We start from the raw sequence: 72089 nt of genomic DNA, 5'->3' as shown, positions 1-72089 counted from the left end.
AATTAGGTACTTTTTCTATGTTTGTAATATTTTCATTCTTGTGTTTTTGTTGATTGTTAATATATAAAACTTTAATAAACATATTTTTAAGAAAAAAAATGAAACAATAATCCTGTAAAACATACAGGTGGCCAGCACAAATCACTGCAGTGAGGCATTCATTAGAAACTACTTGTACACTCAGTAAAAAATCTGTTAAACTGTGTCCCACGCATCTACAACTGACCCCCATGGCCAACAAAAACCAAGGCAACTACTCCAAGTTGATATTTTTGGAAAGGTGCAAGCAGTTCCTAGGAATCAACATTTTCTTTTTGTCGTTCATGGTCTACATAGCAAATGGCTGGAAATTGCTACGACAAATTCCACAATCACCACTTCAATCATAGACATTCTAGGCAAGTTATTTGCAAAATGGGGTTTGCTGGAAACTATCACTACAGTCTGTGGAGTACAGTTTGTTTCTAGTCAGTTCACAGAGTTTCTAACAAGCTAGGAATTCATCACCAGCTGACATCGTAATACAATCCAAATTCGAATGCTGGCTTTGAACATGAAATGCCGAGAGTGCTTATGACACGTTGGGTAGAAAATACAATTGAACAATTCAAGGTTCAGAGAAGAGACGAAGAAGCAAATAAGGGAAGCAAAGAGACTGGCAGCCAACATATAGGGGAATCACAAAGTCCTCGATAGGCATACAAATAGAAAACATATGGTAGAAGGAGGAATAAGGCAGATTCGGGAGCAAAAAGGGGATTTACCAATGGAAGCAGAGGGCATAGCTGAGGTATTAAATAAATACTGTGCATCTGTCTTTATCAAGGAAGAAGGTGCTACCCAGCCATGGTAAAAGAGAAGGTAATTCAGGTAGGTTTACAATTGAAAAGGAGAAACTTTCGGGTGAGATAGCTCTACTTAAAGTTGATAAGGCACCAGGATCAGATGAGATGCATCCAAAGATACTGAGGGAATTTAGATTGGAAATTACAGAGGCACGACCATAACCTTTCAGTCTTCTTTAGGCTCGGGGTGGTCATGAAGGACTGGAGAATTGCGAACATTAAACACTTGTACAAAAAAAAGGTGTAAAGATATTCCCAGCAGTTACAGACCATTCACTTTACCTTCAATAATGGGGAAAGCTCTAAAAGACGATAACTTGAGTCAAAATTAATAGGTTTAATAAGGAAAGCTAGCATGGATTTCTTAAGGGAAAATTTATGTTTAACCAACTTTCTGGAGTTCTTTGAAGATGCAACAGAGAGGGTTGATGAGAATAATGCCGTTGATGTGGTGTACATGGACATCCAAAAGGCATTTGATACTGTGCATGTGATACATTTGAGACTTGTGACAAAAGTTACAGCTCATGGAATAAATGGGACAGTAGCAACATGGATACAGAATTGACTCAGTGACAGGAAATAAAGAGTAGTGGTTAATGGATGTTTTTTTGTGCTGAAGGAGGGTTTGTAGTTGAGTTCCCCAGGGTTCAGCATTGGGAACCTTGCTTTTCCTGAATTATACTAATAACCTAGACCTGGTGTAGGGGGAATAATTTCAAAGTTTGTGGATGATACAAAAGTTGGAAGCAATGTAACATGAGGACAATAGTGTAGAACTTCAAATGCACAAGACAAGTTGGTGGAATGGGCAGACAGATAAAGTTCAATGCAAAGAAATATGAAGTGACTCATTTTGGTAGGAAGAATATGGAGAGATAGTGGACGTGAACTATTGGCCTCATTGCACCCAGCTCGGAATGAGACATGGCCGGTGACTCTTGTGAGAGACCTCTTATGAGATTTACCGGCCTCGTCACGCCTCGCGCGATCTTGTTAGACCTCGCGAGGGGAGGCAATCTGGATCCCGCACATTGAGGGCTGGATCCAGATTTGCATATTCAAGTGAACAGTTAGGCTCACTTGAACATGTCTGCGCCTGAATTGCCCAAGGCGCGGGACATAATAGCCTCGCCTCAGAGACCCCGAGTTGGTCTGGTTGGCACTGGTTTCCACAAACGTGGACGAGGCATATCGGCACCTGGGGGGGGGGGGGGGGGGTCTCCCAGGTGATCGGGGCACCTGGGTGGTCAGGGTCTGGACAGGGTGGTACCCTGGTATCCCTTATGCCACCCACGTACCCTGGCAGTGCCACCTGGGCTCCATGGCCAGGGCACCAAGGTGGCACTGGCAGGCTGGCAGTACCAAGGCTCCCAGGTGGCATGCTGTCAGATCGCACCCTAGACTTTTGAAAAAGGAAATGAACGGTGCCATCTCAGGTAGAATCTCTCCACTGAACCCCTGATGATGAATTTAAAGTTGGCATCTTGACCGTGCAGGGAACCGGACCCGGGGTGCCCTGCCCTTATGAGGTGGGATGCATGGGGTTCAAGTACCCCGATCGGTAAGTAGGGGCAGGGGGGGTACAGAGGGCATGGTGAGGGGTTCAGAAAAGGCACCCCAATCTCTTCCTGCACTGGCGAGCCTAAGTGTGGCCTTGCCGTTCCTCTCCGAGACCCGGAAAAGAAGATGACCATTTAGTAGCGAGGTCATTCTCGGCGCTGCAAGTGCCAGGAAACACCTGGCTAAACGTGCCTGAAACGGGACTCTGATTCTTTTCCATTAAATTACCCAATATAGAATAAATTATATAATCTAAAAGGGGTGCAGGAGCAGAGGGATCTGGGTCTACATATACCTTACATAATGAAGATGGCAGAACAGGTTTAGAGCATGGTTAGTAAAGCATACAATATCCAAGGCTTTATCGGTAGCACAGTGGTTAGCACTGTTGCTTCACAGCACCAGGGACCCAGGTTCAATTCCCGCTTGGGTCACTGTCTGTGCGGTGTCTGCACGCTCTCCCTGTGTCTGTGTGGGTTTCCTCCAGGTGCTCCAGTTTCCTCCCACAAGTCCTGAAAGACGTGCTTGTTAGGTGAATTGGACATTCTGAATTCTCCCTCAGTGTACCTGCACAGGCGCCGGAGTGTGGCGACTAGGGGCTTTTCACAGTAACTTCATTGCAGTGAAAATGTAAGCCTACTTGTGACACTAATAAAGATTATAATTATTACTATGGGCATAGAGTACAACAGCAAGGAGGTTATGTTGAACTTGTACAAGTCACTAGTTCGACCTCGATTGGAGTGTTGCATCTAGTTCTAGGCACTGCACTTTAGGAAAGTTGTGAAGATATTAGAGAAAGTGTAGAAATGATTCTTACAGTTTGATTCCAGGAATGAGGAGCTGTAGTTATGAAGATAGATTGGAAAAGTTAGGACTGTTTTCCTTAGAGAAAGCAAGGTTTAAAGGAGATTTAATAGAGATGTTCAAAATCACGAGAGGATTGGATAGAGTAGATAGGGAGAAACTGTTCCCATTCATGAAGGGGTCATGAACGAGGGGGGGCACAGATTTAAAATAATTAATAATAGAAGCGGAAGTGATCTGAGAGTAATGCTCTGGCGATCCAGGTTCAATTCCTGGCACTGCAGATGGTAAAATGTGAAATCGGTAAAAAATTCTGGAATTAAAAGTCTAACAATGACCCATTATCGATTGTTGTAAAAACCCATCTGGTTCACTAATGTCCTTTAGGGAAGGAAATCTGCCACCCTCACCTGGTCTGGCCTACATGTGACTCCAGCCCACAGCAATGTGGTTGACTCTTAACAGCCCCCTCAAGGGCAATTAGAGATGGGCAATAAATGCTGGCACAGCCAGTGACGCCCGTTCGCATGAACGAATAAAAAAAAGATTTTAAGCTCAGCCTGAGATTGTGGCAGAGACAGGATCAATTGAAGTATTCAAATAGCAGTTAGACTATTATCTGTAAATGACGAATGCCCAGGGTTTTGGGAAGGTGGGGGAATGACACTAGGTGAGTTTCTCATTTAGAGCCAGTGCAGACATAATGGGCCAAATAGCCTCATTTGTGTTGAAACAATTCTGCGACAGTCTGAGAGCTAATATTTTGGACTGGAAAGACACAAAGCATACTTATGACAGGTTCTAACTTTCACATGCTGCTAACCATTCTTAATTTGTCACCGCTATCCAGTGGGAATGGCAGAGTGAAAGCAGGAGAAATTGCAAAGTGACAAAGTAAATCAAAAGTGTACTTTGACAAGAAGACGTCTGCAAAAAAACTATGGCGCGATGATGGAAATTTAGTTCACATCAAATGGCCAAATCAAGACCACAAACTCACATCATCTCTATCTGGACTAAAGTTGATCATATGGTTGCTCGGTAATAATGCTTATCTGTTGGATCAAAGTGTGGTCGCAGGCGGGTATTGGGAGGATTGTAGCATTTCCATGATCAAGCGCCCAATGGCCGTTACCGGCATTTTTATTGATAATGGCGGCCGCTGCCAGTTGACCGGTTGGCACAGGTGGGTCCCAGGAAAAAAAGTTGACAACACAAAATGGAAGGCAAAATGCTTGATAGCGAGTAGACAACGGTATTCCGAGAACAGCGATAATGAGGATACATTTCCTTTTCCAATGAATGACTGTGATTTGATCATCTGCCTCACCATGCTTATCACACAGAACCAGATGCTCAAATTTGTAGATCTCAGAGATATCATAAGAGACCTTTGTAGCTCAAAAACTATTTCCATACTTGGATAATATGGACATCTGAATTCAAAGAAATGTCTTGATGTACACATGTTTGTTGTTTCGGATGGATTAATTTCAAATGCGATGTTTTATTTTTATAAGGGGGAAACAATATTGTATTCAATTGTTCAACTGTTTGGTGTTTGATTATGTGTGTCTGTTGACTTTTGTCTGTTCTATGTGGTGTTAGTCAAGCCTGAATGAGGTTGCAGAGAAACAGACGCGAAGCTGAAGGTGGCAAGCTAGAAGCATGACAGCAGACATTTTAAAAGCATAACATACTTGTTTCTGAATTTGTTTAGAATCAAACTGGTAGCTTCATCTGGTTTCTCTGTGTCATAATGTACACTAGTATATCATGGTGCAGACACACACTGATGGACACACAGTGGGACCAATCAACATACACAACACCGCAGCCAATCACCAGTGAGAGCACACGCACCATAAAGACAGGGGACATCAGAGTTCCCGCTCATTCAAGTAGCAGCTAGCTAGGAGCACAGAGCTTACAACCTGCAACACAGACATTCACCATGTGCTGAGTGCATCAACTGGTTAGGACAAGGCAAAGGTCTTTAGTTAAAGCTGGTATTGTATTTACCCACAGTTCAAATAGGTTTAAATAGTTAACCTTTTAATAAAATAGTGTTGCACTACTTCAAGTGTTGGTGACCTGTATGTGATCCAGAACACCCAACACATCATGATACCAGGTGTGGTTGCATACTAGCACTTCTTAGACCTACCTGCAAGTGATCTGCCTTCCGTCAGCATTCCGTCATCCTGCAACATGGACAACATCAGCCCGCCGCCGCCGCTCCGCATCGCCGGCAACCTCGGGGCCAACTGGAAGATTTTCAAACAGCGCTTCCAGCTCTACCTCGAAGCCACAGACAGGGAGAGCGCCTCAGAAACCAGAAAGATTGCTCTTCACCTCTCCACGGCCGGGGACCATGCCATCCATATTTTCAACTCTCTCACCTTTGCAGATGACGAAGACAAGACGAAGTTCAAGACGGTTCTCCTCAAATTTGACACTCACTGCAGCGTAGAGGTGAATGAAAGTTTTGAACGCTACGTGTTCCAGCAGCGTTTGCGGGGTAAGGGCAAACCTTGCCAATCCTTTTTAACGCACCTCCGCATCCTTGCGCAATCTGAAATGAAAATGAAAATCGCTTATTGTCACAAGTAGGCTTCAAATGAAGTTCCTGTGAAAAGCCCCTAGTCGCCACATTCCGGCACCTGTTCGGGGAGGCTGGTACAGGAACTGAATCGTGCTGCTGGCCTGCCTTGGTCTGCTTTCAAAGCCAGCGATTTAGCCCTGTGCTAAACCAGCCCCTAATCTTGCAGCTACGGGCCCACCTCCGACTCCATGATACGCGATCAGATCGTTTTTGGTGTTCAGTCGGACCACCTACCTCAGCAGCTCCTCAAAGTAAAGCAACTCACCCTAGCGACCGCCATCGAGACCTGTGTCCTACATGAAGCCACCAGTCGGTACTCCCATATACAAATGGCTGAAACGGCGCGGCAAGGTCCCCACGAGGCGGAACGGGTCCAAGTGATCAAACACCTCCAGGGCCAAAGCCTGGATGAGGGCGGCCATTTCGCACGCTTTTCGCGGACTCACGCGTTTGTACGCACCAAACGAGGGGACAGCGACATGGAGGAACGTAATGCGCAGGCATGCACCACGCAGGACCACACCGCGCATGCGTGGTGGCGCAGCGAACGTGCTGACGTCACGACGTGCGGCAACTGTGGCTCCGCCCATTTAAAGCAGCAATGCCCCGCAAAATCTCAACAATGCCTACGATGTGGAAGACCTGGCCACTATGCTGCCTGCTGTCGAGCAGCTCAGCCTTCCAATTCATATCGCTTCAGCCAGCCTCGCAGGAATGTTCGGGCAATTCAACCCACGGTCACCAAGTCCGATTCCGACCTCCCACACAGCAGTGACACTGAGGACCCGAAGGCGCCTTTTCGAGTCGGTGTCGTAACGAAAAACAGGCTGTCCCCGAAGCAAAGACACCAGCCGCTGTCGGTATACAGCATCGATCCAGACGATGAGTGGTGTGCCACCCTGACGGTCAATCGGTCCCAAATACGATTCCGCCTAGACACTGGTGCCTCCGCCAATCTCATGGCATGGTCTGCTTTCCAAAGCCTTCGTGTCAAACCAACCATTCTCCCATCGGCCTGCCAGCTATTGGACTACAATGGCAAAATCATTCTTGCTACCGGCTCATGACAACTCGAAGTGACACACAAGTCACGAAAAGCCATCCTTCCTTTCGAGATCGTGGGCTCCTCGAAGGACTCTCTGCGTGGCGCACAGGGGTGCAAATTGCTAAACCTCGTTCAAAGAGTTCACTCTCTCTCTCCTGATGACACGTCTGCCTTCCAGGACGCTGACTTCAGGGCGCAACTCAACGCCATCATCGACCAGCACCGCGACGTCTTCGAAAGCATGGGCACGCTCCCATATACTTACAAGATCCTACTCAAACAGAACGCCACGCCTGTGGTGCATGCACCTCGCAGATTCCCAGCACCCCTCAAGGACCGCCTCAAGCAGCAGCTGCAGGACCTCCAAGACCAAGGAGTGATCTCCAGAGTTACGGGACCAACTGACTGAGTCAGTTCCATGGTGTGCGTAAAGAAGCCTTCCGGCGAGCTCAGAATCTGCATTGATCCAAAAGGATCTGAATCACAACATAATGAGGGAGCCTTACCCAATCCCCAAGCGCGAAGAGATCACATGCGAGATGGCTCGGGCCAAGCTCTTCACCAAACTTGACGCCTCGAAAGGATTCTGGCAAATTCAACTGGACAGATCCAGCAGGAAACTGTGTACCTTTAACACCCCTTTTGGCAGGTATTGTTACAACAGGATGCCGTTTGGGATCATATAGGCATCAGAAGTATTCCACAGGATCATGGAACAAATGATGGAAGGCATTGAAGGTGTTCGCGTCTATGTTGACGACATAATCATTTGGTCCACCACCCCGCAGGAGCATATCAGTCGCCTCCAGCGCGTGTTCAAACGTATACGGGAGCAGGGCCTACGCCTCAACAGAGCCAAATGCTCCTTCGGCCAGATGGAACTCAAGTTCCTAGGGGACCACATCTCCCAGTTGGGTGTGCAGCCGGATGCGGACAAGGTGGCTGCCATCACAGCCATGAAAAAGCCAGAGGACAAGAAGGCGGTCCTCTGATTTCTGGGCATGGTCAACTTCCTCGGGAAGTTCATCCCTAACCTCGCCTCTCATACCACAGCTCTCAGGAACCTGGTCAGGAAGACGACAGACTTCCAATGGCTTCCTGCCCACGAGCGCGAATGGAGAGAACTCAAAACAAAACTGACCACGGCCCCGGTCTTAGCTTTCTTTGATCCAGCGAAAGAGACAAAGATTTCGACCGATGCCAGCCAATCCGGCATTGGGGCAGTGCTCCTGCAACGCGATGAGGCCTCATCATGGGCCCCCGTTGCATATGCGTCACGTGCCATGACCCCCACAGAACAGCGCTACGCGCAGATAGAAAAGGAGTGCCCGGGCCTGTTGACCGGTGTCGTCAAATTTCATGATTATGTGTACGGCCTTCCCCAAATCACCGTCGAGACCGACCATCGCCCGCTGGTCAATATAATACAAAAAGATTTGAACGACATGACGCCTCGCCTCCAGTGCATTCTGCTCAAACTCCGGCGATACGACTTTCAGCTCGTATACACCCTGGGCAAAGACCTGATTATAGCCGACGCTCTGTCCAGGGCAGTCAACACCCCGTGTGACCCAGCAGGATTAGTCTACCAGGTTAATACCCATGTGGCCTTCGTGGCCTCCAATCTACCGGCCATGGATGAACGCCTCGTCCAAATTCTCCACAAGACTGCGGCTAACCCGCAGTGTCATGCGCCACCTAACAGACTGGTGGCTCAAGGGCCAATGCCCGCAGTTCTACAACATCAGAGACGATCTGGCGGTAGTCGATGGTGTCCTCCTGAAGCTGGACCGCATTGTTATCCCGCACAGCACGCGCCAGCTTGTCTTGAAACAGCTACACGAGGGCCATCTTGGCGTGGAGAAGTGCCGCCGACAGGCCCGAGAGGCAGTGTACTGGCCCGGCATCAATGACGACATTGCCAACACAGTGCTCAACTGCCCCTCCTGTCAGCGGTTCCAGCTGTCTCAACCACGTGAGACCTTACAGCCCCATGAGTTGGTCACGTCCCCTTGGTCTAAGGTTGGCATCGACCTGTTCCACGCCCTGGGCAGGGACTATGTTCTGATTGTAGACTATTTTTCAAACTACCCGGAGGTGGTACGTTTGTACGACATCACATCGTCTGCAGTCATCCGTGCCTGTAAGGACACCTTTGCTCGTCACGGCATCCCACTCAGTGATATCAGACAATGGCCCCTGCATCGCAAGCCAGGAATGGTCCAACTTTGCCAGGAGATACAACTTTGTGCCTGTGACATCCAGTCCCCTGCACCCCCAATCCAATGGCAAAGCGGAGAAGGGCGTCCACATAGTCAAACGGCTCCTCTGCAAGGCTGCCAATGCGGGATCCGACTTCTACCTCGCCCTGCTGGCCTATCCCTCGGCCCCACTGTCCACCAGCCTGTCGCCAGCCCAACTGCTCATGGGTTGCACCCTGAGGACGACAGTGCCATCCATTCACGTCCCAGACCTCGACCACGTTCCGGTCCTTCAACGAATGCAACTGTCTCGTGCACAGCACAAGGCGGCTCATGACTCCTGTGCAGCTGAGCTCCCTGCTCTGGCTCCAGATGACAACGTCCGCATCCATCTTCCGGATGGTGGCTGGTCTGTACCTGCTGTGCTTCTTCGGCAGGTGGCTCCCCGCTCATTCCTGGTTCGCCTACCGGATGGTTCCATTCTGCACCGTAATCGGCGTGCCCTTCGTCTCGTTCCACACTCGCTACGTGATCCTCCGCCAGTGCCACTCCCTCCTGTTGTCCCTGACCTGGACTATGCAGAGATTCCGGTTACTCTGCATCCTCCTCACTCTGATGCAGTCCAGCCCGCTCCTCAGCTGGTGGCTCCTGACCCACCATTGAGGCGGTCAACCAGAATTCGTCGCCCACCTCAGAGACTTGATTTGTGAACTTTGCACTAATGGACTCTCTGGCCTGTTCTGTTCTTCCGTTTAAGCGTTCAAGTGGTTTGTATGTAGTGTTCATCTCATTATTTGTGTGACACACTGTTTTTTTCTGCACCAGGCACCTTCCCATGTAAATAGCTTAGTTTTATGTACATAGTCCTGTAAATATTTCGCACACACGTAGTCAGGAACATTCACCACACACTATTTATTGTCACGCAGGAACATTTTTTATATAAAAGGGGGGATGTCATAATATACACCAGTATATCATGGTGCAGACACACACTGATGGACACACAGTGGGACCAATCAACATACACAACACCGCAGCCAATCACCAGAGAGCACACGCACTATAAAGACAGGGAGCATCAGAGATCCCGCTCATTCGAGTAGCAGCTAGCTAGGAGCACAGAGCTCACAGCCTGCAACACAGACATTCACCATGTGCTGAGTGCATCAACTGGTTAGGACAAGGCAAAGGTCTTTAGTTAAAGCTGGTATCGTATTTACCCACAGTTCAAATATGTTTAAATAGTTAACCTTTTAATAAAATAGTGTTGCACTACTTCAAGTGTTGGGGGCCTGTAGGTGTTCTAGAACACCCAACACATCACTCTGTGGTCAGATTTGGGCATTATTAAGTCAATAATCTAGCCCAGCAGAAACTTGCCAATGAGTGTGCACCTGGGCTCATTTCATTTTCACATTTCCTCAGCCTAAACAGGTTGTTCAATCACCAGTATTTTTGAACAGACTGCAAGTACAGCTGTGCTGAAAGGAAATCAGGATGAACAATACTAGTATTTGGGAACAAGAGATGTTCCCAAACTTTGAGCCTGAGTAGCTTGGAGATCATGGCGAATGTCAAAGAAGACACATTGAAAATATATTATCCATGCTGTCATGAAGATGTGTTACATAAAATATTAATCCTTAATGTCATCAGCTGCACATAGTAGAAGTAAAGCTGCCATAGTCCCACGTGAACGTAGGCTGCTTTCTCATTTGAGGGGGAGAGCTGACTGGTGGTGATTTAACCCGAGGGTCACCACACCTTAGATGAGGGGCAAGATTGAGACGGCAGAGCCTTCATGAATAACCTCTGCAGATATGGGAATTGAACCCATGGTGTTGACCTAGCTCAGCATCATGAATCAGCTGTCCAGCCAACTGAGCGAGGAAGATATGCAGGTTAGGTGGATTGGCCACACTAAATTGCCACTTAAAAAAAAATGGCAGGATATGACTAATGGTGTCCCACAGGGATCTGTGTTGAAGCCTCAATTGTTCACATTATTCATGAACAATTTGGATAATGGCATAGAAAGTCATATATCCAAATTTGATGATGGGTGGAATTGTAGACAGTGTAGATGACAGCATAAAATTACAAAGGGATATTGCTAAACTAGCTGAATGGGTAAAACTGTGGCAGATGGATTTCAATGTAAGAAAGTGTGAGGTTATCCATTTTGGAGCAAGAAATGATAGATCAGGATACTTTCTAGGTGGCAACCCTGGGCAGACCCCACTTGGAGTACTGTGAGCAGATCTGGACACCACACCTTAGGAAGGATATTTTGGCATTGGAGGGAGTGCAAAGTAGGTTTACAAGAATGATACCTGCACTTCCAGGGTTAAGTTATGAGGAAAGATTATATAAATTAGGTCTGTTTTCTTTAGAATTTAGACGATTAAGGGATGACCTGATTGAAGTTTTCAAAATATTAACAGGAAAAGACAGGGTTAAAGAAGAAATTGTTTCCACTGGCTGGAGATTATAGAACTAATTTTTAAAAAAAATCTTTATTATCACAAGTAGACTTATATTAACACTACAATGAAGTTACTGTGAAAAGCCCCTAGTCGCCTGTTCGGGTACACTGAGGAAGAATTTAGAATGTCCAATTCACATAATAGCTCGTCTTTCGGGACTTGTGGGAGGAAACCGGAGCATCCGGAGGAAACCCACGCAGACACGGGAAGAAAGTGCAAATTTCACGCAGACAGTGACCCAAGCCGGGAATCGAACCTGGGACCCTGGAGCTATGAAGCAACTGTGCTAACCACGAGGCTACCGTAGCTGCCCTTGTTTCCGTACTTTCAATTCTGTTCTAGCTGCAGGGAGGAGAGGCAGCAGACATATCAGAGAGGTTCTTTAGGTGGGTTAATTTTTTGTTCGTGTGTAGAGGGTGTTTCACAAAAAGTGAAAGAAAGATATATTTTAAATTTTTTTACAACTTTGTCATGACATTCCGCTGATAATTTAATTCCATTAAAATTCTACCATAGTGATACAATGGTACAGTGGTCAGCACAGTCCCTCCTCCAGTGTACTCACAGCACCCTCCCCCACATCACCCCCCCAATGTTGCGCGCTCCCCATTAGATGACATGTTCAGCCTCCTGTAAGCTGATGTGAATTATCTGATCAGTATTTCAGCAGTACAGATTGAAAACTTGATCTTGAGATCGCCTGGCAGCTGCTGCTTTTGGACATTGTGGTTTAAAATATGTCCTTCCCTCCCTCCCTCCCTCCCTCATTCTCTTTCCTCCCTCCCTCCTCCCTCTCTTACTTCCCTCCTTCTCTTCCCTTTCTCGTTTCCATCCCTCCCCCCTCCATCCCTCATTTCCTTCCGTCCATCTCTTCCCTCCCTCCCTCCCTCATTCCCTTCCCCTCTCCTCATTCCCTCCCCTCCCTACCTCCATCATTCCATTCCCTTCCCCACCATTTACAAAAACAAGGCAACAGAACAGTTATGATAATGTAAGATACCCTGTCGGAGGCATGAAGGAATAACTATTCTGTCTCCTTTGAGTAGGAATCTGTTAATTACTGAGAGGTCATCTTTGACACTGCGAAAAATGAAGCAATATCCATTGAACCATCCTTTTTTGAGGAATTTGATTACCCTTTGGAGTGTCAAGTCCATTTATGTTTCTTCTCTTATGATTTGTAGCTTATTGTCAGACATTGGTAGCATCTCAGCAACAAATAAAGCTGATGTTTTCACAATGTGTACTATATCTGAAACTGTGATATCAGCATCATTTGTAGCCCTTGATAAAGTATCAGCAACAACTAAGTATTTTCCTGGCTCTTGAAGCTTGTCATTCAAAGTCTTAGTTGTGTGTATCCTTTCAGCTAGGTTTAATTTCTCGCAAGCATCCACCCCAAGTAGTGATGATTTATCATCTTCCACTATTTCAAAGTTGATTGGCAGTTTGATGTCGCCATTCCAAACAAGGAGACAGCAGGAACCTCTCGTGGCTATGGTATTTCCATTGTAGTCGGTCAATCAACAGGTTGATTTCTGTATTTGTGGTTTACTGTATGCTTGTCTCAAATTCTTTTTGGTTATTAAATTTGCGTGTGCTCCTGTATCTATCTTAAATGGAATTTATGAGCCATTTATATCAAGTAATACAGTCCATTCTTTAATAATCTTTGAGAGCTGTTGTACTGATTTGTTATTAACATCCATGTGGTGAGCCACTGTATTAGGGGATGTAAGGTAGGACCTGCACTACAGGAGCCCTTGCCGGCTGGCTCCGCCCACTAAGAACTGTATAAATATGCATGACCTCCAGTGCCCTGCCATTTCGCCAGCTGCAGCTGGAGGCCACGCATCTGACTGTAATAAAGTCACAGTTGTACCCAATCTGCGTCTTTGTGCAATTGATTGCGCATCAATTTATTGCAGTCAGATTTTTCCACAGAATGGATATCAGAATCTAACCCGATCGCCTACAGCTGGATCCACACTCGCCCGACGCCAGAAAAGACTTTACTCACTGGCTAGCATGTTTTGAGGCCTACATCAACGTTGCGGACCCCGCGTCAATGGAGGCTCAGAAGATAAACGTCCTGTACTCCAGACTGAGCTCCAGCGTGTTCCCGTTGATCCAAGGCGCCACGAATTACACAAAAGCAATGGAACACCTTAAAGAACACTATGCGCAGAACACGCTCTTCGCCAGGCATCTACTCGGCACCCGCTCGCAACTACCTGGTGAGTCCATCGAAGACGTCTGGCGCACCCCGATTCAACTCGTGACTGTTAGGCTGTTACGGCCGCCGAACACGCGAACCTCCTCATGCGCGATGCTTTCGTGACGGGGATTGCGTCGGACCGCATCCGAGAACGATTACTGGAAGGGGCCACGCTCGAACTGGCGGAGATGAAAACCTTGGCGCTCTCCATGATGGTCGCATCCCGTAACGTACAATCATACCCCTCCCGCCGCGCTGCCCACCCTTCTACCCCTTCCTACCCCTCCTGGACCCCGCCGACGACATCCTCAGCTGGGGCCCTGCCTTCCCAATATGCCTGTGCCGCACGCTGATCCGCGCACCCCTGGGGTCCCCGCTGATACTTCTGCGGTCAGTAGAAGCACCCCCGCCAAAACTGCCCGGCCCGCACTGCCGTTTGTAAATCCTGCAGTAAAAAGGGCCACTTTGCGGCTGTGTGCCAGGCCCGCGCAGTCGCGCCCGCTATCGCCCCCTCCCCCATGCCAGACGCACAATAGGAGCTGCCATCTTCTCCTCCCAGGGCCATGTGCGACCAATGGGCATGCCATCTTGTCCCCCTTCGGCCACGTGCGCCCCATGGGCGCCGCCATCTTGTCCCGACCCCGCAATGTGTGCACCATGGGCGCCACCATCTTGTCCCCCACAGGGTCTCTGGACATTCGGAGGAGGAGGAGCAGTCTCTGTCAGGGAGAGAACTTGAGAACATCTGAGACCCTCAGAAGGTAAGAAGGTAAGTAAGTGATTTTTACTCATTTTTACTTTTATTACCTTTTCAAATTGTGTGTGTGGGGGGGGGAAACTGAAGTGACATCACAGAAAAGCTGTGACCTGAGTGGCTGGTTGGGAATCTACACTAAATTAAAAAAATTAAGCATTGGTAACTAATTAAACATAATTACTTAATTATAATTTAGAGCGTTATCTAAGCCAGAGATCGGAGAGTACTATATTTAGATTTCACATTTATAGTAGAAATCTAGTGCTAGGAAACAGATAGTTAACAGTAACTTAAAAAAAAAATTCACTTTTAATTCTAATTTACTAATTAATTGACACAATGTCAGTTAGAGGGGTGCAGTTCTCTGACTGTGAGATGTGGCAGGTCCGGGAGGCTTCCAGCTACCCGGATGGCTTCATCTGCAGAAAGTGCACCCAACTGGAGCTCCTCACAGACCGCATGGTTCGGTTGGAGCAGCAATTGGATGCACTTAGGAGCATGCAGGTGGCAGAAAGCGTCATAGATCGCAGTTATATAAATGTGGTCACACCCAAGGTGCAGACAGAGAAATGGGTGACCACCAGAAAGAGCAGGCAGTCAGTGCAGGAATCCCCTGTGGTTGTCCCCCTCTCGAACAGGTATACCCCTTTGGATACTGCCGGGGGGGGGATAGCCTATCAGGGGAAAACAGCAGCAGCCAGAGCAATGGCACCACGGCTGGCTCTGATGTTCAGAAGAGAGAGTCAAAGCGCAGAAGAGCAATAGGAAAAGGGGGCTCTATAGTCAGGGGCACAGATAGGCGCTTCTGTGGACGTGAAAGATACTCCAGGATGGTATGTTGCCTCCCTGGTGCCAGGGTCCAGGATGTCTCCGAACGGGTAGAGGACATCCTGAAGGGGGAGGGCAAACAGGCAGAGGTCGTTGTACATATTGGTACTAACGACATAGGTAGGAAGGGGCATGAGGTCCTGCAGCAGGAGTTCAGGGAGCTAGGCAGAAAGTTAATAGACAGGACCTCTAGGGTTGTAATCTCGGGATTACTCCCTGTGCCACGTGCCAGTGAGGCTAGAAATAGGAAGATAGAGCAGCCAAAAACGTGGCTAACAGCTGGTGTCGGAGGGAGGGTTTCCGTTATCTGGACCACTGGGAGCTCTTCCGGGGCAGGTGTGACCTATATAAGAAGGATGGGTTGCATCTAAACTGGAGAGGCATAAATATCCTGGCCGCGAGGTTTGCTAGTGTCACACGGGAGGGTTTAAACTAGTATGGCAGGGGGGTGGGCAGGGGAGCAATAGGTCAGAAGGTGAGAGCATTGAGGGAGAACTAGGGAATAGGGACAGTTTGGCTCTGAGGCAGAGCAGACAGGGAGAAGTTGCTGAACACAGCGGGTCTGGTGGCCTGAAGTGCATATGTTTTAATGCAAGAAGTATTACGGGTAAGGCAGATGAACTTAGAGCTTGGATTAGTACTTGGAACTATGATGTTGTTGCCATTACAGAGACCTGGTTGAGGGAAGGACAGGATTGGCAGCTAAACGTTCCAGGATTTAGATGTTTCAGGCGGGATAGAGGGGGACGTAAAAGGGGTGGCGGTGTTGCGCTACTGGTTAGGGAGGATATCACAGCTGTACAACAGGGGGACACCTCAGAGGGCAGTGAGGCTATATGGGTAAAGATCAGGAATAAGAAGGGTGCAGTCACAATGTTGGGGGTTTACTACAGGCCTCCCAACAGCCAGCGGGAGATAGAGGAGCAGATAGGTAGACAGATTTTGGAAAAGAGTAAAAACAACAGGGTTGAGGTGATGGGAGACTTCAACTTCCCCAATATTGACTGGGACTCACTTAGTGCCAGGGGCTTAGACGGGGCAGAGTTTGTAAGGAGCACCCAGGAGGGCTTCTTAAAACAATATGTAGACAGTCCAACTAGGGAAGGGGCGGTACTGGACCTGGTATTCGGGAATGAGCCCGGCCAGGTGGTAGAAGTTTCAGTAGGGGAGCATTTCGGGAACAGTGACCACAATTCAGTAAGTTTTAAAGTGCTGGTGGACAAGGATAAGAGTGGTCCTAGGATGAATGTGCTAAATTGGGGGAAGGCTAATTACAACAATATTAGGCGGGAACTGAAGAACCTAGATTGGGGGCGGATGTTTGAGGGCAAATCAACATCTGACATGTGGGAGGCTTTCAAGTGTCAGTTGAAAGGAATTCAGGACCGGCATGTTCCTGTGAGGAAGAAGGATAAATACGGCAATTTTCGGGAACCTTGGATAACGAGAGATATTGTAGGCCTCGTCAAAAAGAAAAAGGAGGCATTTGTCAGGGCTAAAAGGCTGGGAACAGACGAAGCCGGTGTGGAATATAAGGAAAGTAGGAAGGAACTTAAGCAAGGAGTCAGGAGGGCTAGAAGGGGTCACGAAAAGTCATTGGCAAATAGGGTTAAGGAAAATCCCAAGGCTTTTTACACGTACATAAAAAGCAAGAGGGTAGCCAGGGAAAGGGTTGGCCCACTGAAGGATAGGCAAGGAAATCTGTGTGTGGAGCCAGAGGAAATGGGCGAGGTACTAAATGAATACTTTGCATCAGTATTCACCAAAGAGAAGGAATTGGTAGATGTTGAATCTGGAGAAGGGTGTGTAGATAGCCTGGGTCACATTAAGATCCAAAAAGACGAGGTGTTGGACGTCTTAAAAAATATTAAGGTAGATAAGTCCCCAGGGCCTGATGGGATCTACCCCAGAATACTGAAGGAGACTGGAGAGGAAATTGCTGAAGCCTTGACAGAAATCTTTGGATCCTCACGGTCTTCAGGTGATGTTACGGAGGACTGGAGAATAGCCAATGTTGTTCCTCTGTTTAAGGAGGGTAGCAAAGATAATCCAGGGAACTACAGGCCGGTGAGCCTTACTTCAGTGGTAGGGAAATTACTGGAGAGAATTCTTCGAGGCAGGATCTACTCCCATTTGGAAGCAAATGGACGTATTAGTGAGAGGCAGCATGGTTTTGTGAAGGGGCGGTCGTGTCTCACTAACTTGGAGTTTTTCGAGGAGGTCACAAAGATGATTGATGCAGGTAGGGCAGTGGATGTTGTCTATATGGACTTCTGTAAGGCCTTTGACAAGGTCCCTCATAGTAGATTAGTACAAAAGGTGAAGTCACACGGGATCAGGGGTGAGCTGGGAAGGTGGATGCAGAACTGGCTAGGTCATAGAAGGCAGAGAGTAGCATTGGAAGGGTGCTTTTCTAATTGGAGGGCTGTGACCAGTGGTATTCCGCAGGGATCAGTGCTGGGACCGTTGCTGTTTGTAGTATATATAAATGATTTGGAGGAAAATGTAACTGGTCTGATTAGTAAGTTTGCAGACGACACAAAGGTTTGTGGAATTGAGGATAGCGATGAGGACTGTCAGAGGATACAGCAGGATTTAGATTGTTTGGAGACTTGGGCAGAGAGATGGCAGATGGAGTTTAATCCGGACAAATGTGAGGTAATGCATTTTGGAAGGTCTAATGCAGGTAGGGAATATACAGTGAATGGTAGAACCCTCAAGAGTATTGAAAGTCAGAGAGATCTAGGAGTACAGGTCCACAGGTCACTGAAAGGGGCAACACAGGTGGAGAAGGTAGTCAAGAAGGCATACGGCATGCTTGCCTTCATTGGCCGGGGCATTGAGTATAAGAATTGGCAAGTCATGTTGCAGCTGTATAGAACCTTAGTTAGGCCACACTTGGAGTACAGTGTTCAATTCTGGTCGCCACACTACCAGAAGGATGTGGAGGCTTAAGAGAGGGTGCAGGAGAGATTTACCAGAATGTTGCCTGGTATGGAGGGAATTAGCTATGAGGAGCGGTTGAATAAACTCAGTTTGTTCTCACTGGAACGATGGAGGTTGAGGGGCGACCTGATAGAAGTCTACAAAATTATGAGGGGCACAGACAGAGTGGATAGTCAGAGGCTTTTCCCCAGGGTAGAGGGGTCAATTACTAGGGGGCATAGGTTTCAGGTGAGAGGGGCAAGGTTTAGAGTAGATGTACGAGGCAAGTTTTTTTTACACAGAGGGTAGTGGGTGCCTGGAACTCGCTACCGGAGGAGGTGGTGGAAGCAGGGATGATAGTGACATTTAAGGGGCATCTTGACAAATACATGAATAGGATGGGAATAGAGGGATAGTGACCCAGGAAGTGTAGAAGATTGTAGTTTAGTCGGGCAGCATGGTCGGCACGGGCTTGGAGGGCCGAAGGGCCTGTTCCTGTGCTGTACATTTCTTTGTTCTTTTTTAGACATCCCGAGATCGGAAACGCACAAGCTCACCACCCGACGGCTACCCGCAGCTCGCTTCGATGACGCTGGACCAATCTCGCCCGCACAACCTGGCCACCGCGTCGACGACTGTGTAAAATTAACGGCCACGCGACCTCGTCCCTGCTGGCCTCCAGGAGCACCGAAAGCTTTGTACACCCAGATACAATAAGGCGTTGCTCCCTCGCGGTCCACCCTGCCAATCAAAGGATCTCCCTCGCCTCCGGATCCCACTCCGTCCCGATCCGAGGATTCTGTACAGTCACCCTCACTGTCCAGGGCGTAGAATTTAGTAACTTCTGCCTCTATGTCCTCCCCAATCTCTGCGCTGCACTCCTGTTGGGCCTGGACTTCCAGTGCAACCTCCAAAGCCTCACCCTCAAATTCGGCGGGCCCTTACCCCCCCCTTACCGTTTGAGGCCTCGCGACCCTCAAGGTCGATCCCCCCTCCCTTTTTGCCAACCTAACTGCGGATTGCAAGCCCGTTGCCACCCAGGGCAAGACCTTTCTCATGTCCGAAGTCCAGCGGCTGCTTGTGGAGGGTATTATCGAGGCCAGCAACAGCCCCTGGAGAGCCCAAGTGGTAATGGTTAAAACTGGGGAGAAACACAGGATGGTCGTGGACTACAGCCAGACCATCAATCGGTACACGCAGCTCGACGCGTACCCCCCCACGCATATCGGATATGGTCAATCAGATTGCGCAGTACCGGGTCTTCTCAACAATTGACCTGAAATCCGCCTACCACCAGCTCGCCATCCGGAAGTCGGACCGGCCATACACGGCCTTCGAGGTGGACGGTCACCTCTACCACTTCCTTAGGGTCCCTTTCGGCGTCACAAATGGGGTCTCGGTCTTCCAAAGGGAGATGGACTGAATGGTCGACCAGTACGGTTTGTGGGCCACCTTTCCATACTTAGATAATGTCACCATCTGCGGCCAATGACCAGCAGGACCACGATGTCAACCTTGATAAATTCCTTCGCACTGCCACCCTTCTCAACCGGACCTATAACAAAGAGAAGTGTGTATTCAGCACAACCCGGTTAGCCATTCTCGGCTATGTAGTCCAAAACGGACTTGTACCATCTGGTCAAAGCTAGCAATCTGCCCTACTCCGTCGAGGAAGTAAGGACAGTCACCATGGACTGCCAGGTCTGTGCGGAGTGCAAGCCGCACTTCTACCGGCTGATTTGTTATGTTGTAGGTGTAACATAAGCGGCTTCCTTGTGGTGCACTTGACAAAGGAAGGTTCAGACGTGGAGATTACTTCAACACGTTTATTAAACTATTTACACCTCTATTACTCGAGTTCAACACTACTGCTAATCCTACTATAGCTACCCAGACTGACTAACCAGTTGCTGCAATCCACGTGGTGGGTGTAATATTGAATCAACCCTGTGTCTCTACTCACCGACTGTCTCCACTGGAAAGAGGCAGATCATGTGTGTGGTGTCCTTTATATATGGGTAGGTGTAATGCCCCCCTGTGGTCGTGTCACCTCCTTGTGTATCGTGAATGTCTATTGGTCGTGTCCTATCTACTTGATCTATTGGTTGAGTGTGTGTGTGATATTTCTGGTGCTCCCTCTAGTGTCTAGCTAGCCTACATGCACTTGCATTGATGCACATCATCACATCCCCCCTTTTTTATATGTTCATATTTTTTGAACACTTTGAGAAAATTGAACAACGAACAGGTTGATAAGGTAAGGTATATACAAGTCATGGGAACAGTGATTAAACAATAAGTCCAAATCATTCGTGTGAGTCCAAAAACCATCAATCATCATGGTGAAATGTCTCTCTTGGTTATGAACGCCATCAACGTCCCTGTGCCACAGGAACCAAGAAGTGGTCAAATCACTTCGCTGTCTGATTTGGAGTCCCTTTCTTTTTACGATGTTTGTGATGATGCTGTCGGATGGCATCTTGTAGCTGATAAGGTGTTGATGTTGAAGAGGTACCATCAACAGTATCATTTGAGGTCATGGATGTGCCATATGTTGAAGTTGGATAAGACTGGACATACTGGTTCTGGCCACATGCTGTGCAGGAAGGGTGATCCTGCTGAGAACCGTTGAAGCTTGTCGAATTGGAAACAGAATTGCTGCTCGCATACCCGGTGATGGTGTGAAATTAGAGCCTTGCATCTGATAGGAATATGCCGTCTGGCCAGGCTGGGGTGTAGCAAATCCTGGGCTGGAACTAAGGCATCTAGTCTGCAGTTCAGATTACGCTTGCGGTAGTCCTCCTTCGGTCTTGATTCCATTAGTGGGCAATCCGTAGTGCTGGCCTGTTTGAGAATATGCTGCATAGACTGCTGGCTGCTGCATGCCTGAATGCTGGGTTTGTCCAGTATGAGCTGTCATTGGCTGCACTGCTGGTGTGGAAAAATGTGTGGATATAGCTGTGGTGAATATTGGTGTATTCCTCTTGGACTGTAGCCGCTGCTTGTTATTGCTGACCCAGTGTAATTGTTAAGTGATCCACCTCCTGTCGTTGTGGCATCTGTTGTCACCCTGAGCGTGCCATCACTGAGGTTGCGGCACTCCCTGTCTGGAGTAAAGTCCGGCTTACATGAATCAGAGTCGGCGTTTGGTTGTTCCCCATCTGGAGTCTGGTCTGTTTTAACTGAGTCAGTGTTGGTTTGTTGATGCTCCACGTCCGGAGTCATAGCAGGTCTTGAAGCTGCATGTCTGGAGTCGGAACATGCAGGAATGCATTGACAGGTGGAGAGGTTCGAGCGAATGAGGGTGGAAGTATTGTGGTGTCACCGGAGTCACCAGTGGTCTCACAGTGATCGTCGAGTGCCTCTGTACACACTAGCTGAGGTCTGCTACTTTGCACATCTTGCATGGGAGGGGAGATGCTGTTGTCACTCATCTCACATACCATGGGTAGAGCCTCAGTAGCTGCTTGTTGTTCACTTGGGTTGGGTAAATTGTCAGAGTCTTCATCTGGTGGTGCAAACAATGTGGGTGGACTGTCATTGTCTTGCTGTTGTCCTTCATTTGGGCTTGGACCGTCATCGTCGCTTTGCTCTTCAATGTAGCATAGACCGTCATGGTCGTCCTGCTGTGCACTGGAGCGTGGTAGACTGTCATAGTCTTCTTGCTGTTTACTTGAGCTTGGCAGACTTGCATCGTCTGCTGCTAGTTGGTCAGAGGAGGTTGCTAGACCCTCGTGCTCTTGTTCCTGCAAGGACTGTGCATCAGAGTCTTGCGTTGCTTCTATTGTGGAGTCTGTCCACGAGCTCGCTGCGGAGGCTTGTGACACTGGAGTCACGTCTTGTTTATGCAAGGACTGCGGTGTGGAGTCTTGCGTGTCTTCTTTCGTAGAGTCGGGAACCCTGAGTGGTGCGTGGACCACGGTCTGTGTGGCAGCAGGCCGAACTCTTGTGGGCTTGTACCGCTCTTGGTCTCTTGGTTTCAGGTTGCAGCATCATCCTACACTCACATGTTGGGATGTCGTAGATGCTGGGCTGAAGATCCTCAAATCCGAAGAACGAATCCGCTTCTGCGTCGGATTCAATACGGGGGTCGCCAATGTGCAACACGTCTAGTTGCGGTTCGGATTTGGTACTGGGGTAACCTCCCAAGGTGAAAGGTTCGTCTGAGTCGTTGTCTTCTAGGACCATATCATCACTGATTGCGTCGGAGCTGGCATTGGGCTCGCAAGGTTCAGAAAAAATGTAAAGGTCGGTATCGAAGTTTTCAAGGTCGGAATCATCGGTTTGGGCATAGGTAACTGCTTGTTGCAGGGTTCTTCGGAGGTTAATTTCATTTCCTGGTTCAATTTGAGGCATTGTGCTGTCATTCCAGGTGAAGGAAGGTTGTTTTACGGCTTTAAAAGATTTTTTCTTTGATTTGGGACGTTTCCTCTTTAAATGGGCGTGGTCCGAGGCCTCTGACGTCATGACGCATGTGACGTGGCGCGTAGGAAGCGATTGCGCATGCACAGATCGCAGTTACTTTACTTTGGACCTTGTTCTTGATTGCGCATGCGCGGCTTCTCGCGCATGTGCAAACTAACCTTCCCGTTCTGTGCGCTTCTCGCAAACTGCGCAAGTGCAGTCCCTTTAGAAAGATGGCCGCCGACCAAAATTGTTCTCTGCTCTGGCCTCGAGGTGAATACTGTCGCTTCTCTTACCTTTTCTTGCTCGTTGGAGTGTGTTTTCCTCACAGTATTTGCCGAATTTGTCCAGGACTGCCTGGAAGTCGCTCTTGTTTTGCCCCTCGGAGAACTTGAATTTTTAAAAGATTTCTTCTGCTCTGGCACCGGCGATGGTGAGGAGAAGCTCTGTCTTTTCAGGATCAGTCACTTCTTCTATGTCTGCTGCTACCAGGAAGATTTCAAACCTTTGCTGGAATACCCGCCAGTTTTCGCGGAGATCGCCGTGGCACTGGAGCTGCTGCGGAACCCGGATCCCGAACATCTTGCCTGGGTATCGTTGCTGGTTGTCACTGTACGCTGAGGTATGGCTATATTGATTGAAACAGTTCAATCCTGGTACCATGATTTGTTGTGTTGTAGGTGTAACATAAGCGGCTTCCTTGTGGTGCACTTGACAAAGGAAGGTTCAGACGTGGAGATTACTTCAACACGTTTCCTCTATTACTCGGGTTCGACACTACTGCTAATCCTACTATAGCTACCCTGACTGACTAACCAGTTGCTGCAATCCACGTGGTGGGTATAATATTGAATCAACCATGTGTCTGTACTCACTGACTGTCTCCACTGGAAAGAGGCAGATCTTGTGTGTGGTGTCCTTTATATATGGGTTGGTGTAATGCCCCCTGTGGTCGTGTCACCTCCTTGTGTATCGTGAATGTCTCTTGGTCGTGTCCTACCTACTTGATCTATTGGTTGAATGTGTGTGTGATGTTTCTGGTGCTCCCTCTAGTGTCTAGCTAGCCTACATACATTTACATTGAGGCACATCACCACAACGGCCAGACCGTATGCGCCTGGTGAAGGCTTCCGCCCCTTTGAACGCCTCAGCGTGGATTTCAAAGGGCCCCTCCCCTCCACCGACCGTAACACGTACATTCTCAGTGTGGTCGATGAGGACTCCAGATTCCCCTTCGCCATCCCATGCCCAGATATGCTGTCTGCCACCGTCATCAAGGCCCTCAGCACCATCTTCACTATGTTCGGTTTCTCCGCCTACATCCACAGTGACAGGGGTTCCTCATTCATGAGCGATGAGCTGCGTCAGTTCCTGCTCAGCAGGGGTATAGCCTCCAGCAGGACGACCAGCTACAATCCCTGGGGAAACGGGCAAGTAGAACGGGAGAATGGGACGGTTTGGAGGTCCGTCCAGCTGGCCCTACGGTCCAGGAACCTCCCAGCCTCTCGCTGGCAGGAGGTCCTCCCTGACACTCTACACTCCATCCGGTCACTATTGTGCACCGCCACTAATAACACACCCCATGAACGTGTTTTTGCCTTCCCCAGGAAGTTCATATCCGGGGTGTTGCTCCCGACTTGGCTCGCAGCTCCAGGACCGGCCCTTCTCCGTAGGCACGTCTGACTCCACAAGGCGGACCCCTTGGTGGACAGGGTTCATCTGCTCCACGACAACCCTCAATATGCCTACGTTGAGTTCCCCGACGGCCGCCAAGATACTGTCTCAATCAGGGACCAGCCGCCCCCCACTTTCCGCACGAAAGGACGAAGAGGACTTTGGCACGCTCCCGGAGTTCCCCGATGACTGGCCAGCATCAGCACCGCCACCACCGCCATCGGTGCCACCTCCACCACCATTACGCCGCTCCCAACAAAGCACCAAAGCACTGGACCAGCTGAACCTTTGACGGACTCTGGACCGTTAACATAGACTTTTTCTTCTGAACACTGTACATAATTGCACTATTTATGTATCGTTTCACATCACCCCGCCGGACTCATTTTTAACAGGGGGTGAATGTGGTGAACCACTGTATTATGGGATGTAAAGTAGGACCTGCCTACAGGTTCGCCGGTAGCCCCTGCCGGCTGGCTCCGCCCACTAAGAGCTGTATAAATATGCATGACCTCGATTGCCCTGCCATTTCGCCAGCTGCAGCAGGAGGCCACGCATCTGACTGTAATAAAGCCACAGTTATACCCAATCTGCGTCTTTGTGCAATTGATTGCGCATCAATCCAGTACATTAATCCTAGTAACTGCATCAACCATGAAAGTATCCTTTAGTGTGTATAGGGAAGAATCATCATTATCGGTTAAGATATTGTAGCGCACAAAGACTCCGAGAGACGAATAGAGTGAAGTCGATGAGGCTTTATTAAGCGTGACTGTTCCCCCGCAGTTCGGTAGCAGACTGGCCTGCGGGGGAGGACTCCTGGTTCTTATACTCCGCCTTCAGGGCGGAGCTAGAGGTCAACGGCCAACCAGGACCCCGGATCTGTCAGCCAATGACATCACGGCTTCACAGTCCCACATGACCCCTAATGCATACTACCACATTCACCCCTAGTTAGAAATGAACCCGGCGGGGTGATGCTTCGCATGGTGGTAAGGGTTTACAAGGCTGGTCCTGGGAGGAAAAACTTTTGCATGTCATTACAGTATGTACAAGGTTTTTTTTTTTCTTTTCGAAGTATTTACAGTGATCGTCAGGAGAAAAAGACAAAATGTTCTCGTTAAAAGTCCACATATTGTAGTGTTAGATCGACGCCACGAGTCGGTCGGTCTGGTCGTCCTCGATCGCCTCGGCCCCGGTGGAGGTGGTGGTGCTTGTTCCAGTGTTGTCGTCTCCGGGAGCCTTACGGTTTCAGCTTCGGCTTCCCTACTGGTCGGGCCTGGGAGGAGGGTGATTGGTGTCGGGGGGGTGTGTGTGTTGCCGGCGGGCGCCAGATCTCGCAGGGAGACCGTGTCCTGTCGGCCGTCGGGGTGCTCCACGTAAGCGTACTGCGGGTTCACGTGAAGGAGGTGAACCCTCTCGACCAACGGGTCCGACTTGTGCGCCCGCACATGTTTTCGGAGCAAGATGGGTCCTGGGGCCGCCAGCCAGGTCGGCAGCGACGTTCCAGAGGAGGACTTCCTGGGGAAGACAAGGAGGCGCTCATGAGGCGTTTGGTTAGTGCTAGTACACAGTAGTGACCGGATGGAGTGGAGAGCGTCCGGGAAGACCTCCTGCCACCGTGAAACTGGGAGGTCCCTGGACCGTAGGGGCCAGTAGGATGGTCTTCCAGACCGTGCCGTTCTCCCTCTCTACTTGCCCGTTCCCCCGGGGGTTGTAGCTGGTCGTCCTGCTCGAGGCTATACCGTTGCTGAGCAGGAACTGGCGCAGCTCGTTACTCATGAAGGAGGACCCACTGTCGCTGTGGACGTATGCGGGGCAACCGAACAGTGTGAAGATGGTGTTCAGGGCTCTAATGACTGTGGCCGCTGTCATGTCAGGGCAGGGGATGGCGAAGGAGAAACGGGAGTACTCGTCCACCACATTCAGGAAGTATGTGTTGCGGTCGGTGGAGGGGAGGGGCCCTTTGAAATCCAGACTAAGGCGTTCAAAGGGACGGGAAGCCTTGATCAGGTGCGCACCATCCGGCCTGAAAAAGTGCGGTTTGCACTCTGCGCAGATGTGGCAGTTCCTTGTGACTGTACGGACCTCCTCCATGTACGGTCCTCCTCCACGGAGTAGGGGAGGTTGCGGGACTTTATAAAGTGGTAGAACCGAGTGACCCCCGGGTGGTAGAGGTCCTCGTGGAGGGTTTGGAGGCGGCTAATTTGTGCGTTGGCACATGTGCCGCGGGATAGGGCATCGGACGGCTCGTTCAGCTTTCCGGGACGGTACAGGATCTCAGTTGAAGGTGGAGAGCTCGATCCTCCACCTTAAGATCTTGTCGTTTTTGATTTTGCCCCGCTGTGCATTATCGAACATGAAGGCGACCGACCGTTGGTCAGTGAGGAGAGTGAATCTCCTGCCGGCCAGGTAATGCCTCCAATGTCGCACAGCTTCCACTATGGCTTGGGCTTCCTTTTCCACTGAGGAGTGGCGGATTTCTGAAGCGTGGAGGGTTCGGGAGAAAAAGGCCACGGGTCTGCCCGCTTGGTTAAGGGTGGCCGCTAGAGCTACGTCGGAGGCGTCGCTCTCGACCTGGAAGGGGAGGGACTCGTCGATGGCACGCATCGTGGCCTTGGTGATATCCGCTTTGATACGGCTGAAGGCCTGGCAAGCCTCTGTCGACAGAGGGAAGGTCGTAGTCTGTATTAGGGGGCGGGCCTCGTCTGCATACTGGGGGACCCACTGGGCGTAGTATGAAAAGAACCCCAGGCAGCGTTTTAGGGCTTTTGAGCAGTGCGGGAGGGGAAATTCCATGAGGGGGCGCATACGTTCGGGGTCGGGGCCTATTATCCCATTGCGCACTACGTAGCCCAAGATGGCTAGCCGGTTTGTGCTAAAAACGCACTTGTCCTCGTTGTACGTGAGGTTCAAGGCTTTAGCGGTCTGGAGGAATTTTGGGAGGTTGGCGTCGTGGTCCTGCTGATCGTGGCCGCAGATGGTCACGTTGTCGAGATACGGGAACGTGGCCCGCAACCAGTGGTGATCAACCATTCGGTCCATCTCTCGTTGGAAGACCGAGACCCCGTTTGTGACGCCAAATGGGACCCTTAGGAAGTGGTATAGTCGCCCGTCTGCCTCGAAGGCTGTGTACTTGCGGTCACTTGGGCGGATGGGGAGCTGATGGTAGGCGGACTGGAGGTCCACGGTGGAGAAGACCTTATATTGGGCAATCCGATTGACCATGTTGGATATGCGGGGCAGAGGGTACGCATCTAGTTGTGTGTACCTGTTGATGGTCTGGCTATAGTCTATGACCATCCTTTGCTTCTCCCCTGTCTTTACTACTACTACCACCTGTGCTCTCCAGGGACTATTGCTGGCCTGGATTATGCCTTCCTTCAGTAGCCGCTGGACTTCGGACCGAATGAAGGTCCGGTCCTGGGTGCTGTACCGCCTGCTCCTAGTGGCGACAGGTTTGCAATCCGGGGTGAGGTTTGCAAACAAGGATGGGGGCTCAACCTTGCGGGTTGCGAGGCAGCAGATAGTGAGTGGGGGTATTGGGCCGCCGAATTTGAAGGTTAGGCTCTGCAGATTACTGGGATTAGACTTCCAGTGCAATGTTGGGGCGCAGAGTTGGGGAAGGACGTAGATCCTGTAGTTTTTGAACTCCCTCCCTTGCATCGTTCGGGTAACTATGCAGAAGCCTTTGATCTGTACGGAGTGGGATCCTGCAGCTAGGGAAATCTTTTGTGCGCTGGGACGGGTGGTCAAAGAACAGCGCCTTACCGTGTCGGGGTGGATAAAGCTCTCCGTGCTCCCGGAGTCGACCAGGCATGGTGTCTCGTGCCCGTTTATCAGCACCGTTGTCGTCGTCGTCTGGAGCGTCCGGGGCCGAGCTTGGTCCAGCGTCATTTTAGCCAGACGTGATCGTAATGTTTGAGCGTCTTCTTCGAACCCCGTGGAGCTGTCGACACTGGGGTCCGTTGTTGCCGTCCAAGATGGCGGCAGGGGTGAGCAAGATGGCTGCCCCCATGCATCGCACATGGCTGGGGGGGTCACAAGATGGCGGCGGGGGTGGACAAAATGGCCACCCCCATGCGTCGCACAGGTCTGGGGTGGTCCAAGATGGCGGCGCCCCTCCTCCCCTCGTGGTGGCCGGGACCCAAAATGGCGGCGCCTGCGGGTCGCACATGGGGGTTTTGGGGAGCGTTAGGAACACGCAGGACTCCCTCTTCTCTGGGGACAGCGGTGGCCGGGACCCAACGTGGTTGCGCCTGCGGGTCGTACTTGGGGCGCGGGGGGGGGGGGGGTTGGGGAGCGTTAGAGATGCGCAGAACTCCCTCTTCTCTGGGGACAGCGGTGGCCGGGACCCAACGTGGTTGCGCCTGCGGGTCGTACTTGGGGCGCGGGGGGGTTGGGGAGCGTTAGAGATGCGCAGAACTCCCTCTTCTCCGGGGACAGCGGTGGTCGGGACCCAAAGTGGTTGCGCCTGCGGGTCATACATGGGGCGCTGGGGGGGGGGGGGGGGGTTGGGGAGCGTAAAAGGCTTGCAGGGCTCCTTGTTCTCCTGGGACAGCGGCGACCTCCCGGGACCAGCACACAGCCGCGAAATGGCCCTTTTTTCCACAGCTCTTACAGATCGCTGCGCGGGCCGGGCAGCGCTACCGGGGTGTTTCGCCTGGCCGCAGAAATAGCAGCGGGCTCCCCCCGGAGCGACTTGGCGTCTGAACCGCGCAAGCCTGTGGGGTGACCGGGGGGGGGGGGGGGGGTTTGTCGCGACGGGTGCGCATGGAGCCCAATGGGCTGCCGCGCGGTCGGGGCCGTAGGCGCGGGCGTTTCGCGCGACCACGTCCAGGGAGGCTGCTAGGGCCCGTGCCTCTGAGAGTCCTAGCGACTCTTTTTCTAAAAGTCTTTGGCGGATTTGGGAGGAGTTCATACCTGCCACAAAAGCATTGCACATTAATATGTCAGTGTGTTCATTTGCGTTCGCCGGCGGGCAGCTGCAGGCCCGTCCCAAAATTAGTAGCGCGGCGTAGAATTCATCTATCGATTCTCCGGGACTTTGCCGTCTCGTTGCGAGTTGATAGCGAGCGTAGATCTGGTTTACTGGGCGAACATAGATGCTTTTGAGTGCTGCGAACGCCGTCTGGAAATCCTCCGCGTCTTCGATGAGAGAGAAAATCTCCGTGCTTAACCTCGAGTGCAGGACCTGTAGTTTTTGGTCTTCTGTGACCCAGCCGGGGGCCGTTCTGAGGTCGGCCTCGAAACAAGTCTGCCAGTGCTTGAAAGCTGCTGCTGCGTTCACTGCGTGGGGGCTGATCCTCAGGCATTCCGGGATGATCCTGAGCTCCATAGTCCTTTAAGCACGCTTAATAAATTGTAGCGCACAAAGACTCCGAGAGATGAATAGAGTGAAGTCGATGAGGCTTTATTAAGCGTGACTGTTCCCCCACAGTTTGGTAGCAGACTGGCCTGCGGGGGAGGACTCCTGGTTCTTATACTCCGCCTTCAGGGCGGAGCTAGAGGTCAACGGCCAACCAGGACCCGGGATCTGTCAGCCAATGACATCACGGCTTCACAGTCCCACATGACTCCTAATGCATACTACCACAGATATTGTCTTTTTCCTTTACTCAGAAAACTTTGGATCTACCGAGTCATGGTAGGATTTTAAAAATTTATTTGCTGGAGAAGCTGTTGAGAAATGACACTGTGCTGCAAAATGATTATATTTGCAACAATTGAAACATTGTTTGCCTTTTGCCGGACAATTGTTTTTACTGTGGGCATGGCCACAGCGTGTGCACGTCATCACGCTCGTGACGTCACTCTCAAAATGGCCGTCAGCCGTTGTTCATCTAGCAGTAAAATCGGTGATCTTAGCATTTTTTCTCGCAAACTTTTGTCATTAATCCCAAATACAACTTGATCGCGAAGCATTGAATCAGCAATGGAGGAGAAGTTACACGACTGCTCTCTTAACTTTAAAACAGTAATGATAGAATCTACCGATTCCTCTTTCAGCTGCAGTCTTTTTCTGAACATGTAGTGCTCATAGGTCTCGTTGACTTGTTTTTTTGCAGTAAGCAAATGATTCCCCACCAGCACAATGAGCTGGTCAAATGCTACTCTATCCGGTGCAGCAGGAAATTACACTGAATGTGTGCACTTCGCAGGCCACTGTCTGGCACTCTTTCTCAGTAATATTGTTTGCTCTGAAAAAGTATTACAAGCATTCCGCGTACCGATTCCAGGATTCAACAGCAGGGTTAAAAGCATTCAATCGACCAAAGAAAAGCATCGTGATGCTCTTAATGCCGTATCTTAATCCAAGGAGAAGCAAAGTCATGGAGAGGTGGTGTAGTCGGCAGAGATGCACATTGACATTTCCAGTTTAACCTCATCACTGGTTTGATGAAGGCGAGGGGAGTCAGAGGAGTAAACAAAAGAAGATGTTTATTATAAGAATGTACTATTTACAAGTGGCCCGGTTGAACCTTACCGGATCCTCTCTCTTTGTCGGTTGGTCGGTTCCTATCTGGCCCATCTTTTATATAACATGGTTATCAGCCCTTTCGTTGGGGGGGGGGGGGGGGGGGGGGTTGTACTCCTCGAGCCACGTGAGGTAAACAATCACTCCTGCCCAGTGTGTCCCGTGCAGGTCATTGCAGGTGAGATATCCCGCAGGTCTGCAGCGGCTCCTGAGAACTGAGCCCAGCTGAGCCTTGGGAGGTGATCTGGCCATTCTTGCAACTTCCCTGTGATGTCGAGGGCGTCCATTACAGTTGGCAAGTCAAGCTATGGATCCCATAGTACATGGAACCCTGAAGCTCCTATACCCCTTCCTCTGCATTTTCTCGGGAGAGTGGCAATTCAATGGCCCATCTCAATGGCAAACAATGTTCCAATTGTTGAACCTATAATGTTGCACTATAATGGAAGGTTATATTCTGTGAGAAGCGAGTCGGGAGTTTCCATTTTCCTTGTCGCCAGTTTATTGACCAAGGAAGCCAGCGGTAGGAAGGAAAATATTTATTTACTTTAAACAATAATTTACCCACAGCGGTAACAATCCACAATCACAATCCCCCACTGGGAGAGTCAATATGCCAGTCCCTCCTTGGGCTGGCCTTTATGGTCAGTTATGATGAGTCCCAGGTGGTTGGCCTCCACCCCCTACCTGGAAAGCTCATACTCCACAAGACCCACAGGGAGTTCGAGAATGGTTTGCCCGTGGGTCTTGTGGGGTTATGACATTATATATCTCTTCTTTAAATCTGTTTCGCGTTCTGGGGTAGGGAATTCCACAGATTCAAGACCCTTTGAGTGAAGTAATTCCTCATCATTCTAGAACATGCAGTGAAATAGATTTTCAGACATGTAAGGAAGTGGTTTCAAAATGTTTGTTTTAAATCTACATAAGATGAATTAACAATTAGTAACTTTAATCTTTTTATATTACTTTAATTCATTTATTTCAAACAGCAAATATATTTTGTCAGAAACCACATCACCTTTTAAAAATCAATCTTTAGATTCTGATTTGTAAGGTTGCAACATGATTGACTGATGGAAATTGTTTGGCACTGCAATAACTTTATCACAGACAATCTCTGAGACTATCATGGAGTTCAATATGAAGTGATCAAAACAAGGTTGGATTCATCCAAACGTTCCTTTATATATTTTCTGGTTGTTATTGCAAAGATCTTTAGTAAGCAGGCAACATATTGAATCGCATTCTCAGATTTCTCTTTTGCACAATGGCCAACTATATCAAGCAGTCAAATATAAAGCATCGATTAGTTTGCAACATATCAAAGTGATCACCATGTAACCTTCAGCTGGTTTTATTCTTGTAAACCTCATACCGCAGTTGTTTGAGAAATTATTTATTAATTTTCTGCCTCATTTATCTGGCCATGTTCCAAATACAATCTCATGATGTGATGCTTTTATTGTAACAAAATATTGCTTTTTCCACTGTATCTTTCTCAATATTAGTCTTTCCTAAATTTACCATCAAATTGCTATCTCTCTGTGAGTTTACTACTTCACAGCTAAATGCATCGATACCTTTGGTTCAGCTGACACCTATTAGATAATTTTAATCATCAAGAACACTTCTGTGGCAGAGATCTATTGCTGCAATAACTACAGTTTTAAGGTGTAGCACTTAGGGAAAGTGATTGTATTTTCTCTCCAGCACACGAACCTGCCTCCCATCCATTGAGTCCATCTACACCTCCCGCTGCCTGGGGAAAGCGGGCAGCATAACTAAAGACCCCTCCCACCCGGCTTACTCACTCTTCCAACTTCTTCCATTGGGCAGGAGATATAAAAGTCTGAGAACACGCATGAACAGACTCAAAAACAGCTTCTTCCCCGCTGTTACCAGACTCCTAAACGACCCTCTTATGGACTGACCTGATTAACACTACACCCCTGTATGCTTCACCCGATGCCGGTGTTATGTAGTTACATTGTGTACCTGGTGTTGCCCTATTATGTATTTTCTTTTATTTCCTTTTCTTTTTATGTACTTAATGATCTGTTGAGATGCTCGCAGAAAAATGCTTTTCACTGTACATTGGTACACGTGACACTAAACAAATCCAACAAACCCATCCAAGATAGACAAACAGCCAACCAAAGCTGGCAGGTTTTGTAACTGCAGATATTTTGAAATGATAATAATATTCTTAATAATTCTCTATGTGTTAAATTAGGTTAACCGTCCCAATGTAAAAATTAGGTTAGTACTGCTCAAATAAGCAATCCTAATTTAGTACACCTATATTCTGACATCTGATATTCATTTTTGTTGTGTCTTCAATGTATGAAAAATATACAGATTGATTTTACCATGGAGCTGAAGGTCTAAATGTAAAGATCCTATTTCAATCTCAGGGGCTGGATTCTCCAATTTTGAGGCTATGTCCCGAGCATGTGTTTAGACCTACGGCCAACAGGTCACCGCCCCCCCCACACCGATACTCCACCCGGTGGGGGGCTAACAGCCGTGCCATGTAAAGCCTGGTTTTACCTGCAGATATGGATGGAGAATTGCCTGGTCCATGACCTGGAGGAGCACGGCAGCGACCTGCGGCTGACGCGCCGTACAACATGGCGCCGGCCGGGCACGGACCTGCCATGCCAGATAGTGCCCCCCTCGCCACCCCCGGACGACCCCCCACCAGTCCCCCCAGCCCCTGCCAAAACCCCCCTCCAGTGGAACGCCCCCCCACCCCCCTCAATTGTTGAAGCGCTGGACACAGTCTGCAGTCGCTACGTGAGGTTGACGAAACCTCAGAGCACACCAACCCCACGCCGTCGGGAAGTCGGCCCATCGGGGGCAGAACCTTCAGGTGACGGCTTGAAGCCGTCCCAACGGCGTGCTCACCATTGACGCGGAGCATCCAAAAAACAGTGCCGCCCCTGATTTTGGCATCAAAACGGATTCTCCGGCCAATCGCCAAATGCGATTTCGACGTCGGCAATCAGAGAATCAGCCCCAGTTATTTCTGGGTAACCACATAGTAAGAGCTGTGCATCCCCTATATTATCTTAAAAACAATATCAGAATATTTAAGCTAATGTTACCTATTAAAAGCTAAAGTTTGCGGTTTAGATTTTACAAATCGGCAATCCTAGGGCAGAACTTGGAACAATAAGAATATATTAGTAATTTAAATGAATGGAAAATTGTGTGATGCACTGATCTTTAAGCCCATAGTTCCAATATATGTTCCTGTTGGGTGAAGCACTGTGTTAGGAGGACTAACTCAGAAAATATACCCCATGTGTTCTGGTACTCACTAAATACTGGCTCCTTTCTAGACAATAGAGGGACACTTGTCTTTATCAATCGAGGCATAGATTACAAAAGGGAGGTCATGTTGGAGTAGTAAAGAGGCCACAGTTGGAGTACTGTATTCAATCCTAGTCACCACATTTTAGGAAGGATGTGATTGTACTGGAGGGGGTGCAGAGGCAGTTCACCAGGATGTTGCCTGGAATGGAACATTTCAGTTATGAAGTGAGGTTGGATAGACTTAGGTTATTTTCGCTGGAGAAGATGGAGAGATGACCTGATTGAGATGTACAAGGTTATGAGATGCATGGACAGCTGTTCCCTTAGCTGAAGTGTCAGTTACAAGGGGACACAAGTTCAAGGTGAGGGGCCGAAGGTTTAGGGGGGATTTTAGGAAAAACCTTTTTATCCAGAGGCTGATGACAGTGTGGAATGCACTGCCTGGGAGGGTGGTAGAGGTGGGATGCTTCATATCATTTAAAAAGTACCTGGATGAGTACTTGACACATCATAACATTCAAGGCTATGGGCCAAATGCTGGTAAATGGGATTAGGTAGGTAGGCAGGTCAGGTTTTCATGCGTCAATACAGCCCCGATGGCCAAAGTACCTCTTCTGCACTGTATTATTCTGTGATTCTGTGATAAAGAAGTAGGTTCTCTGCCAGCCTGCCACAGACTACATTGAATAGGAAAATCCCAAAACATGACAAGTTCCACATGTATGCTGGTACACCCAGCTCTACCCCATCACCATCTCTCTTGACCGTTCCACTGCCTTTTATTTGTCAAGCTGCTTCTCTGCCACCTATTTCCTCGGTTGTTTCCCATCCTTGCCACAAACTCTGTCCCTCCCCCTGCCGACAGACTAATGTAAACCTGAACTGAACTCCCGATCCCATATCCACTTGGTTATCAAAACTGCCTAATACCACTCACCACATTGCCCTACCCACTCCCATCAGCTGTTGGCACTTTTATCTAGGCAAACATTAGCACTGCTTTATTGTCATTATAGATAGGTCCATGTATTCTAGAAAATGCATGCAACTTTGTATTTCCAGTGGAGACAAGAAATTGGGTTTGCTATTGAAGCAACTTGTGATGCAGTGCCCTTGGCTGTCATATATGACATTCCAACAGAACAGTAGGGGGAGTAATGCACGATTTTGGGTCACATACTTAGAAAGGACACTTGCAGAGGAGCTCAGTGCAGTGACCTGAAGCATTTCCTGGGAGACCTTGATCTTGTAGCCCAGAGGGGCAATGCAATTTGCTATTTTCTCTTCTTTTGCTTCTTCTCGTTTGCAGAGTAGAATATTTTCTCTCTGCTAAATCGTATGAGTTACTGCACACAGAGGCTGATTTGTTGGGCAATATGAAATTATGGCTGCAGGACTGACTTAACATGGCAAATTGGAGGATTCAACCACCAATATATTCTACTACACCCATGTGATTCTCAACATCACAATATGGACTGTTTTCCCAGTCCCATAGAATCCCTACAGTGCAGAAGGAGGCCATTTGGTCCATCGACTCTGCACCGACCCTCTGAAAGAGCACTCTACCAAGGCCCACGCCCCCAACCTACCCCGTAACCCCATCTAACCTTTGGATACTAAGGGGCAATTTAGCATGGCCAATTCACCCAACCTGGACTGTGGGAGGAAACCAGAAAATCCATTGGAGACCCATGCAGATACGGGGAGAAGGTGCAAACTCCACACAGACTGTCACCCAAGGTCGTAATTGAACCTGGTCCCTGGCGCTGTTAGGCAGCAGTGCTAACCATTATTCCACATTAACTCTTACAGTTCAGAATACCCTAGCACTACAAATAACTTGCTTCAATGGCCATTCTTCATGTATTAACTCAAAGAAAGAGTTTGCGGTTGTCTACAATCATGCACTGTTGCCTGGAGAAGGAGTAAGTCAAAAATGGCAAACTGGTCAATTTTCATCTCCCTAACCCAACGGGGCATGCACTTTGCCAACCTCAGTTGAGCTGAACGAATTCAGCATAGATCGGATATTGGATCTAGGGTTTGCCTGGTCTGCATGATTCAGTTATTCGCTGTCTTAAGCAGTTGACCAGTTTATGAATCATCAGAATTCTTCTAATATTGGGATTGCGTTAAAGATTTGCTATGGGCATGTGAAGTATAACAAAATGAAAAATGTACATCATTCACTTTTAGGGTTGAGGAACAAAAAGGAGCATATGTATTGTATTTATTTTCAACAACTGTAGGATGCCCCTAGTTCCTTTGGAGCCAATGGAGTACCTTTACAGTTGAGGCACTGCTGTAATGCAGGAGACGTGAAGCCAATTTGTATGCAGCCATATCCTAAAAATAGCAATTAAATTATTGACCCAAGCATTTGTTTTATGGGTTGGTTGAAAGATAAATGTAAGCCAGCAAATTGGGAGAACTCTCTTTGAATAGTGCAATAGGATAAAACAAAGAAATGTTCAGCACAGAAACAGGCCCTTCGGCCCTCCAAGCCTGCGCCGACCATGCTGCCCGTCTAAACTAAAATCTTGTACACTTCCGGGGTCCGTATCCCTCTATTCCTATCCTATTCATGTATTTGTCAAGATGCCCCTTAAATGTCACTATCGTCCCTGCTTCCACCACCTTCTCCGGCAGTCAGTTCCAGGCACCCACTACCCTCTGTGAAAAAAAACTAGCCTCATACATCTCCTCTAAACCTTGCCCCTCGCACCTTAAACCTATACCCCTAGTAATTGACCCCTCTACCCTGAGAAAAAGTCTTTGACTATCCACTCTGTCTATGCCGTCATAATTGTGTAGATCCCCATCAGGTCACTCCTCAACCTCCTTCGTTCCAGTGAGAACAAACCTCTTTTAGTAATCATCGTTATTTTAATGCCAGCATATTCTGTCTACAAAACATGCCATCCTCTATCCTAGATTGACAATGCTTTTATTTCCAATTTTATTATTAAATGGAGGGGGTTGTATTATATTTATAAAAACTAAATACTTGTACTAATTAAAAAGTATTTTATCAAATGGGGGGGGGGGGGGGGGGGGAAAGCGGGAATAGGTTACTGACTGGGTGATCAGCCTTGATCATAGTGAATGGCAGAGCAGGTTTGAAGGACCGATTGGCCTACTGCTCCTATTTTCTACTTTTCTTTTACATTTTGAGGCTTAAAATTGGCACCTTGATTTCCAGGTGCTAATTGAATGTTTGGCGATGCATTCGGGTAGTAAATCCCTTGTCTGGTCCCTTCTGGAATTGAACAGACTGCCACTTTGGAAGTCAATAAGTTCTGGAATTCCAATTTGGGAAATGTTATATGAACCACGTGAGGAATAATGATGTTTCTTGTTATGTGCACCATGTGATATGAATAATAATGTGGCATTGCTACACAGGCGATATGAAGGGCGTTTTATGTTCAATTTATTCTGTAACAGAGCACTTCCAATTTCCAGTGCACAGCTGTTTACAGATGTCAGTATAAATAATGTGGACACCCTGTAGACCAAAGCAGTTCTCTCAATCCTATGATCACAGGTTTTCTGCAGAATTGCCCAGAATCTACCCAGGCCAGGCATCAATAGAAATTGAGCATGAGGCTGTGTCTTAACAGTATTACCTGATATTTATATATATGACTCCCAGAGTGCGACAAAACACATCAAATGCTTACATATTAACAGTCTGTCCCATAAAAGCTGAAATACTGATGGTCATACCTATGGTATGGACACTCTTAAGAATATATGTTATCACTTTTGCTAAAATATTTCAAATAACATGGTTATGGGAAACGAATGTCGGTGGTTTAAATCTAACCAAAATAAAAATAAAAGTTGAATGTACTGTAATTTTTACAACAGCAGTGCTTATGAAGAGTATCAAAGGCAAAATTTCCATATGAAAGCTTCGCTATGAAGCGCTCATTCATGAGATTTCACAGATGTTGCTGTTATAAAGATTCTATTGTCATCTTACACATGTGACAAAATCAGCCATTTTATTCATGGGTTATCTAGGTTAAAAGAAAAACCTTCAATGACACAATTTTTTCCACCCTTGCGAATCGAGCAGTTGATCGATTGCATCTCCTTTCCGTCATCAAGTAAAGGTACCAAAGCAACTTTACTTATTGGTTCCATAAACCCGTCAAAAGTATATAGGATATTTTCTGAGCCCAGGGGCATTGGATAGCTTGGACATGGCAAATAATGCAATATCAGGCACTTTACTGTTCATTATACCTTTAAAGAAAATGGCCTTATTCCCTTCCATTAATGTAAATGGTAGGACATGATATTCTCCAACCTGTCTGATTTTCTGATATTGGAAACGTTATAACCCGACTCAAGGTCACGGGGTCTGTATTATCAGGTGCCGATTAGCCTCACTGGAGTACGATCTCCCCAAATGAAGGGGTGGAGCTACACCATTTAACCTAGGGGACTTTGGGACATGAATACCCAGCCCAAGTTGGGTCAGGCTCAGGAGATCCTTCGGGGAGTAGGAGTGGACTTGAATAGGTAAGTAAATAGTGTTTTTCTAAACTGTCATCGCTTCAGAGTGGTCGCTTGCCTGGGACTTCACACTGGCGACGAGGATGAGATGGCCATGCGACCGTGGTCCCGTCTCCACGTGGATTTCATGGTACCTTTTCTTTTTAAAAACATTTCCAATTAGGGGGCAATTTAACATGGTCAATCCACCTACCTTACACAGCATTGGGTTGTGGGGGTGAGACCTACGCAGACACGGGAAGGCGTGGGACCTTTTCAAGAGGCAATGTTTTTACTCATCGCGAATGCCCACTCGAAGTGGATGGACATCTACCAAATGTCCATGATGACGTTGCGAGACACCATTGAGAAGCTCCGCCAAACTTTCAGTATCCACGGAATTCCCACGGTTTGGTGTCGGTCAACGGGATGGCTTTCACTCGTGTAGAATTTGGGAATTTCCTGAAAATGAATGGCGTCCGCCATGTGCGGTGTGCACTTTACCGCCCGTCCTCCGACAGGTTGGCCGAGTGGGCACTAAGTTAGGGATGCAGAAGTAGACCTCCGATTCTCCGGAGACCTGTCTGGCCCGATTCTGATTCTACTACTGCACCATGCCACACACCACTACCGGAGTAGCACCCTCGGAGCTGTTAATGGGCCGTCGGCTATGCAAATGGTTGAGCCTCGTCCTGACCGATATCGGGGGAAAAGGTCTGCGATTGGAAGGAGCACTAGTACTGCCCAGTTAAAATCCACAATTATCACATTTCTTCACTGGACTAAAACTCTTCATATAATTTGTGCAAATTCATTGTAATCTTCTTCTTCAGAATCCTCTTTGCCGTCTGTCATTTTGAGGTTCCTCCGCTTTCACTTTGGGCAGTTCACCACAAATACGTGGCTGGATTCCCCGTTCCTGAGACTAAGTATGGACGCCGGGACAGGATTTGTGGGCTTCCACGACAGCAAAATTGGCGCCGCGGTCTGGCACCAAATTCCGCCCCACATACCCATCCTGCCACCCCCTCCCCCAACCCGCCCCCCCCCCACACCAAACCCGGAGGGCGACTGAACCCCCAGCCAACACCACATGCTGGTACACATACCGGCCCCCATGGCTGAGTGTCCTGGCCACTGAAGCCACCAGCTAGCCACCCCCTGGGCTACATGCGTTGGACTGACTAACACTGTATGAGAAGGCTGCTCATAACTGCCGGGAGCGGGAGAAGACTAGAGGGGACCCCTGGCCCCTCACCATGGCAGAGCAGCAGGCCCTAGACGGGGTCAGTGGGCCCTTAAAAAGGGAAGTAATCGGGGCGGAGATTTGCCTTGGCCAAGGAAGTGTGGCCCCACTGTTTGTGGTTCCCATGACACGTATGTCAACCCCCCGCCCCCCCAACACCACTCTGATCCCCACACCACCCTCACCCCCACACTCATACCACCCTCACTACCCTCACACCACCCTCATCCCCAGACCACCCTCACCCCCACACTCACACCACCCTCACCCCCACACCACTCTCACTCACACCACCCTCACCCCCACACCACTCTCACTCACACCACCCTCACCCCCACACCACTCACTCACGCCACCCTCACCCCCACCCCCCCCCCCCCCCCCCCACTAACCCCCCGGCCCGTGATCTAATCAAGCGTCTTGTCGTGTCTGATAGAACCTGCTGGTGTTGGGGTGAGCCCTTCTGATGTCTCCCACCCCTAGCCACAGCCACTGCCAGAACCTACCCAGTATGCCGAGCGGCGACACGGAGGGGACTCATATGCCAAAACCCAGGACAGCCCGGAAGCCCGATGTTGACACCGATTTGCCGTCACAGCTGTCACCAACACCCTCCACCATCCCAGACACACTCACCTCGGTTGGGAACTTTAGTGAAGAGGCTCCTGTGACACTATCTGGTTCTCATCACACAAATGCTCCGGTACAGCAGGTGGAGGTAGGAACTCTAGAAGGGGCGGGGTGGTTGGAGGGCAGGCCGACCCCAGGGACTACTGCCATTCAGACAAATTTCGGGATTCTGGAACGACTGTCCTATCAATCGTGGCGTTGCAGTCGCACAGCCAGGGACTGCATGAGGGGTTCTCGGCGAGCATCCAGCACCTGCAGATGCGGGTGGAGGAGTCCAACCGCGTGCAGCTGCAGGAGTGGTGCCAGCCATGCGTGTCACCAGGCCAAAACTGCATGGGTGTAGTATGTGGTGAAGACCTTGGGGGGGATGAGAGTTTTGGCTATATCAGCATGTCCAAGGCCTGGGGCAATCTGTACAGGTGGTGGCTGAGACCAAGGACAGGGTTGCCGCCTCACAGGCAGCCTGGTGCCAGAGCCACCTGAACGTTGCTAGGGTGCTCCTGAGCATGGCCCACTCACAGCGGGCCATGGCGGAGAGCGTCAGCGGCATTGCCCAGGCACTGGCTGACGTGGCACAGACCCAGAAGGTGGTGGCACAGTCGCAGTGCGATGTGGCGTGGTCCAAGACGGATGTGGTCCACTCCTGTGTTTCATGACCGCAAGCATGCGGACCCTGGCCAAGATGGCAGCGGGCCTCCAGGACTGACAGCACCAAGTGGCAGGGGAGCCACAGGGGTTAGCTCCGCTTGCGCACCCGATCCATGGAGTAGCCTGGGGGCCATCAGGCACCCCAAGGGAGGAGGAGGTGATGGGGCCTGTGCCGGTGACTCCTGCAAGGGAGGTGCCGGAATACCACAGCACCTTGGACTCCCTCCAACCCCCACCCCCCTCCTGTCCCTGATGCATCTGGTGGGCAGCGGGCAGAACAGGGCGGCACCACACCACCTGGGGCACCAGAGCAGCAGCCGGTTGCCCCAGAAGACGGCTACTGATGGCTGCAACCTGGTTGCAGGGCATGAATCACAGCAGGCTGCCTCCACTCCTGATGTATCACCTGGAGACCCACCTAGACTAAACGTTAGGGCCCGTAAGCCCATAAAGCTAACATCAGTTACGATGGCACGAGTGCAGGGCACAGTTTAGTGATAGAGGCTAGGGCACGACTCAGTGTATATTTATTCATATTAAACACCTGTTCCCAATGTTACAACCTGCCTCGGTGCTCCGACAGATGAGTGTGAAGGGTAGACTGCTCTGGGCTGGCCGCAGAGCGTGCTCGCGGGGGGTGGGGGGGGGGGGGGGGGGGCGTGTGTGTGATGGGGGGGGGGGTAGGATTGACAGACATTGGGGGTGGGCTGGGCTCAGGGACCGTGGTTCAGCCACTCACCACTCCGGTGTCACACTGATGCACGATTAATTGCACAAAGACTTGAGTTGGGTACAACTGAGGCTTTATTGCTCGAAGATATGTGGCCTCCCACAGCAGCTGGTGAAATGGCTGCAGCATGGAGGACACACATATTTATACTCCGCCTACTGGGCAGAGCCAGCAGGCAGGGACTACCAACGTACCTGTACTACAGGTCCTACCATACATCAGCTAATAGAGGTGCAATAGTGGTTTACCACCCCCACCCCCATCGCCACCCCAGGGAGTTGATGGGACCGTGTGATGGAATGGCCAGCAGGCGCAGTGACAACACAGGTGGATGGTGGAAAGTGCTACCGTGGGCAGAATTGGATGTTGTCAAACGATGTGGAGCACCGGAGCTCATTGCAGAGTGGGTTGTTATCATCCTCCATCCCAAGGACCAGATCCGCTGTTACTGCCAACCCAGGGCCCGCACCCACCATGGTGCAGTAGGTATGTATCACGGAGGGGGTTGCAGGCAGAGGGGGTGGCTCGGGATGGGGGGTGGAGTTGTGGGTTTGGGATGCAGTGTCCGTGCCCCTGGCCAGCAGTCCCCCTCCAGTCGGTGAACCTTGAGGCGTTCAGAGTGTCCTGTGCGTGTTGGCCCTGGCGCACATGTCGTGCGGCCTCCCGTACCTGCTTGGGCCCCATGACCTGTCCATCCTTGCCTCCCCTGCACCTTCCTCACCAGAAGAGGACTGGTGATGATCCTACTCCTCCAGCACGTCACCCTTCTGCTGCGCGATGTTGTGGAGGATGCAGTATGCCACCACAATGTGGGTGACCCTCTCAGTGTCATACTGGAGGGCGCCTCCAGAGTGGTCCACGCACCTGAACCACATCGTCAGGATGCCGAAGCACCACCTGATCATGCTCATGGCTGCTGCATGGGCGTCGTCATAGCGGGACTCCAAGTCGGGCTGTTACCTCCGGCTAAGCGTCATCAGCCACGACCAGAGTGGCTAACCCTTGTCGCCCAGGAGCCCAGCTCGTGCAGCAGCAGGGCATCCTCCAGGGCTGGGACGACTTGGAGGAAGCCCACCATTGCTGGTTGAATTCCAATATCCATTGTCTGCAAGGGTTGAAATGCTGACATGTTAGCACGGTGCGTTCCCTGTGCCCAACCAGGTCCAACGGGGTACACGGTGGCCCCGGTTGGCACTGCGGACCATGTCCCCCTCCTCTCTGCACCCCGGGCTCCTTCAGTGGCCGGAACCATGGGGACCTCTGGCCCTGGCGCCCATCCCTGCTGCCAGGGGTACTGTCGGTGCGTGGCCCATGCCAGCAGTATGCTTTGCGGCCCCTGTCCAGCGCCCCCCTGTGTGCGGGCTAGTGTGGCCATTGCCCTAGGTGATGCCCCGTTGGCGGTGGTGGCCAGTTTAGGGGTGGTGTATGGAGAAGGATGGGGTATGGGATGGTGGAGCGGGGGCACCCATACAGTCAGTGTCACTTTGCAAAACCAGGGGCCAGGGTGGATCATCAGTGGGGTGCGCAGCAAGATGGCTTCCTAGCAAGCCGTGGCAATTGTGGTCCATGCCTGGGCACCACCCCAGTCCCATGGGAAGGGTCACCCCGGCCCCAGGGCCTGTCTCACCGTTAGCAACCACCATCCCTACCCCTCAGCTCTGGTAAGGCACACCCCCCTCACCCCGGCCAATGCCAGGGCCAGCAGCCCACGGTCACACCTCTGCATGTCCCATCTCCTCTCACTCCCTCATCAGCCACAGCCCAGTTTCACGCTTTTTAAAAGCACAAGTGAACCTCACCATCGGGAATTCACCCCAGTGGAGGTGGAGAAACGGGAAGGCCCCGGAGAACACCGGGGTCAGGCCCGCTAATGATATGCCAACACCATTTCTGCACATAATAATAATAATCTTTATTGTCACAAGTAGGCTTACATTAACACTGCAATGAAGTTACTGTGAAAAGCCCCTCGCCGCCACATTCTGGCGGTTGTTCTGGTACACAGGGGGAGAATTCAGAATGTCCAAATTACCTAACAGCACGTCTTTTGGGACTCGTGGGAGGAAACCGGAGCACCCAGAGGTAACCCACGCAGACTCAGTGAGAACGTGCAGCCTCCTCACAGACAGTGACCCTAGGCGGTAATCGAACCTGGGACCCTGGAGCTGTGAAGTGACAGTGCTACCCACTGTGCTTCATGTGGGTTCTGGAATGCATTGACGCTGCAGTCGAGGTGATGGAGAATTGCAATTTGGCGTGAAACCGGTGTCCGCCACGATATTGGCGTCAGAACCGATTCTCCGTCCAATCACGTTACCCATGTTGAGGCCCTGGGGCCATCGGGCACCCGGAGGGAGGAGGAGTGGCTGGGACCCATTCCGGGTCCCCCTGTAGGGGAGGCCCCGGAACACTGCGACACCTTGGTCCCACCCCCCCCCCCCACCACTTCAGTCCCACATGCATCTGGTGGGCAACGGGCAGGCTGGCAGCTCGCCATCCCAGTCGCTTGAGCCGCAGCCTGGGCCATCTAGGCCAGGACGCCCCAGGAAACGGCCGCCAAAGGGCTCCCGTGTCAGAGGGCAGGAATCACAGGAGTCCATCTCCAGTTCTGCTGTACCGTCTGGGGAACCACCTAGGCGTAGTCAAAGGGCCCGTAAGCCCAAAAAATTAGACACTGAGTAAGTTGGCACGGGAGCAGGGCACAGATTAGTTCTGGGGATAGGGCACGTGTATGAACTGTTTGTTTTTAAAATCACTTTCACACCTCCAGAAGCTGCCTTTGTGCTCTGTCCGGTGCGTGTGGGGGTGTGGTGTGAGGTGAGCGCCAGTGGGTGTGTGAGGGGTGATGGAACGTCGGCCTCAGTTGAGTGTGCCCCCCCTCCCCCCGAGTCGCCCTCGCCATCCGCCCGGGCAGACGATGGGACCGTGCGCTGCAGTGTCATGGCCAGATGCAGGGACGGTGCGGGTGGAGGGTGGTACTGTGGCCATGGGTCAGAGAGTGTCCAACGATGTAGAGCCCAGAGCTCATCGCAGAGCGGGTTGTCATCATCCTCCATGGCCTGCAATAGACACGCTGCCACCAGCGACCGTGTGAGCCCGGCCCGTTGTGCCGCAGGTGGATGTGCAATGGAGGGGTGGGGTGCGGGTGGTTGGTGGTGCCATAGTGTGCAGTCTGTGCACATACTCGGCGATTCCCACGCCCCCCTAGTCCGTGAACCGGGCAGCTATCAGCCTGTCCCGTGCCCGCTGGCTCAGCCAATAACAGTGGGCAGCCTCCTGTCCATGTCCAGCCTCCCGTCCATGTCAGTCTGTCCTGACCATTGCCCCAATCCTCCTCATCTGGGGAGGTCTGCGCCTCGTCTTGCTGCTCCTCCCCTTCCCCCTCCTCTGCCTGCGGCACATCGCCCCTCTGCTGGGCTATGTTGTGCAGGACGCAGCAGACCACAAAGATGCGGCCGACCCTATCTGACCGATACTGGAGGGCCCCTCCAGAGCGGTCCAGGCACCTGAAGCGCATCTTCAGCAGCCCAAAGCACCTCTCTATCACACCCCTGGTCGCTGCATGGGCATCGTTGTAGCGGTTCTCCGCGTCAGTCTGTGGCCTGCGTATAGGCGTCATCAGCCACGACCGCAACGGGTAACCCCTGTCGCCCAGCAACCAGCCCCTCAGCCGGGGGGGGTCCCTCGAACATGGTGGGGATGAAAGATTGCGCCAATACGAATGAGTCATGTACACTGCCCGGGTACTGGGTGCAGACGTGCAGGATCATCATGCGGTGGTCACAGACCACCTGAATGTTCATTGAATAGGTCCCCTTCCTATTCGTGAACACGGCCCTGTTACCCGCAGGTGGCCGCACGGCGACGTGCATCCCATCGATCGCGCCCTGGACCATGGGCATCCTGGTCGCCACAGCGAAGCCCGCTGCCGGGGCATCCTGGCTGGCCCGGTCCACAGGGAACTGGATGTAGCGTTCCGCAATGGCATATAGGGCGTCTGTCACTGCACGGATGCATGTGAGATGCCGGACAGGTCCCCACCTGGCGCCTGGAAATACCCCGTGGCATAGAGGTTCACGGCCACCGTAACCTTGATGGCCACGGAGAGAGGGTGTCCTCCCCAGTGCCACGCGGTGCCAGGTGTGCAATCAGGTGGCAGATGTGTGCCACGGTTTCCCGGCTCATCCGGAGTCTCCTCCTGCATGCCCGGCCCGTGAGGTCCTGGTACGACGTGCGGGGCCGGTACACAGGGGGCCTCATCGGGCGTCTCCGGCTCAGTGGTACCACCACCACCACCACCTCCTCCTCCTCCTCCTGCCGAGTGGGCGGCCCTCCAGCTTGGGCGGCTACCACCTGCCTCCCTGCGGCACGCTCCTCTGCGGCAGCCTCCGCCGCCTCCCTGGCACGCTCCTGCTCCAGCTCCCCCAGGGCAACATGGGTGTGGGCGGAATAGATGACATGTCACCATTGCCCATAACCCCACCACGCAGCCAGGTGTCATGGGCTGCATGGTCGTGACTGTTGCCAGCTGGCACATGGCCAGGCGGACACCCCCACCCCCTCCTCCTCCTCCTCCCTGGCGGACACCCCCACCCACTCCTCCTCCTCCCTGGCACACACCCTCCCTGCCCCCAGCCCCTCCTTCCTTCCTCCCTCCCTCCCTGCCCCCAGCCCCTCCTTCCTTCCTCCCTCCCTGCCCCCAGCCCCTCCTTCCTTCCTCCCTCCCTGCCCCCAGCCCCTCCTTCCTTCCTTCCTCCCTGCCCCTCCTTCCTTCCTCCCTCCCTCCCTGCCCCCAGCCCCTCCTTCCTCCCTCCCTGCCCCCAGCCCCTCCTTCCTCCCCGCCAGCCCCCCCCCTCCCCATCAGCCTCCCAGCCCCCCAGTCCCTCCCCACCCCCCCCCAGCACCTCCCTTCCCCCCGGCCCCCACCCACCCCCCCCCACCCCCCCCCAGCACCTCCCTTCCCCCCGGCCCCCACCCACCCCCCCCCACCCCCCCCCTCCCTTCCCCCCGGCCCCCACCCACCCCCCCCCACCCCCCCCCTCCCTTCCCCCCGGCCCCCACCCACCCCCCCCCACCCCCCCCCTCCCTTCCCCCCGGCCCCCACCCACCCCCCCCCTCCCTTCCCCCCGGCCCCCACACTCCAATGTCTCCTGCGACCCCTCCCACCACCTGCAACCGTGCCGTCAGTTCTCCAGCGGCCGGCCCACGCCGACCCCAACCTCCGCACTGGCTGGCGCCAACCATCACGACTGGTTGACGCCATTAAATAGGTGGTTAGATTTACGTTGGCGTGACCCGTGGTACGTCGACGGGACTTCGGCCCATCCGGCCCAGAGAATTGGGGCGGCCCTGGGGCCTGTTGCATCGCGCGGCCCTCATCATTCTCCGAGGCGCGCGGCGCAATTTGCGACAACCAGTATTTATTTGCAATAACTAATATACAAGAGCAGCTCCAAACAGTGCTGCTAGCATTCCAGTCAACTTAAGACTGCCTCACAAAGCCTACACAGGTGCTTATATGGGCCCCCTCAACGCCCAGTGTTGGATTCTAGCTGATGCAATCGGGGGGTATTGACTGGTCTTCTTTTAATAACCCGAATAACGGCTTCTGGTCCGTCACTATGGTGAATTTCCGCCCGCACAGATACTGGTGAAATTTTTTACTGCAAATATCACCGCCAGTCCTTCCTTCTCGATTTGGGCGTACTTTCTCTCAGCCATCGCCAAGGTCCTCGAAGCATAGGCCATTGGCCGTTCTTCCCCCTTCCTTCCTCTATGGGCTAAGACGGCTCCTACCCCGTAAGGTGATGCGTCACACGTGACCACCAACTCCTTCCTTGGGTCATAATGCTCTAGGACATTTTCGGATGACAGCTGTTCCTTAATGTCCCTAAATGCTCGGTTTTGGCGGGCGGACCATTTTCATTCTTGTCCCTTTTTTAGTAGCTGGTGGAGGGGTTCTAGGATGGATGCCCTATTTTCAATAAATTTGCCATGTTACTAATCCTAGAAATGATCGTAGCTCCTGGACCGTGGTGGGAGCTGGGGCTTCTTTTATTGCCCTTAGTCGGTCTTCCAATGGGTGTAAGCCCGACTCGTCTACTTTATATCCCAGGCACGTCACTTGTGGGGCCAGAAAAACACATTTTTCTCTTTTCAGCCGTACGCCTGCCTTTGTGAAACGCCTGAGCACTTCCTCCAGGTTCCTTCAGTGTTCCCTGTTTGTCCTACCCGTGATTAAGACATCGTCCAAATAAATCGCAAACTGCGGTAGTCCCTGCAGAATATTTTCCATCGTACGCTGGAATAGCGCAGGCTGATGACACTCCGAAGGGTAGCCTAGTAGAACGAAAAAGTCCCTTCAGGGTGTTGATCGTAGCGAACTTCTGGGAGTCCTTGTCCAGTTTTAATTGCAGATAGGCGTGGCTTATGTCCAGTTTCGTGAACAAAAGCCCACCTGCCAATTTGGCATATAGGTCATCTATTTTCGGGATCGGGTATTTGTCCAGCAGTGCGTATTTGTTTACCGTCTGTTTGAAATCTCCACAGAGACGCATAGAGTCGTCTGGCTTCAAAATTGGTACCACCGACGCTGCCCATTCCGAGAACTGTACTGGTCTGATAATGCTGTCGCGCCATAACCTTTCTATTTCGACATCTACTTTCTTCCTTAATGCAAAAGGTACCAGCCTGGCCTTACAAAATTTCAGAAGGGCTTCTGGGTCCACGTGCTTTTCCTGAGGGCGGCTATCTGGTAGCTGGACCCATTGTGGTAGTCCCTCTCCCAGGTATCTACCTCCATTGGCGTGCCCTGTAGTTCCTGCGCCCCACTTGCTGTCTTTTCTAGGGACAGTGCGAGCTGTAACGCCCGCCTGCAGTCTAGCTGCGTTTCCGCCAACAGGCGCTTCTGTATTTGGAGGTCATTTATGCCACACACTAACCGGTCCCGAAGCATTTCATTTAGCGTCGGGCCGAACTCACATTTTTCCACCAGCCTTCTCAGGCGGGTCAAGAAATTTGTGACTGACTCTCTGTCTTCCCGCTTCGTTGTGTAGATTATCATAGAATTTACAGAGCAGAAGGAGGCCATTCAGCCCATCAAGTCTGCACCAGCTCTTGGAAAGAGCACCTTACCCAAGGTCAGCACCTCCACACTATCCCCATAACCCAGTAACCCCACCCAACACTAAGGCCAATTTTGTACACTAAGGGCAATTTATCATGGCCAATCCACCTAACCTGCACATCTTTGGACTGTGGGAGGAAACCGGAGCACCCGGAGGAAACCCACGCACACACGGGGAGGATGTGCAGACTCCGCAGACAGTGACCCAAGCCGGAATCGAACCTGGGACCCTGGAGCTGTGAAGCAATTGTGCTATCCACAATGCTACCGTGCTGCCCTTAGTGCCAGTGTAGAATCTGTACCTACGCAAAATGAGGGGTGGTTTTGGGTCATAGTGCTCTTCCACCAATTTCGTTAATTCTTGGAAAGGTATTGTGTCCGGCGTATCGGGATAAGTTAGACTACGTATAATGGCGAAGGCTGAGGGTCCGCACGCCGACAGCAGTATAACCCGTTTCCTTCCGTCCTCCGTTATCTCATTGGCCTGGAAAAAGTAACACATTCTCTCCACATACTGGGACCAGTCCTCAATAATCGGGTCGAATGCATCAAACGTCCCAAAAAGAGGCATTTTTGAAAGAGCAAGGCTTACCCTCCGAGTGCGGCAGCTGGTCTCCGCAAGGTTCTTTGTTTACCTCGTCGCCACTGTAATAATCCACAGGAGGCAGGGGTTCCGTCACTACACCAGTATATATTTGCAATAACTTTATATACAAGAGCAGCTCCAAACAGTGCTGCTAGCATTCCAGTCAACTTAAGACTGCCTCACATAGCCTACACAGGTGCTTATATGGGCCCCCTCAATGAGCTATCATTGAGGGAGCTCATACTCCAATTGGCCAACCAATAATGCCAATTGGAGGTCATTACAAAAAATAATAATAGGGTAATTATATTAGGTGTTTTCAACCTTCCCAACGTTAATTCGGATAGTCATCGAGTTAAGGGCTTAGATGGAATGGAGTTCTTAAAATGTAAACAGGAGAACCTTTTAGGGCAATATGTAGATGGCCCAATAAGGAATTGAGTGGTGGGATTTGAACCTGGGTCCGCTGGGCCGCAGAATTACCCTGGGCCTCAGAATTACTAGTCCAGCAACAATACCATTAAGTCTCCGCCTTCCCTAATTGCTACTAAATTGTTTCCATTTGTTTTTCTTTTGTTCATTCCAATTTGGCCGGCATACTTCAGTTTCTACACATCTGTAGTGCAATTACATTCAAGCCAGGACTAGCTTTAACTTCCTTCAGCAACTGAACTGGACACACCAGGCTTTGGCCTTGTCAATTAGGCTGTGTTTATTTGTGTCGCAACACAAGGGGGAGTACTTCCTGCACATGTGCAGATGTAGTGTCAACCTCAGTCTGTCAGCGGCCTGTGAATGTTTAAAGTGGAGATGCTTTTAGCTCTGCTTTCTGTCACTGAATTGTGCATTTTTTTCAAGCTGGTGTCTGAGAACTGTCTCATTTACAGTTATAATTCATCAACTGATAGTAGAGCTGCACCTAAAGGGTTCTCGTTTTAAAGTCACGCTCAGGGACAGACGGATTGACACTGTGTCTGCACATTCCACTAATATCTTTGGTGTGTTGAGTAAAAAATAATAAATAATAAGCAAAAATCTTCACACCATGCGGGACTCAAGACCACAACCCTGGGATTAAGAGTCCATTAACTACCAATTGAACTAGCCGGGCTGTGCAGGAACTTGCTCCACAAAGCCTTTCCAACAAAGCCCTTAAGAAATGCACACAAGCTTCTCAGTCATGCAAGGAATGTAACAAAGGTATTACATAATTAGGATTTTAATGAACTATTTATATGAAACATTTTTTCCCTATCGAAATTACCATCTGTTGCGAGGCAAACGGTTGCACATGCGGAGGCGGCTACAGTGCGGGCCAAGTGCACGCGTGCAACTGTTCCTGATGCCTTTCCCGTTGGCAGCAACGGTGCCTCTATAATGCTGTACAATTCATGTTACAGCCATTGAAAACAGACATCCCAGTTTCCATTTCACATTGATCAAGAACCGTGGAGAAACCTGACTACCCAGTACAACATCTTCAAAAAAACATAAATCTTAATTCTTCAAATCACCCAAGCCTGCTTTTTATTAGTGCTTTGAATAGAAATTTAATTACCTCTTTAAATTTCAGAAAACCTGTCCATTCTCGAGTGCTTGAAATCGCACCTCGTATCAATTTATTGTATCAATTTCAACTTCAGAAACATTGATGCCCAGTCTTGGTGATTTTTACATCAAAGACTTTGTAATTATTATCTCCCCCCCCTCCCTCTCAGCCATGGTCATGGCCATGGTCTGGATGCCAAGGCCTGGGACACTCTGTGTGGGCGGTGGCTGATGCACAGGACAGCCATGTCACAGGCAGCCATGTACCAGAGCCACATGGACTTTGCTGTGGAGCTCCAGAACTTGGTCCAGTTGCAGCAGGCCATAGCTGTGGGTGTCGAGAGCATTGGCCTGGTGTTGGCTGACCTGAGCCGCTTACAGAGGAGGGACCATGCATGGTTACTGAATGGGGGGTGTGGTAGGCCAGCGATGTGAGGTGCCGTTGTAGGAGGACAGCACGGGCCAGATCCCCCAGGACAGTTGGAAGTACCCCCCAGTGTCGCCCCGGAGACGGCGGAGGTCTGGGCCGGAGACGTGGGGGGACACCATGTCGCATAGCCTACCCGCTGAGTGACCCTTCACTACTCATCAATCCCATGACCACCCCCACCGCCCCCCCCCCCCCCCACCCCGGAACCTGTCCCCAACCCCGCCTCCGCTGAAGGTCTGTGGGCTTGTGTGATGAAATGGCTAGCAGGCATGCAGAGATCATCTGGGCGAACAATGGATTGTGACACCAGGGCGGGAGTCAGACTTTGTCGAACAATACAGGGCACCAGGGCTCATCGTAGAGCAGGTCGTCATCAGCTTCCATCCCATGGACCTGCTGATACTGCCAACCCAGCTCCAGCACCCCGTGTGAAGCTGGTGGGTGGAGGTGCTGGGGTGGGGGTGGATGATCACATGCTGTACATTGGTATAATGTCACAATTGGCATCCACGCAATGGGTAACTGAGTCTTAAACTCCCACACATCTTAAACTCCCCTGCTTGATCCCTTGTATCCAGTGATTAGTTACCAGCATTTTTGAGGTGAAGGTTTGAGGCTGGCTACTAATGCAAATTCAACAATTTCAGATGATTAGCTCTACCCCACCTCGACCCCTTTGTTTTCATCCCATTTCATTTTAACTGTCTTTTACCATTTCTTTCTTTCGTCTTTCTTTATATATATTTACCCCCCCCCCCCCCCCACTACCTTATCCCCCCCTTTCCTTACCTTTTTCCCTTTTGCTTCCCTCTTCCCTCCCCCACATCTACATCTGTCACAGTTTACCCTCTGATGTTGGTTTCTTTGCTGTTTGGCCTTTTACAACCTTTTATTCTCTCTGGGGACTGCCATCACTCTTTCCCTTGGTTTCTGTGGCTATTAGCACACTGTTCCCTTAGTTTCTGTGGCTAGACTCATCTTTCATTCTCTCTCTCCACAGTATAAATATTTCCCACTTTCTATGTCTTTTAGCTTTGGCAAAGGGTCACCTGGACTCGAAACGTTAGCTCTTTTCTCTCCCTACCGATGCTGCCAGACCTGCTGAAATTTTCCGGCATTTTCTCTTTGGTTTCAGATTCCAGCTTCCGCAGTAATGTGCTTTTATACTAATGCGAGTATAGTTGCAGTTTACGGTTAAAAGGGAGGTCTTCTCATTTACCAAGCAAATGCATAAACATTAATTTTGGAGCCAGAAAAATGGCATTGTCTTATATGTTTGGACAACGTATATACTGCGAATTATGGTGGTTGTATTGCCACATTATCTGAGATCCATTAATTTTGAAGATTAAGGATCAATTTTGGAACTAGCCAGGTCTTTAAAGCACAGCTATTCACTATCTCAACCAGTTGAGCCACTGAGGGAGTTAGAATTGGATTATTCAGAGACCGCAGTGGTTGTTCTTCTCAGGCCATGACCTCAGGTTTCTATGATTGCTGAAAGGCTGGGCAGGAAGCTAATTTGTACCAGCAATTAGTCTCTGTAACAAACAGAATTTGTTGAATGCTTCTCGCCAGGGAAGAACAAATAAATATCATGGACAGTCCCTTTAAGAAGCTAGAAATCCCCTTTAACTCTGTCAACTGGCATGACAGTGACAGATATGACTACAAATGTTAAGCTCTTTTAACATTGTTTCTATGAACAGTGCAGCTTCTAGCTGTTTTTGAACATTCTGGTAACTATGACTATGTTATTACAGTCATTTAGTTGGTGCTCAGGACAGTTTGGTTACGATGATCATTTTCAAGACACATCTCCATTTTTGAAAGACAATTGCATCAGTTATAACATTGTGAATCACGGTAATTAGCAGCAAATTGTCCTTAATTTTACACAACTGGTTAACTGTAAAGCAATCTGAGGATGCTGCAGTTACTGTATCACTGTGCACTGTTGTTGAACTCTCATCAACACTTTAAATAGCTCAGCAGCGATCCACAAAGAATGGCAATTTGGAATTGATAGCAAAACATTGAAAAGGAGTGAGCAACGGCTTGGCTAATTAAAGCACCAATGAATGTTCAGCCAAATAGTAAACGTTATGAAGTCTTGTGGCACAGTGGGTAATGTGTTTGCTTCCAGATCGTGAGCTGTCATACCAGCAGACCTTAAACAACCAGTAATCACTCAGCCAAAAGCCCAAAACCACCAATGCAAACATTTACACGCTATCACAATCGTCCGGATTTCTTTTTTAACCTATTTTTGTTCAAACAAGATTTTCATTATAACATGCCTCCGCCTCGTGCGCGAGGTTGGGGCTGATACAGCTGAAGGTGGTGTATGGAGCACACCTTATAAGGGCGAGGATGAGCCGGCTCTTTGAGGGAGTAGAAGGTGTGTGTGGACGTTGCGGGGTGGGAGTCCCGCAAACCACGTTCATATGTTTTGGTCCTGTCCAAAGCTGGAGGATTACTGGAATGAGGTTTTTAGGGTAATCTCTAAAGTGGTGCACATGAAACTGGATCCGGGCCCTCGGGAGACCACATTCGGGGTGTCAGACCAGCCAGGGTTGGAAACGGGTGCGGAGGCAGATGTTGTAGCCTTCGCCTCGTTGATGGCCCGAAGGCGGATCCTGTTAGGGTGGAGATCAATCTCTCCACCCTGTGCCTTGGCGTGGCGGGGGGACCTGCTGGAATTCTTGACTTTTGAGAAGGTCAAACTTGAACTGAGGGGAAGGATGGAGGGGTTCTACAATTCATGGGCGGTATTCATTATGCACTTTCGAGAATTGGATCACATCGAACACTAGGGGGGGGTGCTGGGAGGGTTGGGGGGAGGGGGCCTGTATATGTTAATGGCGACTATGGGTGATTCCTGATTCCTTTTTGTCATTTGTTTACGTTAACATGCGGGCTAATGTCTGGGGTTTGGTGGGAGAATTGTTATTGATATGGGGATTGACATTGCATTTGTTACTGATTATTGTTTATTGTTGGGTGCAAATTTGGGAGAAAAAATGAAAGAGGAGAATAAAAATATTTTTAAAAAAAGATTTTCATTATAACAAAAAGACAACAATACAACAAATCCCAATCCCATACTAAACCAAAAGTACACCCACCCAATCCCTCAGTTCCCCTCTCCCCCCTCCCCATAGAGAAAACAGAACCGTAATAAAAAATAAAAAGACAAGCTCCCCAACCCCCGCCCTAACAGCTGATGTTTCCCTAATAAAGGAGATGAAAGGCTGCCACCTTTTGCAGAACCCTTCCATCAATCCGTCATGGTGTACTCGAGTTTCTTTAGGTGCAAAAATTCCATCAGGTCTCCAAACCAAACCGAGACATTAGGTGGCACCGGGAACCTCCACCCAAGCAGAACTCGCCTCCGGGGCTATTAACAAGGTGATGGCCAGAAAACCTGCCTCCATCCCCATCTGCAGCACTGGTGAATCCGACACTCCAAAAATGGTCACCAACGGGCACGTCTCCAGCTGAACACCCAAAATCTCTGACATTGTATCAGAAAAGCACAACCAGGGGTGGGACTGGGAGCACAGATCGAGGTAGAAGAAGTGGTGAAAGGAATTAGGAGCATGCAGGCGGGAAAGGCCCCGGGACCGGATGGATTCCCAGTCGAATTCTACAGAAAATATGTGGACTTGCTCGCCCCGGTATTGACGAAGACCTTTAATGAGGCAAAGGAAAGGGGACAACTGCCCCCGACTATGTCTGAAGCAACGATATCGCTTCTCTTAAAGAAGGGAAAGGACCCGCTACAATGCGGGTCCTATAGACCTATTTCCCTCTTAAATGTAGATGCCAAGATCCTGGCCAAGGTAATGGCAATGAGAATAGAGGAATGTGTCCCGGGGGTGGTCCACGAGGACCAAACTGCGTTTGTGAAGGGGAGACAGCTGAACACGAATATACGGAGGCTGTTAGGGGTAATGATGATGCCCCCACCAGAGGGGGAAACGGAGATAGTAGTGGCGATGGATGCCGAGAAAGCATTTGATAGAGTGGAGTGGGATTATTTGTGGGAGGTGTTGAGGAGATTTGGTTTTGGAGAGGGGTATGTTAGATGGGTGCAGCTGTTGTATAGGGCCCCGATGGCGAGCGTGGTCACGAATGGACGGGGATCTGCATATTTTCGGCTCCATAGAGGGACAAGGCAGGGATGCCCTCTGTCCCCATTATTGTTTGCACTGGCGATTGAGCCCCTGGCGATAGCGTTGAGGGGTTCCAAGAAGTGGAGGGGAGTACTTAGAGGAGGAGAAGAACACCGGGCATCTTTGTATGCGGACGATTTGTTACTATATGTGGCAGACCCGGCGGAGGGGATGCCAGAAATAATGCGGATACTTGGGGAGTTTGGGGATTTTTCAGGGTATAAATTGAACATGGGGAAAAGTGAGTTGTTTGTGGTGCATCCAGGGGAGCAGAGTAGAGAAATAGAGGACCTACTGTTGAGGAAGGTAACAAGGGACTTTCGTTACCTGGGGATCCAGATAGCCAAGAATTGGGGCACATTGCATAGGTTAAATTTAACGCGGTTGGTGGAACAAATGGAGGAGGATTTCAAGAGATGGGATATGGTATCCCTGTCACTGGCAGGGAGGGTGCAGGCGGTTAAGATGGTGGTCCTCCCGAGATTGCTCTTTGTGTTTCAGTGCCTCCCGGTGGTGATCACAAAGGCTTTTTTAAAAAGGATTGAAAAGAGCATCATGGGTTTTGTGTGGGCCGGGAAGACCCCCAGAGTGAGGAAGGGATTCTTACAGCGTAGCAGGGATGGGGGGGTGCTGGCACTACCGAGCCTAAGTGAGTATTATTGGGCCGCTAATATTTCAATGGTGAGTAAGTGGATGGGAGAGGAGGAGGGAGCGGCGTGGAAGAGATTAGAGAGGGCGTCCTGTAGGGGGACTAGCCTACAGGCTATGGTGACAGCCCCATTGCCGTTCTCACCGAGGAACTACACCACAAGCCCAGTGGTGGTGGCTACACTGAAGATTTGGGGACAGTGGAGGCGGCATAGGGGAAAGACTGGAGCCTTGGGGGGGTCCCCGATAAGAAACAACCATAGGTTTGCCCCGGGGGGAATGGATGGGGGATATGGAATGTGGCAAAGAGCAGGAATAACGCAACTGAAAGATCTGTTTGTGGATGGGAAGTTCGCGAGTCTGGGAGCGCTGACCGAGAAATATGGGTTGCCCCAAGGGAATGCATTCAGGTATATGAAACTGAGGGCTTTTGCGAGGCAACAGGTGAGGGAATTCCCGCAGCTCCCGACACAAGAGGTGCAGGACAGAGTGATCTCAAAGACATGGGTGGGGGATGGTAAGGTGTCAGATATATATAGGGAAATGAGGGACGAAGGGGAGACTATGGTAGATGAACTAAAAGGGAAATGGGAAGAAGAGCTGGGGGAGGAGATCGAGGAGGGGCTGTGGGCAGATGCCCTAAGCAGGGTAAACTCGTCGTCCTCGTGTGCCAGGCTAAGCCTGATTCAGTTTAAGGGGTTACACAGGGCGCATATGACTGGAGCACGGCTCAGTAAATTTTTTGGGGTGGAGGATAGGTGTGTGAGGTGCTCGAGAAGCCCAGCGAATCATACCCATATGTTTTGGTCATGCCCGGCACTACAGGGGTTTTGGATGGGGGTGACAAAGGTGCTTTCAAAAGTAGTGGGGGTCCGGGTCGAACCAAGCTGGGGGTTGGCTATATTTGGGGTTGCACAAGAGCCGGGAGTGCAGGAGGCGAGAGAGGCCGATGTTTTGGCCTTTGCGTCCCTAGTAGCCCGGCGTAGGATATTGCTAATGTGGAAAGAAGCCAAGCCCCCGGGGGTGGAGACCTGGATAAATGACATGGCAAGGTTTATAAAGCTAGAGCGGATTAAGTTCGTCCTAAGGGGGTTGGCTCAAGGGTTCACCAGGCGGTGGCAACCGTTCGTCGAATACCTCGCTGAAAGATAGATGGAATGGGAAAAAGAAGGCAGCAGCAGCAGCCCAGGATCGGGGGGGGGGGGGGGGGGGGGGGGGGGAGGAGGAACCAGAAGGACTCTCAGGGTTGTTAATATATACTGTATAATATGTATAGCTCGTTGCGACAGATAATTATATATTGGACTGTTAAATTATATTTTTGGAGATTGTTACTTGTGACAAGGCAGTTGCCAATTAGGGTTAGTTTTCATTTTTGTTATTTATTATTTATTCATTTTCTGTTTATAAAATAGGTCATTGTTATTTGTGTTGTTATAATATTGTGTAAAGGATGCACAATGTACTGTGTTGGTTGACCAAAAATTTTCAATAAAATATTTAAAAAAAGAAGAAAAGCAGAACCAGAAACTAACAAGCTTGGGCAGGACCAAAACATGTGCGTGTGATTCGCCGGCCCCCTAGAGCACCGCTCACACCTATCCTGCACCCCCGAGAACAACCCACTCATACGCGTCCTAATCAGGTGCGCCCTGTGCACCACTTTGCACTGTATCAGGCTTAACCTAGCGCATGATGAGATGAAGTTGACCCTGTAAAGAACGTCACTTCACACTTCCCCCAAAGACCAAACCCAGGTCTTTACTTCCTTCATCGATGCCTGTTCCGTCGCCAACATCTGCCCATGGACATTCAAAATCTTACACTCCCCTAACTAGGCCAAGGACAGGACCCGTCCATAAGCGAAGGCGACGGGTACCAGGTGAAGTGAAAGAAGCTCCTTGCGTAAAAAATCGTGCAGCTGAAAGTACCTGAATATATTCCCTCTTGGGAGCTGGAACTTCTCTAGCAACTTGTCTAGGCTGACAAACCTACCGTCCAGAAACATGTCCCTAAACCTCTCCAACCCCTCCCTCTTTCACGCTTTAAGTGATGAATCTAAGCCAGACGGCACAAGCCTATGGTTCCTGCAAATTGGAGCCAGCAGTGACATAGAGCCCAGTTTAAAGTGCTGCCTAAACTGATCCCAAATCCTCAATGTGACTTTTGCAACTAGGCCCGAAGAGAGTCTAGCAGGGGAAAATGGAAGTGGTGCGGTAGGGCCCTCAGACCCGGCCCTAGGCACGAAACCTCCTCCATCTTCCCACATATAGAGACTGGATCCTTGAATCACTCCCGCACTTTATCAATATTTACCACCGAGGAGTAACAACAGATTAGGTAATGCCAACCCCCCCCCCCCCCCCTCGACTGCCTATCCCTTTGCAAAAATGACCTATGAACCCGAGGAGTCTTACCAGCCCAAACAAAAGCAGATATCAATTTATTAAGACTGCACAAGAAAGCCTTGTGAAGAACAACTGGGAGACTCTGGAACAAAAACAAAATCCTTGGGAGAATATTCATCTTCACCGTCTGTACCCTGTTTTGTTACCTGTGTGGTACGTAACATGTGCTACTCAAACCTTGATTAGTGATGAGGTATTCTGAATCTCGATGAAGAAGACTTAAACTCGTCCAGTAGTAACAAAAGGTTTACTGAGTAACTGTAACAATAATTGCATGAGTTCTTTAATTTAACTTTGATACTAGTGATAAGGTTAACAAGATCTAACTACAGTAATTATACGTAACTCCACTAGCCATCTGAACTAGTCTGCTATTGCCCTGGTCACACTGCACCCAAGAGAGAGAGAGAGACCCAATGTGGTTGCCTTTTATACTCCTGTTGGTCCGGCCCTCTAGTGATCATGTGGTGCTACTGATTACACATTAACCCCTTGTGTACATGCACATATAGAGATCACTACATCCCCCTTTTTTTCGTGTTACATATTTTCTGTATGTTGCAAAGAAAATTGAACAAACATAACGGATGCAGTTTGCAAATGGATTACATAAAATCAATGAGTTAGTCCATCAAATGTTAATACATTTAGCCTCTGAGGTTTTTTCGCTTGCGTGAAATAGGTAGACAAATGATGTTATGTACAAGTTGTGATGATCTTGATGATTATACAAAGCCAATTAATATTTATGAGTCTAATCTCAATAAAAAAAAACTTTTGTGTGTCCATACTTTATGAGTTTGTTCGGTCGAGTTGCTTTCTTCTTCTGTTGTTGAAGTGGTGATGTTGATGTTGTTATTTCTTTGTGAACGTCGTCAGTGTTCCTGTGTTTAAGTACCAAGAAGTCATCAATGAGATATTTGAATGGTCGAATCACTTTGTTGTCTGATTTATGCTTGTTTTTTTTTCTATGCTTGCGGTAGCGATTCTGTGTTACATCTTTGTTGTCTGACCTGGACTTTTTCTCATGTTTATGGTATTGATTCTGTATGTAATCTTTGTTATCTGACCTGGACTTTTCCTGTGCTTGTGGTATTGATTTTGTATGCCATCTTTGTTGTCTGCCTGGACTTTTTCCTGTGTTTGTGGTATTGATTCTGTATGTCATCTTTCTTGAAAGCTGGTTTGCTTGTTTGTTGTGGAACAAATGTGAATTTGTGAGATTCGTTGCCATGCCATGTTTGTACTCTTGCCATTGTTGTGCTGTGGCATTGTCCTTCATGTGCAGTGTTGTACCATGTTGTACAGGTCATTGTTTCATTGTTGTCGTTTCTGTCTTGGTCGTTTTGTTTTCGTTCTTGTTGTTGTCATTCTTTTTGTTGTTTTTGTCGTGCTTGTTGCTTCTGTTTTTCTTGTTCTTGTTGTTTTTTTGTCGTGCTTGTTGTTTCTGTTATTCTTCTTGTTTTTGTTGTTCTTGTTGCGCTGCATGTTGTCTTTGTTGTTGTTCTTGTTTCTGCTGTGCTTCTTGCGGTTTTTGTTGTTCTTGTTGCGCTCAATGAGTGTTCCGTGTGGATGATTTGAGTCATTGTCACAGTTATTGGTATCAGTGTCCTTTGTGGTATCTGTTACATTGAGCGTTTCTTCTTGAGAATTGTGAGAATGATCTGATGTTGCATTGATGTTGGTGACATCAGTCATTTGCGGTGGATTTGATTTCTCTTCTTTGCTTCCTTGGTACTCCTCTTCCTGAGTCATTTCTGGTTCATTTGAATCATCTTTGGTTTCTTGGTGCTCCTCTTCTGAAGTCATAATCTTCACAATTTCAATTGATAGACATTCAGTGTCTTCTTGGTGGTTAAATGAGCTGGGTAGACTTTCATAGTCTTCTTCTAGTGGCTCTAATAAGTTGGGCAGTCTGCTGCTGGTTGCGCAGATAAGGTGGATAGACCTTCATAGTCTTGTTCATGCATGGCGTTTGTGATGGAGTGTTTGCTTGCTTCCATTTTTGAGTCTGTTCACCGAGCTGTCTGTGGAGGCTTGCGTCGCTCTCTCTGTGGAGTCTTTCATCACTCACTTTGTGGAGTCTTTCATCGCTCTCTGTGGAGTCTGTCATCGCTCTCTCTGTGGAGTCTGTTATCGCTCTCTCTGTGGAATCGTGCAGTGTGCTCACTGTAGAGTAAGTCTGTGCTCTCTCAATGGAGTCGTTCTGTGCTCTCTGTGTGGTGTCGTCTTCTTCTTGGGTATTTGACAGGTTGCTGTCATCCAATGTATCGACGATCTGCCATGGCACCATGGTATTGGAATCATCTACCATGAGTAGAGTCGTGTTGAGCTTTGCAACCGTGTTGCTGATGCTGTGATCAGCATATCCGAATAACTCAGCCATGTCTGAGTAGTATTGTGTGTATTGTTCGATAGACAAATCATCTCTTTTTGTTTCGGAGTTGTTATCGTTCTCTTCATGTTCAATGAACAAATCATCTTCTTTGGTTTTGGATTTTTCATTGTGCTCTTCACTTTGGGTGGTGCAGACTGCTTGTTCCAGGGTGTTGTGGAAGTTATTTTCAACTGCTGGTGTAAGTTCGGGCATTGTTCTGTCTTTTGAGGCAAGAAAATTGGGTTTTGCAGCTTTACATTTCTTTTTGTTCATTTCCGTGCATTTCCCTATTAAGTGGCCGTGGTCCGGGTCCTCTGACGTCATGCGTAGGAATCAATTGAGCATGCGCAATTCGAGTTTCCTTTACTGTGCGCTCTTCTCGCAACTGCGCATGCACGGCTTCTCGAGTGCATTTTGCCATTTTCCTTCTTTTTGAGAAGTGCGCATGTGCATACTGGCCGGAACGCTCTCGCTCAAGATGGCTGCCAATCAAAAAGTGCTGTTGCATCGAGTGAGATCCTGCCTCTGTCTCGTGGTGCGTGTTCGCTCCATTTTCGTTTTCTAGATACTGATTCTGTGTTTGTAAAGACTCACAGTATTTAATCAAGACATCATTGAGTTAGACCGTGACTCGTGGTAGGTCTTGCAGTATATTTTCCATGACCTGCGGAAAGATAGCACAAACAAATGAGACCCCGAAGGGTAAACAGGTGTATTCATACAGCCCATGGTGTGTGTTTACCGTAACAAACTTCCCTGATCCCGGGTCCAAGACCAGTTAGAGGTAAGGGTGGCTCATATCCAGCCTTGTGAAAGTACGGTTATCGGTGAGCTTCGCATAGAGGTCCTCTATACCCAGGACCAGGTAACAGTCCAGACTGGATACCCTGTTCACCGTCAATTTATAGTCCCCACCAAGATGAACAGAATTGCATGAATTGAAGAGGAGGGATGATGCCCAGTCGCTCCAATTGGTTGGGTTCCATATCCACCTTCGGTCGCACAGCATACGGAACTGGCTGCGTGCAAAAATAGTGTGGCTGTGCAGATGTGTCGATCCAAATCTTGGCCATGGCTCCTTTGATATTGCCCCAACCACATGGGAAATCTCCGGGAATTTTCTCAACCAACCTTCTGGTCCACTTGGGCACATGCGGTAAACCCAACTCCAATCGAGGTGGAGGTGTTTCAAACAATCACGCCCCAGCAAGCTCGGATACCTCCACCACCAGGGGCAAACTGGCTGACTGCTGCCCATATTCGATGGGGACCACTGAGATACCAGAGGTGGCCAACAGCTCCCTGTGTACGTAGCCAGCTGGCCATTGGTATCCCGTAATGCCAGCGCCTGGTGAAAAGAGCGGTGGCTGATAACGGAGATTGCGGCCACAGTGTCTAATTCCATCTGGATAGGGTTGCTGTTTAGGCACGGATTGGGGCCACTTTCGGCACCTTGATGCAGTTCAACTGCTGGTAGTTGTCGACATTTTCTCCCAAGTAATACGTCTGGTCTCGAGGAGGGCGGTCGTGCCTGGCGTGACGGCGGGCGGTAGTCCTTCTCTCGGGCTTCTATCAGCACAGGTAGCATTGAGGAAGCAAGAAGGCTACAGAAGGACCTGGACAGGCTAGGAGAGTGGGCAAAGAAGTGGCAAATGGAATACAATGTGGAAAAGAATGAGATTATGCACTTCAGTGGAAAGAATGGAGGCATAGACTATTTTCTCAATGGGACAAGGCTTAGGAAATCAGGAGCACAAAGGGACTTCGGAGTCCTAGCTCAAGATTCCCTTAAGGTTAACATGCAGGTTCAGTCAGCAGTTAGGAAGGACAATGCACTGTTAGCATTCATGTCGAGAGGGCTAGAAAACAAGAGCAGGGATGTACTTCTGAGGCTGTATAAGGTTCTGGTCAGGCCTGATTTGGTGTATTTTGAGCAGTTTTGGAGCCCGTATCTAAGGAAGGATATTCTGGTCTTGGAAAGGGTCCAGAGGAGGTTCACAAGAATGACCCCTGGTATGAAGAGCTTGTCATATGAGGAGCAATTGAGGACTCTGGGTCTGTACTCTTTGGAGTTTAGAAGGATGAGGTGGGATCTTACTGAAACTTACAAGATACTGCGAGGCCCGGATAGAGTGGATGTGGAGAGGATATTTCCACTAGTAGGAAAAAGTAGAACCTGAGGCACAGCCTCAGACTGAAAGGACGATCCTTAAAAACAGAGATGAGGAGGAATTTCTTCAGCCAGAGGATGATGAATCTGTGGAACTCTTTGCCGCAGAAGACTGAGGAGATTAGGCAGCACGGTGGCACAGTGGTTAGCATTGCTGCTTACGGCGCTGAGGACCCGGGTTTGAATCCCGGCACTGGGTCACTGTCTGTGTGGAGTTTGCACATTCTCCCCGTGTCTGCAAGGGTCTCACCCCCACAACCAAAAGATGTGCAGGGTAGGTGAATTGGCCACGCTAAATTGCCCCTTAATTGGAAAAATTTAAAAAACTGTGAGCATCTTCATGGCATACTCTGTCGGTTTTCTGCCCTCTGTGCCCTCAGGTAGTCAAAAATTGGCAGGACCTGTTCTGCTAAACTTTACCATCCCCTTGAACGCTCTTTGGATTGTTACCAACCTTGCCACCTGTGGTATTATCAGGTATTGCAGCACCCGAGAGGCTGAAGTTCCATTGGTCAAACCTGGGGGTTTATCATTGGCTGTATAGTATATAGCTCCGCCCAGATAGGCGGGGTATAAGAGTCGGTGCCATCCCAGCAGCCCTCCTTCTGTACCTGAGCTGCTGGGGAACAGATCTAGTCTATTACGGCCTTCAGTTATGCTTCAACCTCGTCTTTGCAGTAATTGATCGTGCATCAATTTAATAGATTACACTTAAGCAGAGAAGATGGATCTCCAAATCAAGCCTGGAGTGTCTGCAACTCAGTCCCCACGCGGCGAACTCAGTGGCAATTTTCAAACACTGGCTGCGTGTTTCAAAGGTTACATTGAGGCGGCTGGAGGCACACCTACGGGGGAGCAGAAACTGCATCTCCTGCACTCAAGGGTAAGCCCTGGGATCTACACCCTCATCGAGGAGGTGGAAGACTTTGATGCAGCAATCGAACTTTTAAATGGACATTATATCCGCCCAGTAAACCAGGTCTACGCACGTCACCTGCTTGCAACGAGACGACAAAGCCCCGGGGAATCGTTGGAGGCGTTCTACCGCGTGCTACTGGTGCTGGGCAGAAGCTGTGGCTGCCCGCATGTTTCGACGAGCGACCACACGGAACTCCTAATCCGGGATGCCTTCGTAGCAGGTATGAGCTCCTCAGAGATCCGCCAGCGTCTTTTAGAGAAAGACACCCTTGGACTTAGGGAGACACGGGCCCTGGCAAGGTCCATGGACGTTGCCTCCAGGAACGCACAATCCTACGTGCCCGACCGCGTGGCGGCCCCCTGGGCAGCATGGAATCCCGAAGTGGCAGCCCCACAGACCTCCCCCCTGCCCCCGCAGGCCTGCGCTGTAAGGCGGCCCGCCAACTCCGATGGGCCCCGCTGTTTCTTCTGCAGGCAAGAAAAGCACCCCCGCCAGCGCTGCCCAGCCCGCACATCCACCTGCAAAGGGAAGCATGAAGGGCAAGAAGGGCCATTTTGTGGGGTCTGCCAGGCACGAGCGGCGGCCACGGTCTCCAGCGGCGACTCCGGGCTGCCACAGCGAACTACCCCTCGGGCCCCAGGTGGCCAGCAGTCACCGCCACGCCCGTATCCTAGGGCCACATGCAGCCCACGGGCGCCGCCGTCTTGTTCCTCGGACACTGCGCTGGACGGATGGGCGCCGCCATTTTGTCCATCTCCAACCACCATGTGCAACCCATGGGAGACGCCATCTTGGATGGGGCCCCAGGACCCCAGCCCGGCCGACTATACACTGCCCGATCAAAATTCATTGCTCCTGCGTCTGGCCTCGGTGACTCTGGACCAAACCCGACATCGAACACTCTCAACAGCAACGACGACGGTCTTCATCAATGGCCACGAGACGTCCTGCCTGATCGACTCTGGGAGCACGGAGAGCTTTATACACCCCGACACGGTAAGGCGCTGTTCACTTTTTACCCACCCTGTAAATCAAAGAATCTCCCTGGCCTCCAGTTCCCATAAAGGCGTTCTGCCTAGCAAACCTCACAGTCCAAGGAAGGAAATTCAACAATTTCCACCTTTATGTCCTTCCGCAACTCTGCACGGCTACACTCCTGGGGTTGGACTTCCAGTGTAACCTGCAAAGTCTGACCTTCAAATTCGACCACCCTATACCCCCCCTTCCTGCCTGCGGCCTCGTGACCCTTAAGGTCGACCCACCTTCCCTGGTTGCAAACTTCACCCCGGATTGCAAACCCGTCGCCACCAGGAGCAGACGGTACAGTGCCCAAGACCGGACCTTCATTAGGTCGGAGGTCCAAAGGCTACTAAGGGAAGGGGTCATTGAAGCTAGCAACAGTCCCTGGAGTGCCCAAGTAGTGGTGCAAAAGACCGGGGAGAAACATAGGATGGTCATTGACTACAGTCAGACCATCAACAGGTTTACACATCTGGACGCGTACCCTCTGCCCCGTATATCCGACCTGGTAAACAGGATCGCGCATTATAAGGTCTTCTCCACGGTGGATCTCAAGTCCGCCTACCACCAGCTATCCCTCCGCACTAGTGACCGCAAGTACACTGCCTTCGAGGCAGATGGGCGGCTCTATCATTTTTTAAGGGTTCCCTTTGGTGTCACTAACGGGGTCTCTGTCTTCCAACGCGAGATGGACCGAATGGTTGACCGGTACGACTTGCGCGCAACGTTTCCGTATATCGATAACGTCACCATCTGCGGCCATGACCAGCAGGACCACGACACCAACCTCTGAAAATTCCTCCAGACCGCTAAACTCCTTAACTTAACGTACAATAAGGATAAATGCGTATTTAGCACCGACCGTCTAGCCATTCTCAGCTACGTAGTGCGAAATGGAGTTATAGGCCCCGACCCTGAACGCATGCGCCCCCTCATGGAGTTCCCCCTCCCTCACTGCCCCAAGGCCCAGAAGCGCTGCCTCGGGTTTTTTAGTTACTACGCCCAGTGGGTCTCTAATTACGTAGACAAAGCCCGTCCCCTGATCCAGTCCACAATCTTCCCCCTGTCGCTGGAGGCCCATCAAGCCTTCAGCCGCATCAAAGCAGACATTGCACGCCATCGATGAGACCCTCCCCTTCCAGGTCGAGAGCGATGCGTCCGACGTAGCTCTGGCGGCCACCCTCAACCAAGCGGGCAGACCCGTGGCCTTCTTCTCACGTACCCTCCATGCTTCCAAAATCCGCCACTCCTCAGTCGAAACGGAGGCCCAAGCCATAGTAGAAGCTGTGCGACATTGGAGGCATTACCTGGCTGGCAGGAGATTCACTCACCTCACTGACCAACGGTCAGTGGCGTTCATGTTCGATAATGCTCAGCGGGGCAAGATGAAAAACGACAAGATCTTGCGGTGGAGGATAGAACTCTCCGCCTTCAACTACGAGATCTTGCATCGTCCTGGGAAGCTAAACGAGCCTCCTGATGCCCTGTCCCGCGGCATATGTGCCACCGCACAACTGGACCGCCTCCGAGCCCTCCATGAGGACCTCTGCCACCCCGGGGTCACTCGCTTTTTCCACTGTGTTAAGACCCGCAACCTGCCCTACTCCATCGAGGAGGTCAGGACAGCCACCAGGGACTGCCAAATCTGCGCGGAGTGCAAACCGCACTTCTACCGGCCAGAGAGGGCGCAGCTGATAAAGACTTCCCGTCCCTTTGAACGCCTCAGGATGGACTTCAAAGGCCCCCTCCCCTCCACCGACCGCAACACGTATTTCCTGAACGTGATTGACGAGTACTCCCGGTTCCCCTTCGCCATAACCTGCCCGCTTTCTCCAGGTCGCGCACCTTCATTTCCTGGGTCACTCGTCTGCGCTCCATTCTTTCCAACACCTCTTTGATGGGAGTCAGTCAGAAAATTTTTTAAGTCGATCTCATAGCTGACACGAGGTCCTCCTTTATAGAGCCCCTGTGTTATTGGAGCCTTATTGAAAGAAGCTCCATCCACTGCTCTGTCGGTGGATGGGCCAGCGTTTGCATTGACAATCCTGTTCGGTCCGCCATGCCCTGCTCCGCTTCGCTCTGCGTGTAACCCTCAGCACATCGCTGCCACTGGAAATCAGTCGTAACTTTTCTGATGTATTTACTGGGTGAGCTAATTGGTAATTAATGTAACTTCACTCCCTTGTGTTTAATGTTGAACCTATTGGTGAGGAACTAACGTAGCTAAACCTGTGGAGGAGCCGGGCAAATCGGACAGCAGCTTCTTTATTTTCATGTTTAACTCTCAACGTGCAAACACCAGAGGTTGCTGTCTAATGTATTCCAATGTAATGGGGAGCGTTGATAGCCTCACCATTATTTCTACTGCAAAACCCAGTCCAATATATGTAAAGTAAAATAGTCAAAAATGAAAAATGAGATAGCATGTAATTTATGTATTAGAATAAGGAATATATATGAAGAAAATCTGTCCGCATTTTCTATTTAAAAGTAACATCGTTGCCAAAGCAGTCTGGCACTAGAATCACCGTATCTAATGAGAAACTCCTTTTTTGTGGAAAGGTGAATAACATTGAAATGGACGTGTGACAATTATAATGAAACATGATCCACACGTGTAACTGACATATCAATAAATGAACTATATAAAATCCAAATAAATTATTTATACACTCTTGTGGACATTCAAAAAAAAATTTAGCTGCAATTATTTTGTTATCTTTTTCTCACAGGTGAGCCAATAGTGAGAATGGCTTCCCAAAATATGAACATAAGAACAAGAAGCAGCAACAGGCCATCTGGCCCTTCAAGCCTGTTCCACCACTCAATAAGATCATGGCTGATCTATCTATGGACTCAGCTCCACTTATTTGCCTGATCACCATAACCTTTAATTCCTTTACAGCTCAAAAATCTATCTATCTTTGCCTTAAAAACATTGAATGAGGTAGCCTCAATTGCTTCACTGGCAGGGAATTCCACAGATTTGCAACCCTCTGTGAAGAAGTTCCTCCTCAGCTCAGTCCTAAACCTATTCCCCCTTATTTCACACTACTTCCCTTGCAAGGAGAAGAACATGCATTTATTTAATATTTTTCATACCCTCTGGAAGTCACAAGCTGCTGTCAATGAATTATTTTTGAATTAGAACCATTTTTGTCAGGTAAGTCAAATGCATCAATCAATTTGGCCAAAGCAAATCCTAGAAACTAGTCGCAACGTAAATGACCAGTGCTTTTGTTGGTTGTTTGAGGGATAGATGTCGGCCTGAGCACTGGGAATTACCCGCAGTTCTTCTTCAAGTAGTGCCATGGCATCGTTTACATCCACCTGAATAGGCAGAGTGAGCCATGGTTTAACATCACATCCAAACAATAGTACCTCTGACAATGCCTCACTTGCTGAAGGGCCAGCATAGATTATGTACTCAAGTCCAGGAGTGCAGCTTGAATCCGCAACCTTCTAACTCAGGAGCCGAGTGCTATCACTCTGCCAAATTAGCACTATTAGAAGACAGCATGCACCAGTTTCAGCCAGTAAAAAGGAAGGGTAAGTGGTCTGGGAGGCTATTGCTTATTCACTGTTCCTCGTAGAGCAACATAAAGAAGGATCAGAATATATATGACTCAAAGATTTTAACTATCGGTTGACCAACTTGTGGAGTCCCTACCAATGGGTGGCCTCATCCATTTTGACTGCCAGACTTCATTACAATGTAGCTCACCAGCTAAACACTATTGCTTCACAGCTCCAGGGTCCCAGGTTCGATTCCCAGCTTGGGTCACTGTCTGTGTGCAGTTGCACGTTCTCCTTGTGTCTGCTTGGGTTTCCTCCGGGTGCTCCGGTTTCCTCCCACAAGTCCAAAGATGTGCAGGTTAGGTGGATTGGCCGGGCTAAATTGCCCTTGGTGTCCAAAACAGTTGGGTGGGGTCACTGGGTTACGGGGATAAGGTAGAGGTGTGGACTTAGTTAGGGTGCTCTTTCCAAGGGCCGGTGCAGACACGATGGGCCGAATGACCTCCTTCTGCACTGTAAATTTGTGATCTATGATCGATGATCTAAGGGCGGTTGATATCAGGTGAGGTCAGTATAATTGCAGGTGCTAAGGATGGAGCCAGTGTGGAGGAGGAGCGGTCAAGAACCTGAGGCAACAGTGTCTAATATTTTTCCTTTGGTGTCCAGAGGAACAATCCTGCTCCTCCTGCCTCAAAAAGTAATGTACCGGTTACCATGCAGAAAGAGCCCTGTTTATGTTGGGTAGCCCAAGTTAAAACCTACCTCAGACTTTCTCATTATCTTGCCCTTGGAAGATAAGACAGGCACGTGGTTTCTTTCCACTCCGTTTCTTTCTTTCTCCCTCCATCTCTCTACCTTTCTATCTCTCTATCTAAATCTCTATTTACCTATCTCTCTATTTACCTATCTACCACTGCAATTTGTGAATAAAATCCAGAAAGATGGAGCAGCAAAGTTCCTTGTGAGCAAAAGGTGAGAGGAAAATTCCATTAGTTTTCAAAAAGTTGGAACATATAATAATTTCCGCAATGCTCTTGTTCTTTGATAGTATCCAGTAGATCACAGAAGGAGGCCATTTGGCCCATGATGTCTGTACAGGCTCTCCAAATGAGCATCATGATTTGGTGTCATTGTGTGTGAAAAGGTTTTCCCTCACAAATTTGCAAGGCTTGATGACTTCTCTTTTACACAAACTGGCTTGAAAATATTGGTCAGAATCTTGTGCTCTCGCTGGTGGCGAGCTTGGTGATGGAAGGGAATTTACTCAGACAGGGCCGTCGCATACCAGAACCCTGCAACCTTCCCGCCTCTTCCAGAATTAAGCTCTGGGCAAGAAATCCCATGGTCGACTTTCCTTTATTCCGATTTACAAACACACATTCTGTGGCCATCAAGTCCTGGGGCGTCATTCTCCGACCCCCCGCCGGGTCGGAGAATTGCCGGGGGCTGGCGTGAATCCCACCCCCGCCGGTTGCCGAAGTCTCCGGCACCGGAGATTCGGCGGGGACGGGAATCGCGCCGCGCTGGTTGGCGGGCCCCCCCGCTCGATTCTCCGGCCCGGATGTGCCGAAGTCCCGCCGATAAATTGCCTGTCCCGCCGGCGTGGATTAAACCACCTTTTGAACGGCGGGACAAGGCGGTGTGGGCGGGCTCCGGGGTCCTGGGGGGGGGCGCGGGGCGATCTGGCCCCGGGGGGTGCCCCCACGGTGGCCTGGCCCGCGATCGGGGCCCACCGATCCGTGGGGGCACTCTTTCCCTTCCGCCTCCGCCACGGTCTCCACCATGGCGGAGGCGGAAGAGACTCCCTCCACTGCGCATGCGTGGGAAACTGTCAGCGGTCGCTGACGTTCCCCCGCATGCGCCGCCCGGGGATGTCATTTCCGCGCCAGCTGGCGGGGCAACAAAGGCTGTTTCCACCAGTTGGCGGGGCGGAAATTCCTCCAGCGTCGGCCTAGCCCCTCAATGTTGGGGCTTGGCCCCCAAAGATGCAGAGCATTCTGCACCTTTGGGGCGGCGCGATGCCCGTCTGATTGGCGCCGTTTTGGGCGCCAGTCGGCGGACATCGTGCCGTTTCGGGTAATTTCGCCCCTGAAGTGGGACTTGAACCCAGAGCATCTGGCTCAGAGGTAGGAGTACATCCAGTGTGCCACTCGACCTCCTAAATCAGCTGATTCTCGCCTGCTACAGGAAATTAATTTCAGAATTCAAATTTAACCATCTACAATGGTGAGGTTCAAACCTGGAACCCTAGATCTTTACCCTAGGCTTGTGGTTTACCAGTTCAGTGACAGGTCACAGGAGGCACTCTATTGTCAACATTGCCAATTGTGGCCCCTAAGTAATTAATTACTGACCACAGGGCCCCATCCCACCACCACTAGTATTAACCTAATTGCAAGCGGACCTGCCACAATGTGGCATGCTGCACAACCAGCTTGTCACCTGGGGCAGGGTCAGCCCTCAATCAAAAGCACTCAGTACCTGATTGCGGTTCTGGATATCAGGAAGAAAGGCGAAGGCGGGCCGCTGAGAGTCACCCTTGCTGCTGATCCCCTGAACCTCTCTCCCTCCAACCCGTACTCCACAAAACCCCCACCCTCACTTCAGTTACCTGTGTCCTGGGTCGCTCTGCGATGCTGGAACTCCGGTGCCTGTCCTTCCAGTAACAGCGGTGGTGCGGAGTGTGACATTATGGGAAATATTCAGAATACAAAGGGTTAATGTCATATCATAATTAACCACTAGATGGAGCTAGATGCAGAACAATATAAAGCTCTGACTCACAGACTTCTGGGAGAAAGCTGGAGAGGAGAGCAGAGGAGCAGTGAGAGAGATCAGAGTACAGTTACAGATAGAGTATAGAGACTATTGTTAGTAGATTGTAGATTACTAGATTATTGTTACTATAGGAGTAAGTGGTCAAGCTTTAATAAGTAGTGCATTAAATGTTAGCTTTGTTAATGAACTTAGCTTCTGTGGTCTTTGTGAATACAACATCCATCCTGATGAGAAGAATCACAAAGAACACCACACTGAGCACAAGAACTGTCGGCATCTGATTGGCTGGCAGGTTTTGGTAGGCGGGACCTCTGGCTCCTTTATTCCAGGAGAAGGTCTGCCGATGGCCTCATCATTGCTTGATTGGTCTGTGGTTCAGTGGGCCTTCTCAAAAATAGGCAGCGCGGGCCTCTCGCTGACTCTGCAGTCAACAGGGAGATACCTGATGCCTGAACAAGATTC

The sequence above is a fragment of the Scyliorhinus torazame genome, chromosome 2, assembly GCF_047496885.1.
Source record: "Scyliorhinus torazame isolate Kashiwa2021f chromosome 2, sScyTor2.1, whole genome shotgun sequence".
Classification (NCBI taxonomy): Eukaryota; Metazoa; Chordata; class Chondrichthyes; order Carcharhiniformes; family Scyliorhinidae; genus Scyliorhinus; species Scyliorhinus torazame.
The sequence above is the reverse complement of the archived record's forward strand: the minus strand, read 5'-3'. Positions refer to the sequence as shown.